Source organism: Melitaea cinxia, chromosome 3, assembly GCF_905220565.1.
Source record: "Melitaea cinxia chromosome 3, ilMelCinx1.1, whole genome shotgun sequence".
NCBI lineage: Eukaryota > Metazoa > Arthropoda > Insecta > Lepidoptera > Nymphalidae > Melitaea > Melitaea cinxia.
The window spans coordinates 10,428,693-10,500,271 of record NC_059396.1 but is presented as its reverse complement, the minus strand read 5'-3'; the positions used below and the strand labels follow the sequence as shown (position 1 = coordinate 10,500,271).

The 71,579-nt window shown below is 35.9% G+C and overlaps 7 protein-coding genes and 1 long non-coding RNA gene across 9 annotated transcripts in view; 4 read left to right on the top strand and 4 right to left on the bottom strand.

The window, feature by feature from the left end:
* The window catches only part of LOC123669162, a 23,352-nt gene extending 19,806 nt beyond the window's left edge, over positions 1-3,546 (bottom strand). Inside the window, exon 1 of the long non-coding RNA XR_006745700.1 lies at positions 3,176-3,546. This is a non-coding gene — a long non-coding RNA (uncharacterized LOC123669162). The remainder of the gene's footprint in view (positions 1-3,175) is intronic.
* Positions 3,547-4,215: 669 nt separating this feature from the next.
* LOC123669261 (pyruvate kinase-like) lies at positions 4,216-5,913 on the top strand. The gene has a single exon (XM_045602873.1). It carries the CDS (start codon positions 4,216-4,218, stop codon positions 5,911-5,913), a length of 1,698 nt encoding a protein of 565 aa, XP_045458829.1.
* A 3,529-nt stretch (positions 5,914-9,442) lies between these two features.
* LOC123669785 lies at positions 9,443-10,486 on the bottom strand. Its single transcript, XM_045603375.1, has one exon. The coding sequence runs from the start codon at positions 10,484-10,486 to the stop codon at positions 9,443-9,445; it is 1,044 nt and encodes a 347-aa protein (XP_045459331.1).
* Positions 10,487-15,507: 5,021 nt separating this feature from the next.
* On the top strand, positions 15,508-41,830 carry LOC123669784 (serine-protein kinase ATM-like). Its single transcript, XM_045603374.1, has 36 exons — positions 15,508-15,758; positions 16,819-16,915; positions 20,126-20,290; positions 21,161-21,390; positions 21,468-21,566; positions 21,655-21,891; positions 22,183-22,313; positions 22,944-23,171; positions 23,247-24,349; positions 26,630-27,048; positions 27,375-27,851; positions 27,987-28,304; positions 28,391-28,959; positions 29,040-29,211; positions 29,698-29,938; positions 30,535-30,773; positions 31,454-31,725; positions 32,292-32,484; positions 33,240-33,525; positions 33,602-34,072; positions 34,164-34,365; positions 34,499-34,664; positions 34,737-34,843; positions 34,953-35,075; positions 35,265-35,497; positions 36,093-36,237; positions 36,316-36,398; positions 37,133-37,294; positions 37,519-37,625; positions 37,745-37,861; positions 38,403-38,504; positions 38,760-38,947; positions 39,032-39,138; positions 39,499-39,613; positions 39,884-40,017; positions 41,590-41,830. The coding sequence occupies exons 1-36, from the start codon at positions 15,558-15,560 to the stop codon at positions 41,772-41,774; spliced, it is 8,424 nt and encodes a 2,807-aa protein (XP_045459330.1). The 5' UTR covers positions 15,508-15,557; the 3' UTR covers positions 41,775-41,830.
* Positions 41,831-43,106: 1,276 nt separating this feature from the next.
* On the top strand, positions 43,107-47,851 carry LOC123669450 (B9 domain-containing protein 2). Its single transcript, XM_045603057.1, has 4 exons — positions 43,107-43,197; positions 43,274-43,399; positions 43,479-43,704; positions 47,742-47,851. The coding sequence occupies exons 1-4, from the start codon at positions 43,107-43,109 to the stop codon at positions 47,833-47,835; spliced, it is 537 nt and encodes a 178-aa protein (XP_045459013.1). The 3' UTR covers positions 47,836-47,851.
* LOC123669449 (cullin-3) lies at positions 43,420-61,711 on the bottom strand. 2 transcript variants are annotated; one of them, XM_045603055.1, is made up of 16 exons: positions 61,570-61,711; positions 61,305-61,469; positions 60,065-60,262; positions 59,097-59,282; positions 57,888-58,091; positions 57,359-57,538; positions 56,946-57,140; positions 56,037-56,213; positions 55,684-55,854; positions 54,171-54,278; positions 53,920-54,044; positions 53,429-53,690; positions 52,366-52,535; positions 52,008-52,146; positions 51,155-51,307; positions 43,420-43,625 (listed from the first exon to the last, which is right to left on the bottom strand). In XM_045603055.1, the coding sequence occupies exons 2-15, from the start codon at positions 61,362-61,364 to the stop codon at positions 51,155-51,157; spliced, it is 2,328 nt and encodes a 775-aa protein (XP_045459011.1). In that variant the 5' UTR covers positions 61,365-61,469; positions 61,570-61,711; the 3' UTR covers positions 43,420-43,625. The 2 variants fall into 2 exon arrangements, with proteins under 2 accessions (XP_045459011.1, XP_045459012.1); XM_045603056.1 differs by lacking the exons at positions 43,420-43,625; positions 61,305-61,469; positions 61,570-61,711 and adding an exon at positions 60,738-60,803 and having other exon boundaries at positions 50,561-51,307.
* Positions 47,839-50,371, top strand: LOC123669783. The gene is made up of 3 exons (XM_045603373.1): positions 47,839-48,324; positions 48,936-49,133; positions 49,327-50,371. The coding sequence occupies exons 1-3, from the start codon at positions 47,839-47,841 to the stop codon at positions 50,353-50,355; spliced, it is 1,713 nt and encodes a 570-aa protein (XP_045459329.1). The 3' UTR covers positions 50,356-50,371.
* Positions 61,712-70,386: 8,675 nt separating the features above from the next.
* LOC123669781 overlaps positions 70,387-71,579 on the bottom strand; it is a 5,175-nt gene continuing 3,982 nt past the window's right edge. Inside the window, exons 4-5 of the mRNA XM_045603372.1 lie at positions 71,227-71,385; positions 70,387-70,678 (exon numbers count right to left, since the gene is read on the bottom strand). Coding sequence (XP_045459328.1) covers positions 70,550-70,678; positions 71,227-71,385 — 288 coding nt within the window. The 3' untranslated portion in view covers positions 70,387-70,549. The remainder of the gene's footprint in view (positions 70,679-71,226; positions 71,386-71,579) is intronic.

Genomic DNA, 71,579 nt, shown 5'->3' with positions numbered 1-71,579 from the left:
CTAATAAACTTAGCTAAGACAGTACATAAAGAAGAAAACAAACATTAACTGGCCGTGGAATGTTTTTGGGAAGCATATTATATAGTGATACAGTTAATTTCAGACAATTAAAAAACAAATGATCGAGAGATCCTTCCTCCAACCACATTCACATAAGGAACTGTCACGAATGCGTAACTTAGCCAAGAACACAGGTGTGCAGGAGAAACCCAATCGTATATGGATAATTATTCTAATAATAATTAGTCTATAACTATCATATTATTAATTAAAAATGACATTTTTCTTTGCCTTGCCATAGGCACCAAAGGATAACAGCATCAAAATTCAAATCCACCTACAATAGACATCAAATGGCACTAATAGTAGACATGACTATAGTATTACTTTAATATGTTTAATTATTATCTATCATGTATGTCATGTATCACATATTAATGTTTTGATAGACAGATTACTCTCCTTTTGCTGCTAGGACCTTAAAAAAGTGGTCCCGATTCAATAAGTAGCTGTTAACTAAAGAACCAGTTTTTTATTTGAGATGTCATTGCAGATGCTCTGAAAGCTTTCAAATTTTGGGGCTGCCTTGTTATAAGGTCAGGGTGCCATTTTAGAAAGCTGCTGAACCATCTCTTCTCTGGTATGCTGTTCTTAATGAGGATTCTAATCTTAGATTTTCGACTATTTACTTAATCTGGTAAATTATCTTTTCCTATTAGAAACCCTAGTTTAATCGTAGCTTTTGTTCCATGTTGCCTATGTTCTTTTCTATATCTTTAATCAAATAAAGAATTTTTTACATCTGATAAGTGTTTCAGTACCGTTACATATGGATTTGTAATTTTTTTCACTGCATTAGCCGTCAGAGCATCCCACGTGCATTCTTAGATGACTGCTTCCAAATCAGCTTTGGAATATTGAAACATTTGACCCTTTAATGATGGCATTTTGCTCAAATATTAATCTAAAACTAATAGTTGACACGTAGTAATACTGTAATAATTTACACTGACGTTTTTTGGTTTAGCTAATGTGAAGATAAGAGACAAATAGTTGAACAAACATGAATATCTACCTCAAGCAAAAAATGAATTCACAACCAAATAGGGTTTGTTTATGTGAATACATGCAACATTACACCAGAAAAAGACTTATTGAATTTTGTTTATTAGTAGTTTTTCTTAAAACAATGATTATCAATCATCATCATTTCAGCCTATAGCAGTCCACTGCTGGGCATAGGCCTCCACAAGTTCATGCCAAAAATGGCACAAACTCATGTGTGTTGCCCATAGTCACCACGCTGGGCAGGCAGGTTAGTGACCGCAGGGCTAGCTTTGTTGCACCTAAGATGCTGCTGCTCATCTTCGGCCTGTGTATTTCAAAACCAGTAGTTGGATGGTTATCCCGCCATCGATCGGCTTTAAAAATTCCAAGAAAGTAGTAGAACTATGTTATACCTTAGTTGCCTCTTACCACACCCACGGGAAGAGGGGGGGGGTGGTTACTAATCTCTGTCAATTATTTCATACCTATTGAAAAATAGTTTTCCAGCAGGCCATAAGTGTATATATAAGGTAACTAGGACATAAGTGTACATATACGGTAACTAGTATATAAGTGTAAATATAAACTTAGATAATAAAACTGACAGTAGGAATACAAAAAATATATAATATATAGTAATTAATATATATAGAAGTAAATTTAGTATAACTTTAAATTTTTGGTCGGTGGACTCACATAGGATTAGAGATACTAAGTCTAGTTTAATTAGTCCTCTAAGTTGCATGTGTAAGTACCAAGTTATAGAAACTAACAAACTAATATTGGAATAATAAAAGCACGGGCATTATGAGCCCGTGGATATATATTGTTATATAAAAAAAAAAAAAAAAAAAAAAAGAGAGGGGGGTGAATATATTCTTTAATGACATAGCCACACAGCACATAAACAATGAGTATTAAAGCCTTTATCACATAGTCATTATTTTATAACAAGACATTTATAATCAATCACTTTCTGTTCAAATATCACTTTCTGTTCAAATATATTGATTAATATTATCATAAATTAAATGAAGATAAAATTCTTAAACAACTCTTCTATGTTAACAATACTAATTTTGATATTTGCAACTCATATAAATGAGGTCAGTGTAATGAAGCCAATATAGTATTTAAATATTGTTGAGTCACTTACAAGATTATTGCGAAAGTCACATGATAATCATTGTATGTAATACTATTTTTCAATAGGTATGAAATAATTGACAGAGATTAGTAAAATGGCAAGACAGTGTAAGAATATTTGTCGAGTATGTAATTCTCATGATTTCTCATATATTTTCTTTTACTATATATCAAATAGGGCAATATTCAGTTTAATGGCCTCATATAAACCGTAGTGTGAAATGACATAGACTGTAGTCTTTTCTAATAAGAATGTATAACTTAAAAGAAACTTTTCCAAATGAGACAGTAATCCTGTCATAAGTATTTTATTACTTTTTTTATTAATACAGGTTTGAAACAGTTGTAAAAAATATATTTTTCAAATAGGTGTGCATTAATTTGATCAAAAAATATCACCTTATTTATATGTAATTCAACTAAGTATGTTGATTATTACAATACAATATTTTATCCAATATATAGGTTACACTGCTTGAAAGATTATAAACAACAACTTATTTTATATGTTTGGAAATAAAATTTGAAATGACCATTTAAATAAAACATAGATCTTATTTGAAGCATTGTTATATTTTTATAGGTAAGCATGTAAACTGAGCAACGGTTGGTTAAACTGTAGATGATTTCTCAAATTTTACACTTTTCTTTTTTAATAAATAGTAAAATTACTTTAGACATCAATCAGTAGATAGTGAACGACTCGCACTATGACGTCATTATATTGACAGTCAATAAAACACAGTAAACAAAACTAAGTTTCAACATTATTATGGAGTTATTTTCCCACAACAATCTCTGATAAGTTTGTTATAGATTGTATCGGTGAGCTGAATCTTAAATTTATTTAAAACAATGATAAGTATCAATGTTTCAGGGCTAACTGCGGCCAGTAGTTGACAGCAAAACTAAATAACATGGCGGCATCTTCTTGCAGCCGGTCTAAAAGGGCTTATAAATAGTTTAATCATAAAACACTTACCAAAATAATTAAATATTTAGTAATATCTTCTTATAAGATTCAACTTATCATAGTTCAATGGGAAATGAGTAAGTTCATATCAGACACCACTGGTAAATGACGTAACATTCTCAACCTTCACGGTCGCACAGTACAAACGGCAGGTACAAGAAAGTTACTTTAAACAAAACACAATGACCACTTTTCCACAAGCCTTTCACTAAACACTTTATTTTAGAATTACACTTCTGACAATAACAATCCTTAAAAATTTTGACAAAATAAACTAACGGGTTTTATTATTCTGCCAAAGAACAAACGTGACACGCAGTCAAGCAACCTCGTTCATAATTTTTTAATTTCTCACAACCCGCGGCGTGTTATCTTTTCACTACAATAACTCGGATATGCGTACAAAAATAAATATATAAATTTTTAATTTGAAAAAATGCAACGTGTAAAAATGTTTTTTTAGCCAAAATAAACTAAAAAAAATCAATATCTTATACTACAATTATTGCATTTTCATTTTTAAGACGAAATGTCCTAAGTATTTAAAAAATTACTCCTTTTTCCGTGTCAAATTTTGGCCAATAGTTTTGTTACATTTGCAATTTAATCAATTATTATTGTTTTTTAAGGTATAATAAAACTTCATTTGTTAATTGCATTAGAAGGCGTTGTACATGTGTAATATGTGAGTAAACAAGTATTTCGGTTTGTCTTTTTTTATTAATTTTACACCATACAATTATGCATCATTGAAAAATTGACCAAATTATAATTATACCGAATGAAACAATTTTGTATCGCAACACTAACATTTAAAAAATAAATAAAAATGTCCGTTATTTTCTCTTTAAACAGGTCACTAAACTCATTCATATATTTAAAGAGTAAAATTATTGACAGAACTTTGTCAACCTTTTTAATATATAATGTACCTTCAATAAGTACTTGTAAAAACAAATGCTTGCCAAAAATAACAATCTATATCTTACTGAAACATTATATATTTTTGAAAAAAAAAATCAGAAGTGATTTGTAGAAAACTTTATGAGATGGCTTTACCTTGGCATATTTCCCTTGAAGCAATATCTAATTTAAAAGAAAAGGAGCAACCTATTGAACCGTCACAACTGTTGCATTACTGCAATTTAAATATTCATAAAAATCCTTGTGAAGAACTACAGTCAGGCCTTATGTGTGAAATAGGTATGAATAATAAAGAACCCACGGTCATACAAAGACTTATTGCTTCGGGTATGACTGTTGCACGCTTGAACTTACGCGATTTAGAGCCGGACGCTAGCGCTCAACTTATTCAAAGTATCCGTCAAGCTGTTTGTAATTACAGTGCAGAACTAGATTATGTATATCCTTTGGCGTTAATTGTTGATGTAAGAGGTCCCGACATTATTACTGGAGATCTTAAAGGTGGTGCTCGTACAATGATTGAGTTAGTCCAAGATCAGACTATTCGACTAACAACTGATGCAGGTTGGCGTGAATGCGGTACGGTTGATTGTCTGTTTGTTGGTTATGATCATTTAACCGACCTACAGCCTTGTGATATTATATTTATAGACAGTTTAACATCTGGCAAAATTAAATTATCAGTTTTGGCAGTTGGAGACGATTCTATAGAATGTACAGTTATAAATGGTGGTACAATTGGGGCTAAAATGACAGTTCGGATATCAAAAGTACCGCATGATGCAGAAAATAATACAAAAAAGACACGTGAACGCTTTGATTCACTATCGTCTGACTCGTCTCAACAACCATTTGAATACATGGAAGATCAAATAGCTTGGGCAGTAGCATATGACATCGACGGAGTTTTAGTTCCTAATGCCCAAGCTCCTCAAGATATTCGTCACGTAAGACATATTCTTTCTGAAAAAGGAAAGCACATTCTTGTGTTTGCATGTATAGACTCAGTAGTAGGCTTAGATAATATTGATATTTTACTATCAGAAGCAGATGGTATATATGTTGATAAGTGTATTTTAAGTACCGATTTACCAGTGGAGAAAATATTCATAGCCCAAAAGGTTATTTTGGCAAAATGTAACTATGCTGGTAAACCTTGTATATGCAAGGCTGTCATAAACGAACAGATACCCAATTTGTGTGTAAATGATATTGGAAATTTAGTTTTGGATGGAGCTGATGTTTTGTCTTTAGAGCTACATTATGATTCTCCATTAAAAAAATTTTCTCCTTCATTTGATGCGGTGCGGATGGCAGAACACTGTATTGCAGCTGCAGCTGTTATATGCAGACAAGCTGAGCGCATAATTTGGCAACCAAAAACTTATGGTAATATAAGACTTATGCAGAATTCACTTGAAGATCCCTCTAAAGCTGTTTGTATAAGTGCCGTAGAACTAGCTATGCGTTCACGGGCGGTTGTTATAATTTGTTTAACAAGCTCTGGACGTACAGCAAAAATACTATCGCATGCTAAACCAACTTGTCCTATCGTTGCCGTCACTAGATTGTGCCATACAGCAAGACAATTACGTTTTTGGAGAGGTATACGAGCTATGCATTACTTCGAAGATGCTAAAAGTACTTGGATTTCAGAAGTTGAATCACGTATACATTCTGCCCTTGATTATTGCAAAGCTAAGAGAGTAGTTCGTGCAGGCGATGCTTATGTTATAGTAACAAGTTTACGAAGAGGTGTTGGATATTGCGATTCTGTCAGGCTCTTGTATGCAAGTGCACGTGATACTATATTTGTAGAGTAAATAATATTTAATTTTATATGAATACTATCCTTATATATTGTACTTTTTGACATAAAATTTTAATTAAAAGGGTTTACATTATTTACATTATGGTATTTTAGAGCCCAATAACTCTCCCCAACAAATGGGCCATCCAATATAAAACTTCAATGAAGTGGTATTTTAAAGATTCCGCTGGCCATCTGCTTATTCGTCAAAATGTCACAGGTAATACCTATGTCAATCTTTAGAACCTAAACATGTGGTCACTTGGTTGTTACAAATTGTATGTATTACCGTGACTCTCTAAGGGACCCATAGTTCATCTTTGCCTTCTCCAAAATGTGTTTACGCGATGTTTTTTTTTTTTGTGCAAAAGTGGTAACGTCTTCGAGTTCTAAATGTTTTTATTTTTCAGGTACGTAGAATTAGAGTTAATTTGGTAAATTTCAATACGATTGTAAACAAATTGTAAAAACTTTCTTTACTCCTCCTCATGCTACAAGTGCAAATTACTTTGGAAGTCGTTCAAGCATCTAGCATGAGGTATAAACTCCGGATCAAATTTGGGACTGTTACATTTCCTAGTACAACACTCGATATAGTACCAGACTTATTACGTAGATCTTTTTTTTCCGTATTTTGACAAAAAAAAAAAAAAAAACGATCTGTAGTACTGTACGTGCATATACCTACGTGTGCACGTGTATATGCATATTAAAGTTTTCGTTATAAATATATCAACGTCTCGTACATATTCTAACTGGTACTGTTTGTAATTTAAGTTATTTATTATAGCCGTGCCCGCGGCTTCGCCCGCGTTGAAATCAGTGTTTCACAAAGTTTTACCAGCAAACTTCCAGTGAAACTTTCATCAAAATCGGCTTAGTCATTCCGTAAACCTTCCTCTTGAAGCACTCTCTCCATTGGTGAAACCGCATGAAAATCCGTTCAGTAGATTTTGAGGGAATCGACCACATACGCTTTTGGAGACTTTGTTTTGTAATACACTAACTGTTGCCCGCGACTACGTTCGCGTGGTTATGAAGATATGTATTACTATTGAGATGTTTAACGCAAACTTTTTTTTTTATTTCAGTCACTTGAAATGCTTATCAAACTGAGTGACTTTTTAAAAGGCACAATTAAGTATAATTTAATAGTTATTTTTATAAAACCTCTCTATACACCACATTTTTAGCTTTATTTTCAGGCTGCAGTATAAATAACCTATCAGGCGAACTTATAGCTGTTGTTTATGTTTCGTAAAAACTATAATCCCCAATTAAACCCTCTTAGCGGTGGAATATTGCAAAATCCGTTCTAAGCGGACGTCTACTTACTATAATCTACCTACCTACCAAATTTCATCCTTGTCCATCCTGGATGGATTAAAAACCACTGATGGTCCCAGCAGTTTTTGAGTTCTCGTGATGAGTGAGTCAGTGACCTTTCTCTTTTATATATATAGATTACGATACATTATTTGAACACCTTTTCATCATTTATAGAGCATACATTTTAAATATCAAGCATCTTACTTCAAAAACATAGAACTTTCATACAAACTTCCAACTCCCGTTTTACCCCCTTAGGGGTCGAGTTTCGTAAAATCCGTTCTTAGCGGATGTCTACGCTCTTTTTTTATGTCTAATAGGCAGGCATTTGACCACAATCTCACCTGATGTTAAGTGACGATGCGGTCGAAGGTGGAGCATGCCTACCTAATAACAGCCTATTCACTCTGGCCTTGAAGGCACCCAGATTGTATCGTTCGGGAAACACAGATGCGGGCAACGAGTTCCATCCCTTAGCTGTGCGCATCAGGAAAGTAGTGCCAAAGCGTTTTGTGCGCGTAGGTGGCATATCAATGACATAAGGATGGAACGATCGACCGCGCCTAGTGTCCCGATGGCAGAAGGTTGTTGGGGGGATTAGATCGTGTAATTCCTTGGCACACTCACCGAAATATATTTTGTAGAACACCGACAGACGAGCTACCCTACGCCGATGATCGAGACTCTGCAACTTGGTGTCTGTCAGAGTAGGGTCACCTATGAGTCTCTTAGCTCGTTTTTCCACCGAGTCCAAAGTTGCCAGTTGGTATTTGGCGGATCCATCCCAAAGATGGCAGCAATACTCCATACAAGACCGAACTTGTGCTTGATATAGTTGAAGCAGCTGTTCTGGAGTGAAGCATCGCCTGACCTTAGAGAGAATACCTAGTTTTTTTGCTGCAGTTTTTGCTTTGGACTCGATGTGTTGCCCAAAGTTCAGATTGGACGATAGCTCTACACTGAGGAGCTGTAGGGAGTCGGTAATTTCCACAGAAACATCCCGGAAAGTTGGAGCCAGGTCTAAAGGGCTCCGTTTAGAGGAGAACACACACGCCTGTGTTTTTGTAGCGTTGAACGTGACCAGATTGGCATCGCCCCATTCGGAGACTGCCTGGAGGGCGACGTTCAAGCGGCTGACCATATCCTCTCGACAAGACTGGATAACATCCTTACTAGCCCTTGCACTCGAAAAGTATCTGTCCGTCACTGTGCAGTCGTCAGCATACCCAAATGATACCGGGGATGAGCAGATCGTTAATATGCAGCAGGAAGAGGGTAGCGGACAAGACTGATCCCTGAGGAACACCGGCGTCGATAGCCTTTTGGTCCGACGAGTACCCGTCAAGGACAACTTGTATTGAACGTTCGCTCAGGAAGTCAGAAATCTAAGTGCAAAGGCCAGGTGGAATACCATATGAAGAAAGCTTGCTTATAAGGCTCGCGTGCCAAACCCTGTCAAAGGCCTTCGAGATATCGAGAGACACGGCAAGTGGTTCGCCGTGTTTGTCAATGGCCTCACTCCATATATGTGTGGCATACACTAGAAGGTCCCCAGTCGAACGGTGCTCGCGGAAACCGTACTGCCGGTCGCTGAGGAGATCGTTACCTTCCAAGTGGGCCAAGAGTTTGTTGTTTAGTGCACGTTCCATAGTCTTACAGAGTATGGACGTGACCGAGATGGGACGGTAATTGACAGGGTCTGCACGACTACCTTTTTTGGGCACAGGCTGCACGTTGGCAGTCTTAAGTGACAGGCGGTACAGGCGTGTAAGAGGTGAAGACAACTCAGGGGCACAGGTACGCAGGACTATCGCTGGTATACCGTCCGGTCCGCTGGCCTTGTTCACGTCTAGAGTTTGCAGGATTTTAAGGATCTCTTTTTGGCGTATGCATACTTCTGCCATAATGCAGTCAGCACGAGTTGAGATTGGTGGAGCTTTTCCTGCAACATCCAGACGCGAGTTCTCAGCAAAAAGAGATGCAAACAAATCCGCTTTCTCTTTTGCAGAATGGGCCAGTGATCCATCAGTCCTCAGCAATGGTGGAAGTGACGGCCGACAAAAGTTAGATTCAACGGCTTTTGCCAGGGACCAAAACGCTTTGCTCCCAGAAGGTTAAGACGCTAGTTTGGCCGCAATGCGGCTGATATGGTTGAATCTAGCCCTGCGTAACGTCCTTTTACATGCCTTGGCGGCTTGGTTAAAAGCTTTCTTCTAATTCCGAGAATTTGGAGACTTGCGCGTTCGAGCTTCAGCCCATGCAGTGTATGCCGACCGCTTTTTGGCTTCTGTACGATAACATTCCGCATCAAACCATGGGCGAGATTTTCCATTCGTCGCTACGTCAGAGTATGGTATAAAATATTCCATACCCTGGCGTATAACCGCGGTAATGGCTTCAGCGCAGCTCGACGGATCATCAGAAGAAAAGCATACCTCTCGCCAAGGATAGGACGAGAAAAAGTGAATCCGCTGCCTTGTAGCGCCGAACCGTCTTGGGCCACATGGGGCTTCTTCGGGTGGGGAACAGACGGATATAGATTTTACCAGACAGTGGTCAGAGGTACCCAGTGGTGCAGAAACTGTTATTGAGTAACTGTGTGGATCAGTTGTTAAAAATAGGTCTAAGCAGTTGGCGGTATGAGAGTCTACGTCTGGTACCCTGGTAGCACAATTTACAAGCTGGGTGAGATCTAGCGTCAAGGCTAGTTTACGCACTTCTCTCCCAGCATGGTCGGGCACCTGGTATGGGTATAGCCACTCCTGGTGGTGGGCGTTGAAGTCCCCCAGGATGACTAACTGTGCCGAAGGGTAACGCTCTCGAGCCTTATCCGCCGTTAGGGTAAGATGGTCACATAACTGAGTTGTTTCCACGTCTCCACTGTGCGAACGGTAGACACAGGCATACAGGATTTTCTCCTGTCCTGTGTCCACCAGAACCCATCGGATGGAGTAACTGGATGTCTCAAGGTGCTTAAGACGCTTGATGCAAATGTCATCACGGACGTACACACAGACTCCGGCACGAGGTATGAACCTGTGCTCCAGAGAATACCCGGGGTAGCTGAGGTACGCCGTGTCAGCCGGACATCTGATCTGCGTCTCAGTGAGGAACAGCAGCTGCGGTTTTTCTGTTTCTAGGTGGTGGTGGACAGATTCGAGATTGGAGTGCAGACCTCGGATGTTAGAGAGGTGCACTTTCAATGGGAGGACGTGCAGCCGCTGTGTATACCTTTTTTTTCTATTGTGTGCTTTCATGGGGAGTGAATAGGTGCTGGGGAGCGCGAACTGGACGAGGCGGCATCCTACCTACCAGGTGTTAGACTCAACACCGCCGCACGGAGGGGGCCTGACGCGGAGACCGCGGGGACGCCCGAGCCCCCCCAGAATGGCTACCTGGTCCTCCCTTCCAGTCGCCAACTGGCAAGGTAGAACATTCTGGGATTTTTGGTCAGGTGGCGGGGCAGCCTTTCACAGGTGGCTATCCTGCTACTTGGGCCCCCAACTTCCTACGGTCGGCCAGCGGCGGCACCGTGCCTCGGATCCCGCTACCCTCCGAAGCCAGGCACCCGATGCAGCAGTGATGAGCAGACAGAATCGGTCACATAGAGTGCCACAACTACCCAGACACATCCCCCAAATGGCTGCTCTGAGACCCACCCCGGAACACGGCGATTGCCGTTTGGCGGTGCGACTTTACCCAGAGGGTGGTAATCAAGCCACGGCCAAAGCCTACCACCGCAAGAATTTTGTCGGCTCTTACGACAGGCCCCTTTGCCGGGCCGTAGGAAATCGTATTCTACTGCCCGTCCCTACACGGGGAGAAAATTTTTAATGTATGTTACATCAGAACTTTTGACCGTGTGGACAGATTTCGACAATTTTTTTAATCGAAAGGTGGTGTGTGTCAATTGGTCCCATTTAAATTTATTTGAGATCTAACAACCACTTTTCGAGTTATATCTAATAATGCGTTTTTACTTGACGCTTTTTTCGTCGACCTCGTTGTATTATACCGCATAACTTTCTACTGGATGTACCGATTTTGATAATTCTTTTTTTGTTGGAAAGGGGATATCCCTAGTTTAGTACCATGATAAGGAAACCAGGATCTGATGATGGGATCCCAGAGAAATCGAAGGAAACTCTTGAAAATCCGCAATAACTTTTTACTGGGTGTACCGATTTTAACAATTTTTAATTTAATAAAAAGGTGACGTTTGTCATGTGGTCACATATAAATTTTATCGAGATCTGATAACTACTTTTTGAGTAATCTTTGATAACGCGTAGTTACTTGACTATTTTTTCGTCGATCTATGTTGTATTACTTACTCGTCGATGTAATTGAAGTCGGTTTTTTTCGTTTGCGAGCAAACACAATTATTAGTTTTATTTTCAGGCTACAGTATAAATAACCTATCAGGCGAACTTATAGCTGCTGTATGTTTCATACAAACTATCAACCCCAGTTAAACTCCTTTAGCGGTGGAATATCGCAAAATCCGTTCTTAGCGGACGTCTACTAACTATAATCTACCTCCTTGCTAAACTTCATCTTTGTTCATCCTGGATGGATGGAACATCCAGCGGTTTTTGAGTTTTCGTAAATGAGTGAGTCAGTGACCTTTCTCTTTTATATATAAATATAGATTACGATGTATTATTTGGACATCTTCTCACCATCTATAGAGCAAACATTTTAAATTTCAAGTCTCTCACTTCAAAAACATAGGCCTTTCATACAAATTTCCGACCCCCGTTTTATTCCCTTGGGGGTCGAGTATCATAAAATCCGTTATTAGCGGATGTCTACACCCTATAAGGAACCTACCTGCCAAATTTCAAGTTTGAAGCTGTTATAGTTTCGGAGATTTTGTGATGAGTGACTCAACCTACCATCCCCCGTTTTAACTCCAAAAGGGAGTTGATTTCTAAAGATACAATGTTTGCAGTTCACTAATATTTTTTCGTTTTACCATAGTTTTAAAATTCTTAAAAAAAATTCATGACAAAAGATAATTATTTTCACATTTGTACTTAAAAAAAATCTTCTTCTTAAACTTTCCCCCCGAAAAATCTGTATTTTCTGGTGAAGCTATTGCTATAAGCCATTCTCTTTGCTCTCTCCCATGACTTAGGACAGACGGTTATCTTTACTGACTCACTAAGTTGTCTCTTAGCCATTAAAGATAATGGTTTAAGATAATTAGTTTGTAATAGTATAATTACTAATAGCTGTAGTCAGTGGCGTAGCTAGGTAACCAAAGGCCCTGGGGCAAAATATAAACCCAACTAAACTATTTAAAATCGTTTGTTTCGTATTCGTCGTAGTCCGGATTCGACATATTCAAGAATTGTCGTAATACAGTCGACTCTGTAATAAACTTTAAAACCAAATACAAATCGTAACTTATTTTAGTGAACAAATTAAAACTATTTTATGAAAATAAAAGAAAATATCTACCTGTTACTGTTCAAAACAATACAGTACAGTCCTGTAACAGACACACAGACAGCGGAGGTACGTTAATATGATCCCGTCGAGCATCTTTTTTGTCAGTCAGTCAGTTCAGCTTATTGAAGTACACTGCTGGACATAGGCCTCCCCAAGTTCGCGCTAGACATCCCCATTTTCCACAATCCTCATCTAGCCTACCAGTAATTACAAATTACGTAGATCGTCGGTCTAACGGGCCGGAGGACGTCCCACGCCGTGTTTGCTAAGATGTGGTCTCCAGTTCAAAGATACGTCTGCTCCAACGGCCAGCGGTCCTGCGACACAGGTGACCAGCCCACTGCCACTTCAACTTGCTAATTCCGTGGGCTATATCGGTTAATTTCATTCTCTTGCGGGTAGCCTCATTTCTAATCCTATCTTTAAAATAAACCCCAAGCATAGCCCATTCCATTGCACGTTAAGCGACTTTAAGCTTGGTGGACCAATGTCTTCGTCAGTGTCCACGACTCAGCTCCGTACGTTTACACAGGTAGGACGCATTGCTTGAAGAATTTTGTCTTCAAGCATTGCGGAATCTTCGAAGTGAAGACTCGATGAAGCCTGCCAAACACCGCCCAGCCCAGCCAAATCCTCCTATCGGCCTCCTTCTCGTAGTTGTTGCGGTCTATTTGGATGGTATGGCCTAAGTAAATATAATCCTGAACAACTTCGAGAAGGGTCGACCGATACTAGTCTCGGTATGACTTGATTGCTAAAGATAACTTTCGTTTTGTCCAAGATCATATCGAGACCGACTCATCGGAAGGGCTCATTTAGGCTGGCTAGTATTTTTTAGTTTAGTTAGAGGCCAAATGGCCTAGCTCATCCAACGTCTCCGCAAAGATGACGATATCGTCGGCGAAACGAAGGTGAGAGATGCATTCACCGTTGACGTTGACGCCTCGTTCCCCCAATCGAAGGTCTTAAAGACATTCTCCAGCGTAGTGGTTAACAGTTTCAGTGATATAACATCTACTTGTTTTACCCCACGCCGGAGGAAAATTCGTCTTGTTCTCTGGTCTTGGATATGAACGGTCATCGTCGCCGTATCGTACATACATCTTAGTATCTCGATATATCGGCAGTCGATATGAAATCTCTGCTGAGAGTCCAGAACAACCCAGGTTTTTCTGAAAGTCGAAGCCTTTCTCATACACAGCGGCTGATTATATCTTTCTGTTTTTGTGTAATCTGCCGAACAGTATAGATATGGTCTACGGTGCTGTAACCATTTCGAAACCCAGCCCACTCCGGTGATTGGAATTCGTCGAGTCTCCTGGCGAGACGATTCGTAACAACGCTCGAACACAGCTTACAGACGTGGCTCAGAAGTGAGATCGGTCTGTAATTGTGGTCTTTAACAGAGATATGTCGCCTCTCTTAAAGAACAACACCACCACAATGCTGGACTATGCCTCCGACGTGGTACTTCGGTGAGAGTCTCGCCAAGACTTTTAGGGCAAGTCGCCCTGCGGCTTTAAGTAGCTCATTCGTAACTCCGTCATCTCCCGAGGCCATTCAGTTTTTAAACTGCCCGAGCGCCACACTAATCTTATCTACTTCAATGTTACAAAAATGCGTTCTATTGTTCTATTTGCGCTATTGTTCGGATGTCTTCCGAATAATAGTGCAATAATGGTGCACGTGGATCTTCAGTGTCCCAAGTTTCAGGCTTGTGTGCGCTCGATGATTACAGCTGTCCATAAAATTTCTTGATCTCTTCTCGGATCTGAAGACAAGAGCAAACGGTTCTGCCATCCACTGTTTTTAGCTTCGCAAGAAGCCTTGTCCCCAATGGTGTTTGGAAAGTTAAAATGAATTCATCAAGAAGAGACTCTCCGCTTCGAGGAAGTTGACAAGCATCTGCTCCCTGCGATTCCTGTGCCCCAACCCGTGTGGTCCGATTTTCAATCCGTCGCGGTCTTGTACTCCTACTTTAGCGTTGAAGTCTCCCACAAGAACGTTATTAAATTCACGTCCATGGAATCTGGTTTATTTATATTTCGAATGCGGGAGAAATTTTCAGTAGTTCAGTAGTTAGTTCAGTTTTTCAGTAGTTAGTTAGCCCCTTTGTAGCTGCGCCACTGGCTGTAGTCTTAGCTTAAAATATTTGTGTTGTTTTCAAAATTAAACTGAGATTGTTATCTCAACCGCACCGATCTTTTTTTTTAGAGTAAAATAACTTACGTCAGTGACATTTGCCGTTGGCGGAATGAGGAATTCAATCAACCGTCAACCTTGCGCCACTGGCACAACTGATAGCCAAAGGCAATAGGTAAATCAATCAATATAAAAATTACAAATTAGTAAAGGAAATTAAATACAAGCTGTGAATAATGTACGTACCTATATGAATTTTTTGAAGCATGAACGATATTAATAAATATTATAAAAGCAATCCTTAGATTAAAAACTTATTTCTACTTGAAATATTACTTTAAATTACATTTTAAGGTAATTAATGTTCTAATGAATTTTGTAGACATGATGAAATTTAGTTAAAAAGTCCTAAATACGTCGAAGAAAAAAAAAACAGACAATATTACGCGTTTTAATTTTATTTTCATTTGGGTAGTGTTGAAGAAGTAAAACAAGATAGGTTTTAAATGTGTGTCTAGACTTTATTATTGTGTCGGTGACGAAAGTCCCATTTATTATATTTATCATTTACATTATCATAAGTTCTAAAAAAAAAAAAAAAAAAAAAAAAATACAAAAAAATCTTAATTCTCAAACATGTTTAGAAAACGTTTGTAAATGCAATATTTTACAGGTATGTGATGGTCATTAGGTGCTGAGATTATTGTTTATTTAAAATAACTTGGAAATATGACATTAGAAGAAACACTAAGAGAAACTTGTTCCAATTTGATATCTGTACGTGCTACAGACAGAAAAAAAAATGCAGAAAAACTCAAGGATTTTCTCACTAGAAATGCTGTGCCTTCTTTACTTACTAGTAACACTTTAAAGAAGTCTGGATATACATGGAACCATGTTTTTGATGACATAAATGATTATATTATGAAGGTAAATAATGAAATAGCCTTTGTTATTTATTACAATTGTTAATTTACATTTAGAATGATAATGTGTGTTATTTAACGTGTACATATATTATTGTTATGTACATGTATATTTATACCTAAATGAATATTTAATAGTTTATTGTATACCAGTGATCTGCCCCGGCTTTGCATGAGTGCAAAAACTATCAGTGTTCTTCTACTATATTTGCGTGTATTATAATGTTGGTATTGTCATATTCATATTAGTATGTTGGTTATTCGCAAATCAGGCATCTAAAAAAATACAAAATATTTGGATAGAAGGCTATAATGACTGGAAACATATTGTAAACGGTATAGAAAGACACAGGCACTACGGTCGCATAGACCAAATATAAATTCATCATATCGAAAATTTCCATCTAGCAAGTACATCGCTCCATGGGCTAGATCACCGACACGGTCAGTCAGAGATGCAGGTTCGATCCCCGCTGGAATGGTCAATTTTTGATATGATATTAAAAAATGTTAAGACACAAGAGATCGAAAATTCACCTGGATTCTTGTCTTGTCTTCATGTATCAACAGTGGCGGCTACACAGAACACTAGATGAAGAGCAAGAGGCTGTGATTAAGATAGAAATATCTTTTTGGCACCATGTACTTTCTAGACAAATATTCAATTTCATTACAAATATTTATAACCTATGTTCTTGAAAATAAAACTTATTAGATATTTAACTAAAATGCACATTATATTATTGTTAGCTTTGGGTAACTACTTACATCAGTGGTTTATTGCAATTAAATTCTAACGTGACTATTTTTACTGGAACGCCGGAGAGCCCCATACAAAAAATTTGCCCCGGCCTCAGATGGTATAGTTACGCCACTGACAATGAAACTACACGTACAGAAACATTAATATTATATATGCATTTTCCTGTTTTGGAGTTTATCAAATAAAAAAAGCCTTTTCAACAAAGGAGTGTACTAAGCTCACTTATTTATTGTCTACCGTGTAGCTCCATTGCGGGCTTATAAATTCATTAAATTTTTAAGAAATAATATTATTTTTACAGGAGACAGAAAAGTTTGAATCACAAAAAAGTTTTAATACTGTTACTGGCCCTTTATGTACAAGTCTAATACATTTATGTGTCTCAGGAGCTAATAAAGGTACTTTTGTTGTTAATTTTACAATGTTTTATTAAATCAAAAACTTAGGTTTAAGAAATAATTTTTGTAATGCTTTTACATTACTTTTGGTAAAGCTTTAGATTAGGTAAAACCGAATTTCGGGACCGTGGGGGGATAGGGGGGGAGAGGGTGGGGAACGCTACCCCTGGTACCACTGTCACACCTCGGAACCCCATGGTTATGGAGATATCCATGGTTAAAGTTTTGAGGTTAGAAGAAGAATTTCGAAAGTTAGAGGAACGCTTGGCTCCGGCGCTGCGGGAAGTGCAGCCCTTCCGCCCTTGCGTGCGAAAGCACGCTCACTCATGCTCCGTTCCGCAGCGGAGGCTGGTCGCCTTCGGCGACCAGCCTCAGCCGCTCCTCTACGCATTCGTTCGCGCGCTTTCGCACGGCGGGCGAGGGCTGCCCTCCCTCCGCGCCTCCGCGGCACAAAAAAAACACTCTAGGGGTAGGACAGACCAAGACCACGTGGACAGTGGGGTGCTCCGATTCGGTTTTGGGTATTTTTCGAATTTCTAAACCTATATTCTAGCACGCAATGTTACTAATTTTATTAGAATATTATGTCTGACGCGTTATTTTGTTTAAAAATGTCGATTTGTCAGTCGTTAAGCGTCAGTTCGTATCGTTTGTTGATCTTGCAATCGAGATCGTTTTTACGTAAATTTGTTCGAAAATAAAATGTGAAAGTTGGTGAATGGAGCATATGAGTGCACTTCCCGCTGCACCGGAGTTAAGGTGGAGTCAGACACGGAGCTCTAAGGTATTGTAATATCTCTGAATCACGTAAAGTTAACCCCAAAACTTCAAACACGATATCTTCGAAACCACGGGGTTTACGCGAAACGCACACTACGGGGGGCTAAAAAACCCACCCTCCCCACCACCCTTTACCCTCCCACCCCCATTTCACCACATAAATTGGAGGCCACTTAACTAACGTATGACCAATTCTTCTTCTAACCTCAAAACTTTAACCATCGATATCTCCATAACCATGGGGTTCCGAGGTGTGATAGTGGTACCAGGGGTAGTGTTCCCCACCCTCCCCTCCCCCGTCCCCCCACGGTCCCGAAATTCGGTTTTACCTAATCTAGATCTTAGCCTTACTTTTTATTAACAAACAACATGTGTGTTATAAAGATAAACATCCCTTCAGCTTATCGCAGTCCACTGCTGGACATAGACCTCCCCAAGTTCGCGACAAAAATGGCGTGAACTCATATGTTTTGCTCATAGTCACCATGCTGGGCAGACGGGTTGGTGATCGCAGGGCTAGCTTTGTCGCACCAAAGACGCTGCTGCTCGTCTACGGCCTATGTATTTCAAAGCCAGTAGTTGGATAGCTATCCTGCCATCGGTTGGCATTTTAAGTTCCAAGGCGGTAGTAAAACTGTTATCCCTTAGTCGCCTCTTACGACACCCAAGAGAAGAGAGGGGGTGGCTATTTTTTTTTACTGTCGTAACCACACAGCGAAAAAATAAATAAACATACATTGCCATAACACCAAATTTTTATATAGATTGATAAATTTAATTTGTAACATATTATGTACTATATACTACATAATTGTGTTTGCTCGCAAACGAAAAAAAAACCGACTTCAATTACATCGACAAGTAATACAACGTAGATCGACGAAAAAATAGTCAAGCAACTACGCGTTATTAAAGATTACTCAAAAAGTAGTTATCAGATCTCGATAAAATTTATATCTGACCACATGATAAACATCAGCTTTCGATTAAATTAAAAATTATCAAAATCGGTACACCCAGTAAAAAGTTATTACGGATTTTCGAGAGTTTCCCGCGATTCCTCTGGGATCCCATCATCAGATCCTAGTTTCCTTATCACGGTACCAAACTAGGGATATCTCCTTTCCAACAAAAAAAGAATTATCAAAATCGGTATATCCAGTAGAAAGTTATGCGGTATAATACAACGTAGGTCGACGAAAAAAGCGTCAAGTAAAAATACATTATTAGATATAACTCGAAAAGTAGTTGTTAGATCTCAAATAAATTTAAATGGGACCAATTGGCACACACCACCTTTCGATTAAAACAAAATTTGTCGAAATCGGTCCACACGGGCAAAAGTACTGATGTAACATACATAAAAAAAAAAAAAAAAAATACAGTCGAATTGAGAACCTCCTCCTTTTTTGGAAGTCGGTTAAAAACAGGTGTCGTCTGGGTTCTTCCGTGCTTAGTTTCGATCCAAAAAACGTCATTTAGAGTGTCCTTTTAAAAAAATGATAGTGATTTTATTTAGATTTTAAGCCTATTAATCGCAGAAGCGCGCGCTAAGGGATAATACAGTTCCACTACCACCTTGGAACTTATAAAGCCGAACGATGGTGGGATAACTATCCAACATCCAACTGCTGGCTTTGAAATACACAGGCCGAAGAAGGGCAGCAGCGTCTTCGGTGCGACAATGCCAGCCCTGCGGTCACCAACCCGCCTGCCCAGCGTGGTGACTATGGGTAACACTTATGAGTTCGCGTCATTTTTGGCGCGAACTTGTGGAGGCCTATGTCCAGCAGCGGACTGCAATAGCCTGAAATGATGAAATGATGATGAATGACATCGCAGAAACCCAAAAAACACCTATATTTCAAGAAATTTTTCTTTGAATCTATTCGTGTGTTTATCATATAAAAATATATGTTTATATTATATTTAAAAAAGTGGTAAATAAATTGTATTGTTTAAACTTTTTGTGAACTTATCCCAATTTTGAAAAATAATTGAAATAAGTGGGGCTTTTTTTAGTTAAATTGTATTTTCTGTCACACTGGGTCTCATTGAACTATACGAGTACATTGCTTGAGCCTCATTAGACGAGTCTAAGTGAAAGAAAGGATGGTGAAAACGTAGGTACTATTTTCTTTACGCGACTATTGTATCATTTCTATAGTATTATTTTTGTATTTAATAAAACATGGTGGTTACCTCGGCGGAGTAATTCCGTCCAAGGAATAATCTTTACTACAGGTATACCTATTATTTGCCTCTTGGGAAATTTCATTTCTCTCTCGGTCCACCGCTTTTAGCCTTTCGGTCTCGTCGTTGTGAAACCCTATTATAATAATGTCGTTTTGTGTAAATTCCAAGATTACTGCCTTCAAGTAAATAAACCACTTCTCTTCCTTTATATTAATATTGCTTATATGATTCCAGGTCATGCGTATATAAAATGTGAAAAGATAACTGAGGCTTGTTTAAATATATTAAATGACAGCCGCTTAACTAGAGCAATTGGAGATGCCTATTTAAACTTGCTCTACAAATATGTCTTTCCAAATGACTATTATCCAGGATATATATCGCCGTCTACTTGGGAAAGTAAGATTGATTTTTTAATAAATTAATTATTATTGATGAAAAATAATAAAAGTAACAAAGCTATCTTGTTAATACTATAGTACTTGATTTTGCATTTCTAGTTCGATAGGTACTAAAATATTTAATAATATTCTTATAATGAGTCATTTTGACTGTTTGACTCATTGGTGGTGTGTGAACTAGCGGGATATACCCCGCTAGTTGGCCTCGTATGCGACGTATATGATAGGCGTGCAGCCTTCACTTGTCCTTTTGACAAACACCTAGAAAAAAACAATATATATATATATATATATATATTTCAGTTTTCATGGCAATTTATTTAAGAGGCTAATGTGGTAAACATTCTCATGAATTAATAATTAAGTAAGTATCTGCTGTGTGGTTACGGCAGTAAAGAATATAGCCACCCCCTCTCTTCCCGTGGGTGTCGTAAGAGTCGACTAAGGGATAACATAGTTCCAATACCACCTTGGAACTTAAAAAGCCGACCGATGGCGGGATAACTATCTAACATCCAATTGCTGGCTTTGAAATACACAGGCCAAAGACTGGCAGCAGCGTCTTCGGTGCAACAAAGTCAGCCCTGCGGTCACAACCCGCCTGCCCAACGTGGTGACTATGGGCAAAACATATGAGTTCACGCCATTTTTGGCGCGAACTTGTGGAGACCTATGTCCAGCAGTGGACTGCGATAGGCCGAACTGATGATGATAATGATGAATAATTAAGAACAAATGTGCAACATATTTCTAATTTAACAGATACACATCTTATTAGGTCTCATACTTAGCTTAAATTTTCTACATAGATTTAAAATTATTAGAATGTTTAATATACTTGTTTAACTAATTTTTGTATTGATTTAAGGTTTTTTGGATGTTTGCATAACAGCATGTCTCACAGACACTTCGCAATTGGACAATTTAATAAAAATAAGATTGTTATTGTCTGTGATAAAAACAGCTAGCAGTTGTTGTCAGTTTGCTACTCCTTTGCGGGACTCTTTGCCAAGACTAAAAAAATGCTGCCTTCGAATGTTTAATGACAAAAAAGTACAAGAGTTTGTAATAGAAATTGTTATATTGCTCCTACAATCGGTAATATTAAATGATCATTTAATTTTGAATTTTTATTTTGCTGAAATTTATTTTGATACCGTTTTTTTAATCAATAGCTCTCCTTAGAAAGTCGTTTAACAATGTGCGAATTCAGCGAAATGATTTTACCGAAGATATTTAAATTTTATGAAAATAGCTTGGAAAGAAAAAAGAAGGTAAAGGCAGTTGTTATTGCAGCCAATAATTTGTGATTAAATAATATAATATTTATTTTGTTCTATAGATTAGTTTCTCTTTTTTCAGTCTCTATTTTTTAAGTTGTTAAAAATGACGATTGTTATTCATCACCCATTAGGAAGAGTACAAAATACAAATTGTGCGCTTGCGTTTAACTGGATTACATGGAACAAACATTTAAATTGTATCTTAGAAATTGTATGGCTTGAAATAAATTTTATTCAAAAATCAAAAATTACCAGTGAAAATATAATGATAAATTGCAATTACTTTTATTATACAGCGGCATCAGTTTTCTATCAGGTACATATATAAATAATAACATACACAAATATAACGAAGTTTTTATTTGGATGATAATTTAAAAATTCTTGTTACTTTCTTCTTAGTTTTGTTTTAATAATCAATTGAGGTTTAGGTATATTATCATATAAGGTTTCCAATTCCAGAGCCAAGTAAGGCTTTTAGAAGAAAAAAATATGAACATTACTTGATATTTCTGGTATTAGCCTCGCGAAAGCAAAGTATATATTTTTTTTTTGTATGTCTACGATATATACAGTGTTAACCTACTTATAATTGTTATTTTTGTAGATATTTCATTTTGTAGAAGAAGATACAGAAGAGGATACTGGCAATTCGGCAAAAAAAATAAAATTATCTTTTAACAAAAGCAAATCTTTCTCCGATCTAGTGGATGAATTGCGACTTAACTCTGTACCTTGGTAATACTATTTATCTACTTGTATTTAAATTAGTAGTTATAGGGACTATTATTTCAAGTAACATTATGTGTGTTATATACATTTTAGTGTAGACCGAACGAAAGCTAATATTAGGCTTGAACTTATAATCCTAAATTATATTGTTGGCTTAATTCTAGACTAGTTAAACGAATTTCTTGGCTATAAAGTTTTAAGAAACTTGTCTAGTAAACCACTTCAGACGATTTTCTGAAAGATATACAAAATCTGTTAACATGCAGTTTGAAATTAACCTACATCTTGTCCTTCATAGCAGAGGTCTTAGCTCAGATATCGGCAGGCGGTACCAGTCGCGAATTTACGATTTTGGTCTTCATTGAAATAATACTTGTTGACATAAGCATACGACACTTTTTTATGGCATACATTTTCAACTAACTGTTGCTAAAATGAGTACTATTTTTAAGTACCTACTGTTGTGTATTATATAATTTTTGTATACTAATTTATAAATAACTTTTCAATTCTTTAATCTTTTTTCATTGTACGATTTCATTAGGCTTACTTATTAATTGAATATTTTCTGAGTTATACAGATACCTGTTATATAATTCAATAAATAAACAGACACGTATTGAATGTTCATTGCAGGATCGGCATTTTGTGTACCTACGCGAAACATTTTAACTCCTCAATATCCAGTGAACAATACGTAATGTTGTTGAGTTTGCTGGAAAATTTAGCGTCTACTAATAAAGATGTTAATTGGGAGTATTTTGAAGATCTTACTTGGACAGCAATTAAATATTTGATACCGACTCCAGATTGTATACAGAACCATCTTGAGCTACTTACAATTTTGTGGAATACTTGCATAAGGTAAGATAAATTTACTTGACTATGCTACTGTAGCTCTTAACTGCAATAATTTTTCAACTGCAATTTATATTTTAGAAATGCTACAGTAACCAATGCGTCACATAAAGCTATGCACACAATTATTCAAGTTATATTAAGCTTAGTTCCATTAAAATATCAGAATGTACAGCCTTTAGTGGTACTGTATCTAGAAAAGGGAATGCCAGTGAATGATTACAGCTTGAAAACGTTAAATATATGTTTTTATAAATTTTATAGAAAATTTTGTGATCTAGATGTAAGAAAAAAATGTTTTACTTGGCTCGCATCCGAGAACATGGCGACACTTGATAATGCGGTTCTCAGAGAGTTTTTGATTAGGTTAATATGTAACGAGAATTTCCCTACGAAACAGTTATGTGATATTCAATCAGAACTTGAAGTTTATGATGATATATTTTTTGATATAGAAAGAGGTATATTATATAGTGATTTCGAGAATATTGAAACAAAACAGCCGACCGTTACTAATATAAAGGCAAATGAAAACCTTGAAATAAACAATGAAATGTACAATATCATACTTACACATTTAGAGCAAGAGCTGTCCAAAATTCTTCAAAAGTTTATAGATGGTGATGTAAAATGTATAGAATTTGTAAAAAATGTGACTCAACTAACAGTTTTCCTGGATTCACTATTAAAAAACAAGTTAAAGTCAAGTGATGATGTAAAAATAATGTCAGTGTATTCAGTGTTTAAAAATTGTTTGAAACACATGTATGCTGCCTTGACAAAAACATTGAAATCCGACGTACTAATTCGAGATAAAGTCATGCTCTTAAAATGCCTGCAAGAGATTTTACTTTATGAATATGATCGATTACTGGTTACTGAAATTCGAAGACATATCGATGGAGACTGTTTTCATTGTATCTATGATATCATAAAGCGGGACATAGAATCCGAAGATGACACTTGCTATGAAACTGACATAGACTACAGTTTGATTGGCCTGAAACAAAACTGTATATATCTGCTCGCAGCGTACTGTAGGAAGCAGAGTGTCTACACCGATGAGATCTCTAAGTGTATTCTCGAACAGGACTTGTACAACTTTACTTCTGAGTTTGAAATCGATTGTGCCTTTCGATGTATTATGATACTAAACGACGTCACAGTTGAGCAACAGCCTTTAGGTAAATTTTGGTTTATCTTGTAATAGAGTTAGACTCTCATACATTTGAATCTTTTTAATAATGTTTAGTAATGTGATGCATGTGATACGGCAATAAATATTACACATCGAACTTTACGCTGTGTGGCTACGGCATTAAAGAATATAGCCATCCGCTCTCTTCCCGTGGGTGTCGTAAGAGGCGACTAAGGGATAACACAGTTCCACTACCATCTTGGAACGATAAAATCGACTGATGGCGGAATAACCATCCATTTGCTGGCTTTGAAATACACAGGCCGAAGACGGGCAGCAGCGTCTTCGGCGCGACAAACCCTGTGGTTACCAACCCGCCTGCCCAGCGTGGTGACTATGGGCAACACACATGAGTTCACGCATTTTTGGTGCGAACTTGTGGAGGCCTATGTCCAGCAGTGGATTGCAATAGGCTGGAATGATAATGATGATGATGATGATGATGACGATGACGACGATGATCGAACTTTACGATGAGTAGCTCTCAATGCTGACTCGGTTTTTGTCAGTGCCAAAGTCTAAAACATGTATCTTACGTGTATATATTGGTGTAAGATAGTCAAAGCTTGATACGTAATATTTATTATGCCACTAATCTGAAAGAATCGTGTAGGCGTTCTTTTTAGAGTATTTTGGATCTATATAAGCCTCAGTATATGGTGGTAATGGGCGATTTTTACATCTGCTTGCTGAAGGGCGAAGAGACTTCTTCCCGCCTTTGTTGCCTCGTAAATTCTACCACCACATATATCCTTACATTGCAAGCTACTCAGTCCTTTCCTAACTGTTTTTCATCTCCTTGACTTAATTCTTGTTTCTTCACCTGACCATGTTGAAAAGCATGGTCAATGCTCAGCCGATTCATTGACATAACACGATTTCATATTTCTCTCATATAAAGTACGACCTCCAAAGCAAAGTCAAGAATTCTTCTGCACCGCAATTTACGCCTTATTACGCAATTATTTGACCGCCACGCCCCTATTCGCCCGGTACGTGTAAAGCATCTTCCTGCTGCATGGCTAATATAAAATCACTGAAGGAACAAAAAATAAGGTTAAATCAAGGTACAAGACTAATTCCAGTGTGACTAATTGGGAAAAGTATAAATAGGCTCGAAATCGCTGCAACATGGTGTGTTTTTTATGAGATTCTGCTAAAGTGTGGAAATTCCTTAAGTCACTTTGAGGCGGAAAAGTCAAGCAATATGTTCCTCCAAATTCTGTTGACTTAATGGTCTCAATAATTACTTCACGATTGCAAGTACAATTTACCACTAAGGCGCAAACGCTTAGTAATCTTTAAGCCTCAAGTACTTCTTTCGACTTTCCAAATTTTGAATTCTGTTAATTTTTATAGACTACGTTGTTCCTGTTATAACTCAAGTTTTTAACCAACCCTTCAATTCCAATACCATTCTTTCCAGCTGGAAAGACGCTCAAATTATTCCCCCTACCGAAAAACCTAATCCCTCTATATTTTCCGAATATCGCTCAATTACAATCCTGCGTTTTTTGTTAAAGATTTTCGTGCGTCTTGCACATCAACATCTATCATTATTCCTTTCCTCTAATAATCTCCTAAATCCGTATCAGTCCGGTTTCTGTAAGGGTAACGCAAGCACGGACTTACAGCATTCGTAAAAATTTCTGGCGATATAAGACCGAAAGCTTACGGTCTTGGCTTTACTAAATTTTAGTAATTAATGCCTTTAGCACTGTGGGCTTCGATATTTTATTGTTTGTGTTAGGTTTCTTTAACTATCGGTGATTGACTGGTTTCACAGTTACCTGTATGAGCGCCAGCAGCGTTCCTCTTTGTACAATTCCTAACCGCTTCTACTTTATCGCTTGCTATGCTCAAAAGTTGTCTCGAAAAAATTGCATTTTTAACAATAAGACCGCCTTTGTACGTCTTCTATTGCATAAGTACTTGTTCGCTTATACTGTGGTGTACAATAAAGATTATTATTATTTGTATAGGCCATACAGATTTTTGCCGTAGTCTGGGTGTTTGTGCAGTCCTTGTGAGTCTCCCCACCGTGCCTCGGAGAGCACGCTAAGCTGTCGGTCCCGGTTGTTATCATGTACACCTGATAGCGATCGTTACTCATAATAAGGAATATATCCGCTAACCCGCATTGGAGCAGCATGGTGGATTAAGCTCCTGATCCTTCTCCTACATGGGAAAATATGCCTATGTCTAGCAGTGGGATATTACAGGCTGAAGCGATTATATGATTACTATATTTTACATTTGATTTCAGAATTAATATTTAATTTAATGCAAGTAATGTGCAGGGATTTGTTTAGAAATCCTAAAGCAACTTGTGACTTACTTAAGATACTTGATCGAATGCTTGAACAGATTTGGTCTCAAGATGATGAGGTGTTGCGACAAAATTGTCTCATTATGATAAAAGGATATCTTCAAAGATGTTCGAAAATGCCACCAGCCGTTACAGCTTTGGTATATAAATGTGTAGCAAAAATATTAAAATTCAATAATAATCGAAATATTGACCTGCATAACTTTTTTGAGCAAGCTTTAATTGAAAAACTCAAAGGGGACAATCATGCAATACGGTTGTACTGCTGCCATCTATTAACACTTGTAGCTGGAAACTTTAACGATAAAGATGTCCAAAGTTTAGCAGAAAACTTGGAAGAAATATTCGTGATAAACGTTAGTAACATATTTGTGTTATTTATTTATTTTTCATATAATGTTTGAGACCAGAATTTCCGTTAATGCACTAAATTAAAATATCTAAAAATATCTGCTCAATGTAGCTTCAATATTTATACGCTAATAAAAATGATACGATTCGATGATGATGATGATGATTGAATGATCGACGACGGACAAATAAGGTAATAAAAGCTATGGAATTATCATTGTTGTATTGTGTGTTTTTTTTAAATAAAAGTGTATATTAGGGCATAACGTATGTTAGGACACTGAATGTAGGTCAAGTTTCTTATCTCGGTAATAATTGTGTCACATTTTAGGTGTCAGACAACAAAGAAAATGTTCTAAAAGATGAATTAATTAACAGAACGTCAACTATCTTACATTGTTACTATGTTTTGGCGACGACTAGAACATCTTCTATACACGACATTGTTATAAAAGTACTTTCATTTCAAAATGAAAAAGCAATGGATAAAAGTATGACTAAGAAAATGTTAAACTTGCTAACTCAAAAAGTAACATATAGTCAAATCAATGCGTACATGAATATGAACATTTTACGAGTTTTGGATTTTTGGTGTAAAAGATATAAAAGTTTTGATAATTTGCCGATAGATTTGTTCGGTTTTGAGAATGCTGATGATTTTCTTGAAAAGCATATGAAATGGCTCATCACCACTGACGTATTGTGGCGACATAACGGCATTGTGGAGAACAGCGATGTTTTCAAACAGTTCAAAAATCGTAATAGAAAATCTAACGAAGATCTTATAGAAGTACGTAAGCCAAACATTAGTATGTTTTATTTTTCTTAAACTACATTTTAGATTAAGGTCGTTGTTAAAATATCTATAATTTTATATAAAAAAAAAATATGGGAATAAACAATAATACAATCAGAAATAACTAATTGTTTTGTGTTGTTTTAGATGTGTTTCTGCAATATGATATCATTGTGTTTACCTCACGTAGTAATCGATAAATATAAGCTGACAAAAGAGAAGCACTTTAGTAGTAAAATTACAGAGAGTGCGCAAAGAATGTTTCATTCGACGAGACTCATTTTGAAAAATGAGAGGTGGAGTAATTTGTTTGTCGAGAATTTGCGAGAATTGCTGCTTTTAATTGTGACGTATACGAGCGATCATGTTGGTGCTTCCGAACAATTTCACATACGCTTCACTCATAAACCTGATACATATACATACTCCAAATGTGTTTTTTCCGCCATTTTAAAATTTGTCGGGGTAATTCGATAAAATGTTTTTAACGTTTTAATTGTACGTCTTAAAAGTTGTATTTTTTATTTTATTTTTGTCGTATTACTTTTCAGGAGCTAATCGATGGGAATATAATGCAATATTTATGCGAGAATCAACCATTGTTTATTTTCAATACTCTTTTTAGGTTGTGGAATAATGTGTTACGTGAAAAAGTTTTTGATTTCAAGGTTTTGGTATTTCATGCGTACACATCGTTTGTCGATCATATTCCTTTAGGGTACTCGTCTGATGCAATGTTATGCAACTATTTATGTAATAGTCTCGCTAATGCAATAAAAGATTCGCAAAATAAGGGGGAAGTCAAAATATTTGCAGAAGGACTACAACTAGTAGTTAGGAAAATTCTTACTCAGACACCAAATAATGTTGAGAATATTCAACGACTTACACTATCCAAAGTGATTTCCATTCTCAATATAAAGATTGAAAGAGGTTTTACTGAATGTGAACCTTTACTGAAATATGTAACAACGGATCTGAAACAGTATTTCACTGAGAGCGTAGACATAGTTGATTACATAAACTTAATATCCGATGATGTGAATATTACTTCTAATTCATCCAAACTACAATTTTTAAACGAACTTAAAACATATTTATTGAGTTTATCAAACGCAAGGTATTTATGAAGAATTGCAAATGTTATCAAGCTAAGTAATTATATAATTTCCATTACATAATATATCCACTATTTTTCAGCGGAAACACCTTATCTAAAATGTACCAATTTTTGAAACACAACAAAGGATTTGTAAATGAACTTTATACAGGCTTAAATCCGAAAGGATTCTCAGAAGACTGTGAAGATAGTTTAATACACAAAGTTGTTTTTGCATTAACAAACTTATTGAGAAATGAAACTGATGAAAAGGTACTAATCAAAGATTTTAAATCTGAAATATTTTAATTATTATGTTCACAAAAACCTTCCTAGAATAGTGCAGTTGTCTAGTAATAATTGTGTTTGCAGGCCGACATCAATTATATCGACAAGTAATAAAACGTAGGTAGACGAAAAAATAGTTAAGTAAAATACGCAGTATCAAAGATTACTCCAAATGTTGTAATCAGATCTTGATGAAATTTAAATGTGACCACATGATAAATCATCAAAATCGGTACATCCAGTAAAAAGCTATGCGAATTTTCGAGAGTTTCTATGATCTGATCCTGATTTCCTTGTCATGGTACCACACCAGGGATATCTCTTTTCCAACAATTTTTTTTTTTATCAAAATCGGTTCATAAACTAGGAAGTTACCCCGACATACATACATATATATATATAAATATACGGTCGAATTGAGAAACCTCCTCCTTTTTTGAAGTCGGTTAATAAAGTATGTTTTATTTGCAGATAATCGTGGAAGCATGTAATTGTTTAGCGGAAATTGGTGCTTACGATATGAAAACTCTAGTGACCGTCTCGCCTGCAGATACAAGACTAATAAGAGATTTAAATCCAAAACAATATTTCGCTACATCAGTCTTATTATCTCTAACTCAGCATCTTTTTGATGAAGACCCAAATGTTAGTAATAATATTACGAAGGCTTTGAATCAACTTTTTAAGTTCCGTGATGGTAAAGAAGCACTGGGTAAGAAATCTTTTGATATTTATTGAAAGTTTAGCGTTTGTTTAAATATTTTTTAGTTAACTTTAAAATGACATGACTTTTCATTCGACGTAACGTAATACGACACGTCGACGATGTAATGAAATCTCTGAAATGTTGCAAATGAAAATTCTATCGACATGGCACAACTGCACAGCTTACTAATAAAATAGTAGTTAATGAATCAAAACTAAATAAAATTAAGTATGTCTGCTCGGAAACAAAAAATACTGACTTCAATTACATCGACAAGTGATACAACGGTACACGAAAAAATTGTCAATTAAATACGCGAATATATAATCAAAGATTACTCAAAAATTTATTTTTGAGTAATCTTTTTAGAGTAATCTTTTTAGATTAGTAGCCATTATATCTCCATCAAATTGGGAACACAAGAAAAGCATCAGCTTTCGATCGGAACAAGAATCATCAAAATCGGTACCATCAGTGAAAAGTTATGAGCTAACATACATAAAGAAATACAATCAAATTGAGAACCTTCTACTTTTGTGGGATTGGTTAAAAACCAATTAGCTCGCATGTCCTCAGTAATGATTATGTGTGATATGTTGCAGATAAAGCGAACTTCGATAAGGCAATATTGAAATCACTAATGTCAACAGATTGCGAAAACTACGCCGAGTACAAAATCGATAATGCTAAGTTTGATAAATATAATGCCATTGAATATTGGGTACCTTATGAAAAGGAAGGGCATACAGAGTGGATCACTCGAATAACTTTGGCCTTGTTGGATATGATCACGTCTTCTACTAATTATTTGAAGCCTTTAAGTGCGGTTTGCTCAGCCAAGGTAAAAATTAATTTAACTATCTAAAATTCTAAACGTATTTTCACTAAATTTGGCACTGTTTTTGTTGATTATTTTACATTGAAACAACTAGCACGTTGGGGCAGTTTGTAGTGGTCACGCTTTCTCCTCTGGGGTCGTGGGTTCGATTTTCAATTGATTCGGTGTGTATTATTTGTATTTATTTATTAGCTGCCCGGACAGACTTCGTTCTGTCAAAAGTTAATAGTAAAAATATCATCATTACAGCCTATACAGTCCACTGCTGGACATAGGCCTCCACAAGTTTACGCCAAAAATAACGTAAACTCATGTGTTTTGCCCATAGTCGCCACGCTGGGCAGGCGGATTGGTGACCACAGGGCTGGCTTTGTCGCACCGAAGACGCTGCTGCCCGTCTTCGGCCTGTATATTTCAAAGCCAGCAGTTGGATGGTTATCCCGTCACCGGTCAGCTTTATAAGTTCCAAGGTGGTAGCGGAACTGTGTTATCCCTTAGTCGCCTCTTACGACAGCGACAGTAATATATATATTTTTAATTTTTTTGTATATTAGCAGCAGTTACCTATAACATAAGCATTCAGTTGCTAATGTTAGGGACAGATGATCGTGCGTGTATATGTTATAAGATATTTATTATTATTTGTTAAGTATTAGATTCTTATATTTTAAATCATATTTTAGCCCCAGTTTGCTCGAAACATTATGCCAGCTGTATTTGGATTAATAGTTTATTATTCGAAAGATATACACACAGATGTTTTCGGAGAACAATTGAACCATGTTTTTAAATACATGTGGGATTTGAGTTATGATTCAAATTTCGAAAGCAGCATGGTCAGTAGTGTTTGTAAAAAATCGTCGAAATTGGAAAGCGATTACAAGATTATAATCGAATATTTGCTAGATGTAGTAAATTTTATACGAATACAACAGAAGCAATACAAAACGACAAGGTGAGATTCGGCCCCGGCTTCCAATTAAGACAAGAAACAATATTGCTTAACAAAATTAAAGTAGTTTTGATGTATTTTATTAAATTTTTAATATAGTGTATCTCTAATATATAAAATTCTCGTGTCATGGTGTTAAACATTGAACTCCTCCGAAACGGCTCGACCGATTTTAATAAAATTTTGTGGGCATATCGGGTAGGTCTGAGAATCGGCCAACATCTGTTTTTCATACCCCTAAGTTATAAAGGGGGGGGGGGGGTTAAGCGGGTTAATAACATATATGGCAAAGAAACGTTTGCGGGGAAAATTTTCCACTCATCGGGTTTCTTAGTTAATCAATGAGCCGTTTTGAAATTCGGACAAAAGTGAGGAACATAAATAAAACGCACACGACAATAGCTCGTAACGGTATGGACGCGCGGTAGAGTGTACAGTGTGTGTGCGTGCGCAGCGGGCGCGGCGCGGGCGCGGGCGTGCGGCTGCGCGGCGCGGCGCTGTGCGGCTGCGCGGCGCGCGCGGGCCGGCCCTGGGCCGCGCTCTACCACGGCGAGCGGGCCCTCGCCGAGCAAGCGCCGCGCGCCGAGCACGACCGCGTGCGCGCCATCTTCAGACAGGTATCTCTTCACTTCATCTGGAGGGCCGGCACAGCTGGCAGTGTCTTGCCAAGAATCTGGAGCTGCCCGACTGAGAACGTACCCGAACCGTACAGACGATCACGGCGACAGACCACTGCTGTCGAGCGGTGTCGTGTTTTGGCGAGTGAGGCGGCCCGAGCTCCTGGGTACACCCTTCCGGGAGAGAATTGGGTCGGCGACGCTACGGTAGTCGCTTACCATCAGAAGAGCCCTGCAATTGGTTGCCGACTTTAAAAAAAAAATCATAGTTAAGTGTGTATGCTACGTTTCTAGCCTTACTAATATTTATTTATTTATTTATTTACTCTTTATTGTACACCACAATATGCAAATACAAAATAATAATAAGACAGACAACTTAAGAATGTGTAGTACAAGAGGCGGTCTTATGGCTAGTTAGCCATTTCTTCCAGACAACCCGAAATAGGATTGAATACTATTTATTTGAGGATCGGGTAGGTGGTGCAGTTATATTGTAATAAACTTACATACAATTATCTCAGTCACACGGTACGCAATACCACAATACGCATTATGTGCATGTTTATCTATGTCGAAATGTCCTAATCCTTGTGCTGCAAGCTGTGTAAGGTGCCGTAGATGTTTGATAAATTTTAGTCATGGCATTAATTTTAATTTAAGGCTACTTGCAAGCTATTTACATTTGTTTAGACTTAATTTTATTTTTCGTTTCAAATTATTAGTTTCACAAGATTTACGTTAATGTTTGGTAATCATAAGTAAGTTTTCAATGGGATAAATAAAGTTGAAAGTTTAAAACTTCATAAAAAACTTATACCAGTGTCGACATTTCTTGATTATTGTACAAAATCAAATTTCTAAATAACAAATGATAATAGCTATAGTAATTGATTTCAGTGTTATGTGGAGATAGGAGAAATGGATGCTGTAGACGGCTGTGGTATCGCTCACTTGACGAGTGATCAGGAAAAACGCAAACATCTAATTAATACAGGACAATTTACCGATGCATTACTATTGTATGACATCGCCCTGTCGCGGGGAACGAACGACGAGCTTGTGTACGGTACCGTCTCTTCCTTGCATAAGTCTGGAATGCATCATCTTGCATTACAGTACATTAAGTCTTACCCTGAAAATGATAAACTCGACGACATTAAATACGATTGTCTCTCCTACCTCGGTAAGTATTTAATTGACATCTGTGGCTAAAAACTTTTATGAAAAGATAGAATCTTTACATTAGATATATTTTTTAGGAGATTGGTCTAATTTTGTCGACACTGCTGAGCTTGAAGAGAAATCCAAAATAGGCATTTATGATCAGGATTCAGTCATTAAAGCTATGCGTTACGCTTGTCTCAAGGATTGTATTAATATCCAAACTTCAGCGGAAGTCACCTATAAACTGCAGTTACCTCTTAATAGAGCCAAATTAGCTGTAGCGAGACTTTGTCAGAGTTTAAATATGGAGAATTGTCAAAATCTTTACAAAATTATCGCAAATTTACATCTATTCCGCGATATCGAGTCTTATTTTTTAGTAAGATGTGACAAAAAACCATTGTCTGAATTAATTGAGGAGTGGGGACTCGAGAAAATCCCTATTTTTAACGATTTTAAACATCTTGAAGCAATTGTTTCTCAAAGAAGTTTGATACTTGAGCAAATTGCAAAAGTTGACTCAACGAATTACTTGCAGATTAATAACTTACAATTGCAATATGCGGGTATGTATATAATAAAATATAAAGTATATTAATTCTATATACTGGCGAATATGTAATTTATTAAAAAAATAAATCATATCTTTGCTTCTAGAATTGGGGTTGACAAATAATAGAATACAAATGGCTCAGCGTATTGTAGCAACGGTAAAGAACCTCGAAACCTCTAAGAGGGTAGCCCTTTTAGAAAGTCAAGTGTCGTGGGCTAAGGACCACAAAGACATTGCTTTATCTTTGCTTCACAGTATTATAACACAAGATTCTGATGACGTTAAGCTTTCTGCAATGTCTTTAAGGTACAAAAAGTTTTTACTATTGTTGTGGTTAAAAAACAATTCTAAATATGTATTAAACAAATTTTCATATACTTTTTGGTAAATCAAAAATCTTGCGTGGCGGGTCGAATAATGGTCACTGGTTTTTTAACAGACAATATGGTCTTTGGATGGCAGAATCTAAGCGTGAAACAGCGCGTGACATAATACACAAATATTTGGAGAAGAGTCTTAAAGAACTAAGTTCCAACGATGACGAAGATACTCGCTTAAAAGTTTATTATGATATTGCGAAATTCGCTGACGCCGAATATAAACAGGTAAGTCAAAGAGATTGTACTTTAAAAATAGTTTAGCTTTGCTACATGTTTTTTTATATATATATTTTACAGGTAGTTTCGTATATGAAATCATCTGTATTCGAAAATAAAGTGAAATGTGTGGAAAATATGAAAGGAACTGCGGCGTCGTTGAAAACTTCGCAGCAATCTTTTGCTAGGTAATACAGCCTTGGTAAATTAAGGTGCAATAATGTCATAATACATTATCATTCATGTAGATTCTTACAGAAGAATAGTAAATATTACTATAAGATTTTATGTTCGTAGGCGTGAAGAGAGAGCGGTTATTCAAGCCAAATATCGCGTTAATAATGTCTTTGGAGAGCTGGACGAAGCAGAAATTATCAACACAAAGGCAGAAAAAGAAAGTTTTCTAAAGTTAGCTATGAGGTACTAGAACCTCCTAATTTTTGTAAACTAAATATAAAAATATTACGTTATGCTTATTACAAAATTATTTTACTTCAATATTTATATGTCATAAATAATTGTAAATTATCTTTATCATAATATGATTTTTAAAATATTTCCTTATTTCTTCGATGCTGAAACTTATTTGTTGTTTGTTTATTTTTTCAGGTATTATTTATTATCTCTAAAACAGAGCGATGAAAATAATTTGTCCATCTTTCGGGTTATTTCACTATGGCTAGACAACCCTGATCTTGACTTTGCGGATGAAGAGCACGGGAGCTTTGGACATTTGCTCCGAGAGATACCATCCTGGAAGTTCATCACCGTATTACCGCAGTTGGCGCCGCGGATCTCTAAAGAAAATACCGCGTTTGCTGAATATTTGCGACAAATTATGAGTAAGTTTATAACAATTTGTATAATTAATAATGAATCGCTAAGTGCTAAGTGACGCCGCGTTGGCGCTACGGTTACAGCCATGAATTGTACCTGTTGCGCTGGCGCTTGCGGGTTCGATCCCCGCACATGACAATCATTTGTATTGGCCATACAGGTGTTTGCTTTGGTCTGGGTGTTTGTGCAGTCCTTGTGGGTCTCCCCACCGTACCTCGGAGGGCACGTTAAGCCGTCGGTCCTGGTTGTTATCATGTACACCTGATAGCGATTCTTACTCATAGTAGGGAATATATCCGCCAACCTGTATTGGAGCAGCATGGTGGATTAAGCTCTGATCCTTCTCCTACATGGGGAAAGAGGCCTATGCCCAGTAGTGGGATATTACAGGCTGAAGCGTGTAAGTGCGCTAAATTTGAAAGCATGTGGACAGATTCGGCTGATTTTTTTAAGTTTTCTTGTTTAAAGTTTACAAGGATCTTATGGAATGAAAAATTACATTCGCATGACAGGACTTTACCGTTTTTTTTTTTTTTTTTTTTTTTTATTTAAAGACAAGTTGACGATGAAGTTATTAAATTGTGTTTAATTTTTTGTTAGAAAGGTGTGCGACCGATCACCCTCACCACACGCTGCCGCTTCTGTTCAGTTTGAAAAACTCAGAAAAGGATAAATGCTTCGGCGAGGCGAGCGAGGCGGGTGCGGCGGCCGAGATGTCCGGGGCGGCGGCAGAACCGGGCGGGGCGGGCGGGGCGGGCGGGGCGGGCGGGGCGGCCGGGGCGGGCGGGGCGGCCGGGGCGGGCGGGGCGGCCGGGGCGGGCGGGGCGGCCGCCTCGCTCTTACACGAGCTGGCGCGGCGCCGGCCTCTAGCGCGTGGCGTAGCGCAGACCGAGAACCTCTGCGACGGTACGGTGCCACCGTCTTGGATACTCGCACCCTCTTTTTATAAAAAAACTACTTCGTGTAGTAGAGGAGTTGGTGTACATATTTTAACAGGAATCTTACAACGCGGTTGACGTTTTATTAAATATATAACTAATAAAAGATTTTTAGAGTTTTATGAGAACGACCGCTCTGATGTAGTAGTGCATGTAGGCGCCTTAGAAACCTGTGGTTTGAGGGTTCGATTCGCGCTCGGGATTGACATTTGTATTTGCTCAAATATTTGTTTCCCGTTTGGATGTCTGTCCTTGTCTCTCCACGTGCCTCGGAGAGCACGTTATACTATCGGTCCCGGTTGTTATCATAAATACCTTGTAGCGATTATAACTAATAATACGTAATATATGCGACAACTAGTAGTGGAGCAGCGTGGTGGATTAAGCTCAAATCATTCTCTTACATGGAGAAAGAGGCCTATGCCTAACCGTAAGAGCCTTGTTAAAGTGGATCAAATTATATTTAGTAAAGATACTTCCTTTTGTGGTACTTGTCGGTTCCTAATCGCGAGATTATTTTTCTATATCAGAAGTGCCTTAAGGATTGTAAACTACGATTTGTTTTTACATACATACAACAATTATCCGATCTAATGACTTCCATCAAATTCAAGGTTGACTTTGACTGAATTAATAAAGTCAATTGTCTCAGTTTATTTGTTATTTATTATGTAAATGAAAAATTATGAAATTACATTCCAGCTATAATAAGTTTCGCTTATTATGTCCCACCGTCGAAGGACTTGAAACCGCAAGCAGTACCAAAAGCACAAGCGATTGCCAAACTTCGGGATCTAAATGACATTTCTATCCCCACTGATACGATCCCTGTTCGAAGTGACTGTGATTATTCGCGCTTCAATTGTAAGTTTATTTATATTTGTTGGTTCTCAACATCACACAACAATGCTTAAGTTTTTCTAAATCAAACCATAGCATTGTAGTCCTCAATCTGATATTTATCTGTATGCATGCACTAAGTTTTCACTTAAAAATTAAATTAAAATTAAATTTTAATATGGATATTATATTTATAAACACATTTTGGACTTTATGCTAATTATATATACGTTTTATTTTTCTTTTAGCAATAATATCATTTGATAATGTGTTTGAGCTAGTCGGTGGTATTAATTACCCTAAAAAGATATCTTGCTTAAGTTCTGATGGGAAGAAGAGAATTCTACTTATAAAGGTATAAATTCAAAAATGTATTTAAATCATATTAATTTAATAACGATACCTATATAATACATTTACATACTAATCGTAAGTTACGTACGATCAGGATATAAAGTGAATGTTTTATCATAGGGGAAGGACGATTTAAGACAAGATGCAGTAATGCAGCAAGTCTTTAGTATTGTTAACACGTTACTCGAGAATAGCCCTGTCACCAAACGGAACAAACTTTCAATCAGAACATACAAGGTAATTTAGGTTTACACTATATATTTTTATATGAAGAAACTCCCAAGGAAGTGAATGGGGTAGCAAATATTGTATAATGTATATATATTATACAATGGGGTTAGTTTTAACTGAGGTAGGCAGGAACATCAGGAAATTTCCTGCTCAAATATGGAACAGCTGAACTGGGGAAGTATCTCGACCTTACAGAAGATTACAGCTAAATAATACTGATTTCAAGCAGTTTTGTGTTCCTATTGGTTAGTAAGGTGACAAGAGCTCCTGGGGGGATTTGGGGATAGAGTCAGCAACGCACTTGCGATACTTCTGGTGTTGCAGGCGTCTATAAGCTATGGTCGTCGCTTATCATCAGGTAAGCTTGTTTGTCGGCCTAGTTATATATATATATATATATATATATATATATATATATATATATATATATATATATATATTACATTTTTATTTGATATAGCACTTAAATTGTTTAACACAAATACACCCCAGTGTTAACTAACAAAAAAGACTGTCTGTTCTCTTAATTATATTTGTCGATTTTCAGGTAGTTCCAATGTCGCGGCGGTCAGGTGTGTTGCAGTGGTGCGAAGGAACAATACCTTTGGGAGTATATCTGGTCGCTGCACACATGAAATATCATCCTCAAGTATGTACTTGTATTTCTTATTTATTTACGTAAGTTGTACTTACCTAGTTACAAAGTCTTTGGTTTTGCGCAAGTATATTAATTTTGCGACTATTATAGAGGACCACATTATTTACAGATGTGTAACTATTATATTTAATATTTGAACTACTACTAATGCTAAACGAATTAAATGATCTGACTGCAGTTAGAGTAGCTAGATAATCAATATGGTTTAACTAACAATAAGTAATGGGAACCATCTGTCCTGTTTAGGATATCACGGTATCGGAGGCACGCGCGAAACTTAAGGACTGTCATGAACAAAGAAAATCCAATAAGTATAAGTTAAACGTTTTTAAAGAAATAATGAAAGTGTTCAAACCAGTGTTTCATTACTTCTTTATTGAACATTACCTCGATCCTGTGACCTGGTATGAGCGTCGGCTCGCGTACACTAGAAGGTAGATAAATATTTGTTGTTAAATAAAATTATGCTGATTTATTGGATTCTTTTGCATTATGCTAACTAATTATGATATTTTCAGTGTTGCAACAACCTCCATGGTAGGGTACATAATGGGCCTGGGTGATAGACATGTCCAAAATATTTTAATAGATAAGACAACAGCGGAATTAATTCATATTGACTTCGGTAAGTAGGATACATTTTAGTTTTGTTGTTATTGCGGTTATCAAATTATTTAATACATAGTTGTTATTTAGGTTATTCGACAAATTGTAGAAGTGCTTACAATATTTAATGATAGCTTTATATTAGAAGTTGTCATTAATGTTCGTAATAACATTCACGCTTGGTGTTAGTTAGTGTTGCGAAATGTTGCTTATAAGTTTAAGTATGATTATTTACTTATGATTGTTTTATCGTATTTTGCTACGAAAAACTACTCAACCCAAGTACTTAAAAAATGTTGCAAAATTTTAATTTTTACATTGATTACTATTTATTTCTATTAGTAATGATTTTTAAACTATTTATTTAACTCTGTTTCAGGTATTGCATTTGATCAAGGGAAAACGTTACCAACACCAGAAACCGTACCATTCCGTTTAACACAAGACATTGTCGCTGGGTTTGGTTCAAGTGGTGTAGAAGGCACTTTTAGGAAGTAAGTGAAATATTTGCTATTCAAGTTTCTAATTAAAAATTGCGCAGCAACTTTCTGACAGCACAACAGAGTTTTCAAGGAATTCTCTTGGAGGTCGTGTTGTGCAGAAAAACATCACGCGAATTTTGTATACTTACTCCACATATGATTTTTGCATAGGATTTAGACATTTACATACCCTTTTTTATTCTTACAAGAAATTTAGATAATTAATTCGTAGCGTTTTATTTTATAAATATATTTTTTACAACTAACTGTGATATTTAACAGATGTTGCGAAAAAACGTTACAATTGTTACGAGATAATCAAGATACTCTGCTGACTATATTGGAGGTTTTGTTGTGTGATCCCTTATATCTATGGATTATACCAACAACTCCCAATACGAAGAGTTCCAGCTCACGTAAGTATTTTTTCTTGTTTTGGCGATGAAAATATTTTTATTTTCATCTCATTATAAAAAAAGTTTTCCGAATAGGTTCTATTGTAAACGGCGCGTGGTACCACATTTATGATATTTAAGTCATTATACATATTTATCAACATCGCTCCAGCGATTGCGAGTTCGATATTTGTTTTTGTACAAATATTTCTTTCCGGTCTAGTTATCTATTCTGTGCCTACCGTGCCTCGTAGAACACGTAAAGCTTCATCGTAAGTCCCGGTTGTTATCATAGACACCTGATAACGATCGTTACTCATGGTAGGAAATATGACCGCAAACCCGAAGTGGAGCAGTGTGGTGGATTAAGCTGCGATCCTTCTCCTACATGTAGAAAAGGGGCTATACCCAGCAGTGGGATGTTACAGGATGAATCGTATACATAAATATAAAGATAATGATGAATACTGCGTGCTTTCTATAAATACCTACGGTTCAACCTGTAATAAATACCGACATACTTTTAATTTTAAAAGAAATCACCAGTATATGTATAAATAGTACAAGTATTAGAACCCTAACAGCAAACTTAACGGATCTACTTCTATATGGAGTGACGATAGTAATAATTAATATTGATCGATTGACTCAGTTTGTAACATTTATCGAGATAGATAATTAATTAAAACGCGGCGGGATAATACTGCTAGCTCTCTTGCCAATATACTTATTTTGTATAATATTGTAAATTTTCGAAATAAATGTAAATATGTAGTCCTAAATAATTGTGTTTGCTCGCAAACGAAAAAAAAACCGACTTCAATTACATCTAGGAGTAATACAACGTAGATCGACGAAAAAATAGTCAAGTAACTACGCGTTATCAAAGATTACTCAAAAAGTAGTTATCAGATCTCGATAAAATTTATATGTGACCACATGATAAACATCAGCTTTCGATTAAAGTAAAAATTATCAAAATCGATATACCCAGTAAAAAGTTATTGCAGATTTTCGAGAGTTTCCCTCGATTTCTCTGGGATCCCATCATCAGATCCTGGTTTCCTTATCATGGTACCAAACTAGGGCTATCCTCTTTCCAACAAAAAAAGAATTATCAAAATCGGTACATCTAGTAGAAAGTTATGCTGTATAATACAACGTAGGTCGACGAAAAAAGCGTCAAGTAAAAACGAATTATTAGATATAGCTCGAAAAGTAGTTGTTAGATCTCAAATAAATTTAAATGGGACCAATTGGCATACACCACCTTTCGATCAAAAGAAAATTTGTCGAAATCGCTCCACCCAGTCAAAAGTTCTGATGTAACATACATAAAAAAAAAAATACAGTCGAATTGAGAACCTCCTCCTTTTTTGGAAGTCGGTTAAAAAACGAGTGTGCTTTAGACCACACGACTGAAGTAAAATTTCTTTAGCTCCATCTAACTTATATCACCCTCTCAACTTCCGTTCGCCTCGCCCGATCGCACTTTTCGTAACGCTCTCGTCACGCATTCACCGGCTTACTCCCAAGCGGAGCGTGCGTAAAGTGTAAGTTCAATAACGAGTGCGGCGGTCGCGCTCGGCACAGAGGGCGCGCCGGCGGGGCTGGCGGCGCGCGCGCTGCTGGCCGTGAGCAGCAAGCTGTGCGGCGCGGAGGGCGCGGCGGGCGCGGGGCGCGTGTCGGTGCCGGGCCACGTGGCGCGCCTGCTGCGCGCCGCCGCCGACCCCGCCAACCTGGCGCTGCTGTTCCCCGGCTGGCAGCCCTACCTGTGAGCCCTGCCCGACATCATTTGTCTAATATATTCTTTAATAAATGTTTCATTTTTATACGTCTCGTTTTTTATTGCCACGTTCCTTCATTTTTTATTTAATTACCTATGTTACCAATTACAAGATTTTGCTAGACTCAAAATTATAGTTTACGAACCTTTTCAAGGTTCTCAGCTTTGTGTCTACTACATTTATTATTAAAAAAATGATTAGTGTAATAAATTTATGGCACGAAGTATCCCTGTTAGCTACATTGTGTTGTTAGAATGTTAGCTGTAAAAATACCCTTATAAATTATGAAATTTAATGTATAATCATTAATTTCCGTTATTTCATCCGTGTATCAATTACGCGTAAGTTGGTCAATGTCGATAATTTTTTTTTATCATAATGCAATTCCACGAAAGTGTGTTTTTTAGCAGAAAAATTAATAAATAAAGGGTTTAAAGACAAATTAATCATAAGAGGAGGTAAAGTACTAACGTGAATCTATAGTCATTTTACAATTCTAATTCAATATAATTGTGTTTGTTAGCAAACAAATAACCGACTCCAATGATACAAACAAGTAATACAACGTAGATAGAAGAAAAAATTGTTTGTCATTTGCTGCGGGTGTGTAGAGAGTCGCTAAATATTAACAAATAGTTATGGTACAAATCATGTCCGCGTGGAATGGTGCCAAGAATGCCGGCAGCATTTCCCCTTTGAATCGCTATGCCGATTCTCTGAGCTAAAAATGCGTTAGCCCTCTTGTCACCAGTGGTGGCAACAAGGCGAGGAGTTATCTCTTTTAAAAAATTTTAGCACTATTACTTCAATGTCCAAGTGTTTCGACTGCAAATGGCACAAAGATGTTATTTAGAATTAGCCACGAATATTTGTGTCGTTTAATCGTTTCAGCCTTTTCCGCAGCGGCTCCCGCTCTTAAACTGTTTCTCTGAAATGATACGGAGTAAGTGTATCAACACAGGTTGCGTCCCACAAAAGCGCCCATTAATATCATATACAATTTATTTATTTCGAATATGATATCATTTTAAAATATTTCACGATAACTAATTTGATTTAGTTATTGAATAAACGGTAATGTTTTCATTATTTACTTTAAATTAATTTTATGCTGTAGCGTAGGCAGTATGGTCTTTGACTTTAGGATCTAATTTAACTAAAAAAATCTGTTGCCATGGTAACATGGGTATACTAATAATGTTTTTTTCAAAGAGGATATAACCACTACGTTGGTTTTTTTAATAGTAATTCGTAGCTATTGTAATTTTTCTTCGTTCTTAATATATAATTTAAAAGAGTATTTGGCTATAATGTGAAGTTTCAATGGCAGAATTCCACATTATAGGGCAAATACTAAGAGCTATTGACTTTAACGAATCGAACTCTTTGTTCTGTCGATATTCTGTTCAATCTGGTATGTTCATAATATAACATTAAGAAAATCGTCATATATATTAAAAACATGTGTAAATAAATGATAATATTTGTAGGTCCTAATTGGACTTTAATTTCTGGACATTGTGAAGGTCAAACAGTATCGGGTAAAGAAAATTTCACAAATTGTGTCGATTGGGTTCATCCTATAGACTTACATTATGTATGTAAGGGTATTAAAGGTAAAAATCATAACTAATTCTTATAATGCTCAATAAATCTATTTTTTATGAATATTATTTATTCAAATACTGTTTATAGGTTGGCCAAAGATAATTTTACAAGTAAGTTGCCTTGATGCTATAGGACGCTCGTGGATTGTGGGTTACGGTTGTTGCACTATACCTTCTACTCCTGGATATCATACCATAAAAGTTCCTTGCTGGGTTCCTGCTGCAACAACTGTGACTGAAAGATTAAAGCAGTTTTTTATAGGTGGAGCCCATGAATTAGCACAAACAGATCTTATTAATTTAGGAAGTGACAGGTTAGTAGGTAATAAAATATATAATAACTAGCTGACCCGGCGAACTTCGTATCGCCTAACAGTGACTTTTAAGTATTATCACAACTTTTGTATGGGAGTATAGAAAAGTGTTGTTTTTAGACTTTTTCAGGAAATTTAAATTTTTTTTTTTAGAATTTTTTTCTCCGTAAGAACCATCCTCGTACTCAGTGGCGTAGCGTGGTTGTCGGCCGCCCGGGGCGGAAGAAAATTTTGCCGCCCCCGTAGGTAGGTTTAGGTATTTCAATTTAAACTAGGTATACTAAAACTTACTTAGCTGAGTGGCTACGACATATAGAATTTAGCCACCCCGTTTCATCCCGTGGGTGTCATAAGAGGCGACTAAGGGATAGAAAAGTTCCAATAATAATAATAATAATAATAATGATAAAGCTTTATTTAATTCCATGCAAAATTCATCAATCCTTATCTCCATTTGCCCAAATCAAAATTTCAATCAATTAAATAACAATACAAAATAATTAATAGTACTTATTAGATTTTATTAGATTAGTGATAATTATTAAGACATACTATTTAATGTAAAATAAATAAATTAATCTAATATATAAAATTCTCGTGTCGCGGTGTTTGTAGTTAAACTCTTCCGAAACGGCTAGACCGATTCTCATGAAATTTTGTGTGCATATTGGGTAGGTCTGAGAATCGAACAACATCTATTTTTCATCCCCCTAAATGTTAAGGGTAGTCCACCCCTATTTTTTTTTATTTTTTTTTTTTTATTTTTAGATAAATTATTTATATTTTTATTTTTTTATGATACAACATTAAAAAATTCATACAACCCTAAATTTTCAACCTTCTACGATCAACCCCTATATTTTATTTGTTAATTATAAACTTTAATTTTTTTGGCAGGATTTTTATTTTTATTTTGTCATGACTTAGAATTAAAAAAAAATATATTACTCTTAATTTTCAACCTTTCTACCATCAAGCCCTATTTTTCCATCGCAATTTTTATTTTTTATTATTTTTAATAATGTCCTTTAATTGTGATTTTTTTTCTCAATTCAATTTGATCTCCTGCCTTCGCCGGTCGATAACTATCAATCGATCAGTTATCCCCGCTAGATGTCTACATTACGTTGTCACCTCTCATCCAGCAAACATCACGGAGTAGGGATGAGAATAAAGCCGGTCTCCTGTCTTACTCACTATACTGTTTTCGGCCATTGTTTTTTTTTGGTTTTATTTGTGTACCGATCGTAGCAGTAACTGCTATACGTATTATTTTAATTTTTCTGTGCACTAAATAAAGCATACTTTCATTGTCTACAACGCTTTCGTTTATAAGTAAATCCCCGCACATTTATATTATAGTAGATAGTTTATTGGCAAAACAATGTTTGCCGGGTCAGCTAGTTAATAATATGAAATAGCAAAGTTCCAATACCACTGTGGAACTAGTGAAGCCGACCGATGGCGGTATAGCCATCCTACAGCTAGCTTTTTAAATACACAACCGAAGACGAGCAGCAGCGTCTTCGGTGCGACAAAGCTAGCCCTGCGGTCACCAACCCGCCTACCCAGCGTAGTGACTATGGGCAAAAACCCTCATGAGTTCGCGGTAGAATTTTAGGCCCTCAGTTCTCGGTAGCCCCACTATTCCCGGCTACAGCAGCGGCCGCGGTAACGGTGAGGCGGAGGGTGCTGAGGATCACCGGGATACGGGAGGCTGCCACTCAAAACTACAGGTACTACGTACCGGTTACGTATAATGGAGGCATGTTACGGCTGGACCACAACCTTACCGAACTGGAAGTAAAACCGAATCTTAAACTTAAACTTAAGTGAAGCATACTGGGGTTGTCTGAAGTTTGAAGAGAGGGCGAAGACACGATGATCCTGGACTTCGGGCACTTGTTCTGCTTCCGTGAAGGTGATGGGCTTTCCCAAGGTGGCGTCGATTTTCTGGTCCACAAGACTCTCACTAACAACGTTGTGGAAGTCAGCAATGTGTCGACCCGGGTAGCGTACCTTGTACTTAAACTCACTGACAGGTACTCCCTAGAAGTGATACAGCTCTATGCGCCGACCTCAGCACAATCTGACAATGAAGTCGAAGCCTTGTATGACGATATTACTAGGGCCATGCATGGGACTACTTCGGCCTTCTACAACGTTGTTATGGGAGCCTTCAACGCTAAAGTGGGAATACAAGACCGCGACGAATCAAGGATCGGGCCACGCGGGTAGGGGCGCAGGAATCGCAGGGGGCAGATGCTCGTCAACTACTACGAGTCAGAGGGGCTCTTCTTGATGAATTCTTTTTTTTAAGAAGAAGCCCCAAAGGCGGTGTACATGGCAAAGCCCCAACACTATGACGAGGAACGAGATAGATTCATCATAGCGGATAAAAGGCATATATTCAGAGATGTCTCCTTGGTTAATTGGTTTAACACTGGCAGTAACCACCGGTTATTGCGGAGCACTTTAAATATATACCTCCGAAAAGAGCGGGCCCGCTTAGTGAAATCTACTCTCCGACGTACGCTGCCCCAATTACTATGTGGCTCCGAGCAGTTTCAATGGGAACGCCAAAACCGATTCGATTCGCTGGAAACTACTGGCAACGTGGAAGAGATGACCGACAACGTGGTGAAGACGGTGTGTACACTAGGTCGTAGGCACTTTAGCTGACGAAGTCAACAAAGCAGTCCAACTCTCTTCCGAAGCCTTGGATCTAGTGTGGTGGAGGCGCGAGTTGCTCACTGCTCAAGCAGCTTCGCCAGAACAGAGGGCTCTTTCCAAGAAGATACGAAAACTTGTACGCCGAGACCTCCACTGCTCAAATACGAGAGAGATTGCTACTCTGATTGAGCAGAATAGGGATGACTTAGTTACGACTGAGCTACTTAAAGCCGCAGGGTGACCTACCCTAAAAGTCTTGGTGAGACTCTTTCACGCCGTCACCCACCGAGGTACCACGCCGGAGGTGTGGTCCAGTAGTGTGTTTGGTGCTGTTCTTTAAGAGAGGCGACAAGTCTCTGTCAAAGAATTACACATTGATCTCACTTCTGAGCCATATCTATAAGCTGTTTTCGATTGTTGTTACGAATCGTCTCGCCAGAAGACTCGACGAATTCCAACTACCGGAGCAGCGAGGTTTCGAAATGACTACAGCACTGTAGACCACATTCATACTGTTCAATAGATTATACAAAAGACAGAAGAATATAATCAGCCGCTGTGTATGGCATTTGTGGACTACGAAAAAGTCTTCGACTATTGCTTCTCAAAATGGAAAAACAAAAAATACTGGTTATCCAAATGTTTTGGATTAAGTTTTAAAATAGCCTAGCAATTATTTTTTTTTTTTTTTGTATTAATAAATGAATTTGATGTAATTTTTTTTTATTATTTCACTATATACGTAGCGAAGCACGTACCGGGCCGCTAGTATTTACTAATTGTTTTTATTATTTAAGTGTTGTTCAATTTTGCCGCCCCCTAAAAAGTGCCGCCCGGGGCGGGCCGCCCCCCCCCGCCCCCACTACGCTACGCCACTGCTCGTACTTCAAGGAATATTTAAAAAAAGAATTAGCGAAATCGGTCCAACCGTTCTCGAGTTTTGCGCTTAGCAACACATTTTGCGATTCATTTTTATATATAAGATTATACATTGATTTAGAAAAAAAATTTCGTTGTGGATGAAACTTGCTGTTAGTTTTTTTTTTTCGTTGTGTTAACTCATTAATTTAATAAAAAACTCTAAAAAATGGTTAGCCCTCTAGTTTTGAGAATCAGCATGATTTATTTTTATATATATATAATTTTTAAAAAAGTATTGAAAAATTTTAAAAATTAATTAAAAATTTATGAACAATAAAAAAACAGTATTGCAAAAGATACCAAATGGCAGACAAAAATAACTCATTATTTAAATTTAATTAATTAATTTTAGTTTTATATAGGAGTAAAATTATGTACAGGTAGGGTTTATATAGTAGGAATTGACTATTTTTTTCCATAGCTTGTTTTTCTTTATTATACAGGTTCAAGCTGATAACCCAGTCTAAAGGAGATATTGAAATAAACATATGCATTGTTTTGAGAAATTTCATACAGTTTGGGATAGAATATAAGTAAAACATGAAGCCAATTACATATTTGTGTTTTACTTTATTATCTATAGTGATTCAATTCTGTTTAATGGACTTCATTTATGAAAGAAATCAAACTGATGATTCATTTATTGACCATAAAAGAACTATTGCTGAAAATCTGAGTTATATATTAAAAAATATAAAAGAAAAGCCACATGCACTTTACTATAGGAAAGGACTGCTTGAATTGGAAAATAGAAACAATAAAACACAATATAAAAAGTACAATAATTTATCTTTGTCTATGTCTACATTTCAAACATCAACTGATCTAGCAAGTACGGTATTTGATTTGATTTATGATGAGAATGTATCTATGACTGACAGTACTTTAACAACAGAAACATATTACAATGAATCAGATTTTGATAATGTGACCGAGATTACTATTTTGAATAAAAATACGATACCTAAATCCACTGATATACCTAAAAAAACTGTCAGTAAAAATAATTGTGAATGCAATATGTTGGTACGTAGACATTTTAAAATAAATTTGCTTTGTAAATTTATGTAAAATTATAATTATTGATATGAGAATATAACATTTGTTTTGATTTACAGTTTAATAAATGTGACATCAACTGTTGCTGTGATAGTGATTGTTCCACAGCTGAATATAATTTGTTTAAAAACTGTAGAGAAAGAAATAACAACAATCAATGTTTTAGTAACAACAGACAGTTGCAATTTTATTGCTTTTTTCAAGAAACATGTAGTAGTGAAGTGGCTAGCAATATTTTTAATCACATTTTTTGTATTGAAAAAGTAAACCTACCAAAGAGTAAAATGGAATTTATGAATGAGGTTCGATTTTTTTTTTGGTTTTTTACATCTAATTTGTTACTTCGTTCCGTCTAACGTTCTGACTTGTTCTTTTTATTTTAGGTTTTAAACATAGATGCTAGTAAATATTTTAAGTGGCACTTTAGTCAAAGCAATGAACCATTATATAAATTTACAAAAAACATGTATTTTTATGGACAACCAATATGGCTTAAAAGAAATGAAACTCTTAAAATAATATGTAAGTAAGTAAATAATTTTTATTTTACAAATTTATAAATATTTCTTTTTATTTCTAATGGATTTTTTGCAGCATTACCAATAACAGTCACTAATAGTTACTGTAGTGGCGAAAAGCCAATAAAGTTTTTAACAAATGAGCACATAAAATGTTATGTAAAAATCAATGATCTGCATTCTTTCTATGCTTCAGAATTTTCTACCCACTCTAAGGTTATAAGTCCAAAAGAGAATACAACAAATAGTACAATACTGGTAAATATTTATCATCATTTTTTATCGTTAGTAATTTAGACTTATAAAAATTCTAAAGGAACATAATTTTAGGTTTAAATTAGAATTGCACTAATACAATTTTATACCTAAAGAAATCATTTTAAAATTACATAAATGTTTCTTATTTATTTTATTTTTTTGAGTTTCGACATATATGTGTTATTATTTACAGAACTGTACTATATTGCACTGCATTAATTGGACTGTCCTTGTTTGCAATGACTACAACTGCATTAAATATAACAAAAGTCTGCATGAACCTTCATGCTCAAAAAGTCATTGTCATAATATAGGAGTAAAAGTAGAGTACATATTTTATTGTAATGAATCTATTATTGTAAAAGCAATAATAAAAATTTATGTAAAGCAAGTTTCAGCACACATAAGATTTGTTTCACAAGAAGTTATAGTTACTTTTTACATGGGAAATAATTCTATTGAAGGCATTGTTACATATAGTGGGAATCCAGGTTATATAAGAAAGTTACCAGTAATAGCATCTTATTTTGAAGGTAACCATACATATTTTTTTTATAATATGTCTCTAGTAAACCAAAATTATTTAATACTTCCTCAAAATCTAAATGGCCAATGTGTGATTACAAATATAACGCATAACATCTTAAAGTTTGGCATCAATACAAGAACAATATGTCGACTAACATTTCGTAAAATTGATGTGATACACAATAAAAGTGATGAATGTTTAAAAATTCAAATGGAAATCATCGAATTACTACGGTTAAATAAAGATATATATATTTCACCATACGGGAACCCAAGCGATATCAGCGATAACAAATGGATTAAACTCCAAAGATTTAATAAAACAAATCTTTATGGTGAATATAACTTCAAATCAACCAAGCTGAAATGTTATAACTTCATAACTCGATTTGCTTATATATTTACATACACTGACATAAACAGCGTTGGTAAAGATGAAAATAAAATTTTAAGTGCATCAGTTGAAGGAATGGCGAAAAATATTACGTTTAACATCAACGATCTGTCGGCGGTCATAACAGTGGATGCTAGTTTCCTCGACGTAAGTTCGCCGGATACGCGCGGTTATGTTGCAGATTTATTGAATACGCATTTAACCAAGAATTTATTTTTTCCTTTCAGTAGTGATAGTTGCAAGTGTAGTCTTTATTATTTACTTTTAATTTTATGTACAATTATGATTTTAAGCAAATAAAATACCTTTGTCATAACTAATAATTTTTATTTTGAAATAATTTAAATACTTTTGTTACTTCTATCACTTTAACTTGGCATTCACCCTTCAATGACTTGAAATTGCGATGGCCTGAAAATAAAACCCAATTTTTAGGTTTAAATAACCTACAAATAAAAATATATATCATTTAACATAAAAAGGGCTTTGTTGCAAATGAAACATGTTTGTTATAAAAGAGAATTTAATTTAACATAACAGCTACTCTAGGAAATCACGAGGAACACTTATAGTACACATCGAAATGATCAGACTAAAACCACAACACTTCGTATATACAATATTTTTACAGCGATTATAATCCAATCTGCACTTATGTTTTGCGAATAATCTGTCTTAACTTACAAAGTTGGCTTTGCTTACGTTTGCCTTTTTGCGTACCGGTAGCTATATGAATTTACTAAGGAACAAGAAAGGTTAAAACGACTCGCAAGAGACAAGCGGACAAAGCTGACCACGCGTGCGGGCTCGGCAGTCGTCTCGTCGGAAAACGAACGGTAATAGAAGTCCTTCCCTCGGTGAACGACAACTGCGGCAAATACGACACGACAATCTATTAAGTATTCGTTGTCCCTATGTCATGTCTACTTTATCGAGCACATTTCGAGATATCGCGACAGCGTTAACTCGTTTTTATCACGAGAAGATTTCGTAACGGAATCGAGGCCCTCTTTATATAAATCGTATCGTTAGGTGGCGCGGCGCAGCCGTCTCTGCACGGGGGCGGACGCACGGGCGGGGTAAGGGTCGGAGTATGCACCTATGCGACGTAGGTGTAGACCTTGCGGTCGTCGGGCGTGCGCGCCAGGTACTCGCGCTCGATGAGCCCCTCGATGCGCTTCTTGATGACGACGGGCGACGGCAGGAAGCGCGCGCGCAGCTGCTCCGTCACCTCCGCCACCAGCAGCGTGTGCTGTGGGCAGGTGTAAGGGTGGTGTGTAGTAGGTGAGGTGTTCGACTCCTACCTGCGTTCCTTCAAATGAGGGATTATGCGCTACTATAGATCACGTTCCATTTGAAAAGGCACATAAACGGCGTTGATATAGAAGAAAATAAAATTAGTGCATCAGTTGAAGGAATGGCGAAAAATATTACGTTTAACATCAACGATCTGTCGGCGGTCATAACAGTGGATGCTAGTTTCATCGATATAAGTTCGCCGGATACGGTTATGATCTATTTGAAGAAAGGAGTTAGGTGTCGAACACCTAGTATATGAACGACAGAGCAGAAAAAAAGTGTTGTCACATTGTAGTACTATCATGTGGCATAGTAATATGTGGGATATGCAGTAGTCACCTAAAAAAACAGGTTTGATGATAGTGACAGAGAAGACCCTTTTCCCCGTTAACACTAGTAGCGTGTTTAAACAATGACCTTTTCTTTAACATTAAAGAGTAAATAAGAATCAGAAATAATTAAATAATATGCCACATAAATAATAAAGATAATTTATTTTGTGGTTGAATTTTTAACATTTTTTGGTTCTTACATTTTAACTTTAAAATGGCTCTCATAAAATGTTTGGTAAAAGTGACTTCATCCTCTTTTCCCTCTCTTTTTTCATTGATCTCTAATCTTTTGAGAAACAGAATAATATATTTTTCTCTTACCGCCATTTTCTTTCTTGCTTTCATGATGCGTACTATAGCGGCCTCGATTTCGTGTTTGCGGTCTTCGTCCACCTTGTTGCGCGTTTCGCGTCGCTCGGGCTCGGACTCGCCCTTAGCTGCTACTGTCTGGATCTTTACTCTGTAATGCAAATTTATTGCAATTATTACCTAAGCACGCTAAATACATTTATAGTTCATTTTAATCAGAATATAATGGAGGTAAAAAGTTTTGTTTTATGTATCAACACACCAGTTTCCAGCATAAATTATTCAGCAATTGTAGCATAAAAGAATAAAAAATATTCATTCAATTATAGAACTTTACAAATATTCGTAAGTATAATATTAAAATGCATACCTATGCAACTTAGAAGTAAACGCGTCGTTGACGTAGAACTGATGAGATGGCTCTATTTCCTTTGTCTTAGGATGCTTGATGAGCACTCGCTGCGTGGGCTTACCCATTGCGAGTGACTGGAGGGCGCGGACGAGATCCTTTTCGGGTATATCGGTCTCATTGAGTATTTCCTGAAAGTAAAAATAATCTTTTTAGTAATCGGAATTTCTTAATTAGAAATTTAATTAGAGAATTTAGTTAAAACAGAGTAACTCGAAATGACCCATGAGTCATTGTGAAATTGATTTCTCTGTGACTGATATTAAATTCAATTAAAAAAATTCCAGTGAAATTTTAGCTGTAAATAGAAATATTAAATCTTTTGCTTTCTTGGAAACTATTTTCGTTTGAAATTTAATAGTAATAATTGTGTTACTAATCTTGTCGTTATGGGAGGTGTATAGATAAGCAAGATTATCAGTTACTTTTACGATATATACTCACACTAGCTGACCTGGCGAACTACGCTGCAAAATTAAAAAAAATAAGGCGGTAGCCTCAATTTTTTTAATTTTGTTATAAAAATATTGCGGTCATAAATTGAAATAAAATATAGCAAACATTTGGACAAAGTTAGATATTTGTGGAAAATTTTATTAAAATCGATCCAGTAGTTTCGAACATTAGTCTGGACAAGCATCGTAACTCGATATTTTTAGATCCGTGTCATCAAACTGCGTTATCAGAATCGATATTATAACCTAAATATGAAAGTTGCCCCAATCTTTTAATAAAAAAAATTAACATATGATGGCGTGTGTACGTTAGTGTCGTGTCAATGAGTCAGAGATATGTCGTCCAAGTTATGTCGTAATGAGTTGTACTTACTACTGTTTAATCGTTTTCAAGTATAATTTGGGCTATGGTAGGCCTCTGTATCTCTATATGACCGTAAACGGAAGGACGCAAGTTTAACGTCCGCGTTGTCTATAGATATTTAAAAAAAAATAGATGGCTCTCCAAACTGCCTACATAGAATAGTATATAAAGATAATACAGTAAAGTATCGATAGGTCTCAGTCACCTCGTACGTGAGCCGCTCGCGCTTATTGAAGAGCAGCAGCACGCACATTTGGAACGTGGACACCTGGATGATGTGGCGGCGCGGCGCGGAGGGCGCGGCGGGGGCGGCGGCGAGGGCGGGCGCGGCCAGGGCGGGCGCGGCGAGGGCGGGCGGCGAGCGCGGCGGGCTGCCCGCGTGCGCGCGGAACGTGGCGTGCAGGTCCGCGCTGCCCAGCTGCGGCTGCAGCGACAGTTGCCGGCCCGAGTGCTTCGCCAGGTAGAACCTGCGGACGGCGATGTGTCAGACCAGCTTGAGATTTGTTCTCGGTCTGGACTGGCTATAATGTATCCAATAATATATTGAGGTAGCGCACGGCAGATATGACCTGCTCAAAATGTAGTGCAGTTCGTGAGATCTTTGAACTACCTCACAATTTTCAAGAGTAAAACTGAGTTAGAACAGAAGGGAGCAAAAGATTGTATTCCTATAAAGATATATGCCTATAAACTTACGATCTAAAAACTTCGAATGCACTTCTCGGAGCTTTTGGTATGTTGCACTTGGGTGTCGCGCTTTGTGTCGGCCAAAATCCTGTTGTGAGCACGCGCACCGATAAATCTACTCCGTGTAAGTTGGTCTGCAAATATAAATTATACAATGAATTTTATTTTTCAAAATCAAAAGGTTAAATAAGTGTGTATTTAACGAGAGCTACAATATAAAGAAGCACATACACACTAAGAAAGTAATAAAATAAATTCACCCCAGATGATAGCACATGCTCTTTGAACTCCTCCATTATAGTGTTGGACACCGTCATGTCCTTGAACATACCCTCCAGCTTTGATGTAAACTGACAACCGCATTCAGTCTGCAATTACAATATTATTATTATCAGCCTTGGAATGAATCAAATATTTGATAGGAATTTTTGATTTTTTAAAACTTATTTAAAGAAAGTACATTTCAATAGTTTCATATATGATACATAATTCAACAATCGAAAATGATAAATCTACTACAGCTATATATTAGACAAAATAAACACATCACATAAACACTTGAAATAATTACAAATATCTTAGACAAGATAAATCATTAAAAACTGTGTTAAAGCAATTAATTTTGTTGTTAGAATAATTAATCATATATTTGTTGTATCTCATGTAGTTATTTAATTTTTAATAATTTAATTTTTTTTTTTATAAAAACTCAATATAAAAATTAAATAAGATGTTTTTTTAAATACTATAGTATTTTAAATATATCATAAGTTAGTGTATACCCTAAATTACATTGTAACTAACTCTATGAACTAAATTTTGTCCTAATTATACACAATGGTATTACGCTTTACATATTATAAAACTAAGAACAAAAATCTCCTGCTTAAAGTCTTCATTTTCTAAAACTGCAAAATTCTTTACAATATGCTTTAATAAACGTTATAGAAAATATTCGCAAAAAGACTTTAAGCAAGATTTCGGAATAAATAACTACAAATATATTGTAGAAAGCATAGGACACTTACAACTGTCCGTGGGTTTGGGTAAAGAATTTTGCAGAAATATTTAAATGATATAAGGTAGCGTTATTGTTATTCACTGATTGAGTGTTCTATGTGAGAGACATCACCAATAATGCAGTGGAAATCCCTGGGCTCCACATCTTTCAATAATCCTTCTCTCTGGAGAATGTTACATATACTCTAACTATTGTTAATTTCTCCAATAAGAATGGGACAATTTAAGTTTTAGTAAATTTGTTAAAGATTTTAAGACTACTTAATAAATATAATATTTATTAATTTATTTATTCTTAATGTACACCAAAATACAGACACATATATAGAAAGATATAGTACAAGATGTACAAAGGGCATCTTATCTTACAGATAACCTTTGAGCACAGGACACGATACAGTAGTAGTGGTTAGAAGTGTGCACATATTAAAGAGGAAAAAAAATAAAAAAATAAATAACGTTAAAAAAATTGTTTACATATTTAATAATAAAAATACGAGGCATTGACAGACTACTGTGCACTTTATTAACATCGTTAATTTTATAATTTATTTCATGAAAAATTTGATTTATCAACTGGTACCAGACTTAAGTCTATGAGTATTGTTGTTAAGTACTCCTTTTGATATGATCCTTGGTGTCACAGTCTCCTTGCTTGGTTTATTAACTCTTTTCACAATTTTCCATCAATCAATTGTGGTCATACATGTATATAGTCATAAAATAATGGTTTAACATATCTGAATATTTTACCTTAAGTTTAGAGATCATATTCTTCTCACTGTCATCGGAGACGGATTTGTTGAGCAAGAGTCGTTTGGCGAGGTGCTGCTTGTAGTAACGCTCGAACACATCTTTCTCCTGCAGGAAACGGAACAGCACCATGGTTTTGTCCAGGACTGCCTCGATTTCTTGCTCACTCATCTGTAATTTGAGATGATATCGAAATCTATTGGTTTTAAATGCAAAATGGCTTAGATATTTTATGATTATTTTGTATGAAAGATCATATTGGCTATGTACACTTTTTTATACTAAGTCTTAGCATATATAATTCATTACAGAAACAGAATTGAGTATAATAGAGTATGAATAAATATACTTACGCCCTTTTCACCTTTTTTGAGCTTTCCATCGATGAATAATGACAGGAATTCAGGGGACTTATTATTAAGATTAAGGAAGTACTCAAAATCGGAAGCGATCATATGTTTAAATATTTTATCATTATTGAATGAGTTATGAAGAAAGTGGTCAAATCTGTCTTTCAGATCCAGGAGGTTCTGGGGAAGAGAAAAAAATTAATTATATAATAGCATTTAGAAAATGACTAAATGTAATTCAGGATGTTACATAAGCTTCAGCCTGTAATATCCCACTACTGAACATAGGCCTCTTTCCCCATGTAGGAGAAGGATCAGAGCTTAATCCACCACGCTGCTCCAATGCGCTGCTACTATGAGTAACGATCGCTATCAGGTGTAAATGATAACAACCGGGACCGACGGCTTAACGTGCTCTCCGAGGCACGGTGGGGGGACCCACAAGGACTGCACAAACACCCAGACCGCGGCAAACACCTGTATAGCCAATACAAATGTTTGTCATGTGCGGGGATCGAACCCGCAACTGCCAAGCGCAACAGGTACAATCCATGGCTGTAATCGTTGCGCCAACGCGGCGTCATTACATAAGCAATTGCAACTTATGTGGCATTTTTCATTTTTTTTTAAAAATACTATTAATAAAATAATTGGTTTCACTGTCAGTTGAATTGGGCATACATTACATTCAAATACATTTTTGTCGTTAATGTGATTGATGATAATGCTGTAACTGAAGTACAATTTGAAAGATGACGCCAAGTATTATAAGAAAATATGGACTAAAAAAACCACACAGATTGCGCACTTTCATAATATGAAACGTGACAGGCATCGGTTGTCACGCTTTACCAGCCTCACAACCCGTTTTGGCAAGTCCAAGAGGCAGCGGTAGAAGCGAGTGCCGCGTACCTGCACGTAGGCGATGGCGTTGGTGTTGTGGTGCGTGTCGGTGACGAGCGCGCGGCCCTGCTGGCGCAGGTGCGCCGACACGGCGTCGGCCACGGTGCGCAGCCCCTCGCCCACGCGCGACAGCAGCTTGTACACGCACGCCAGCTCCACCGTGCGCGTGTGCATCAGCATGTGCACCACGCCCGAGTTCTCCATCTGCAGGGCGACACGACTATTACTTATCGTCTCATACTTCCCGCACTGTGCTAACGTCTAGTTTCCGTGCGTGTTGACGGCGTCGGTCAGTTGGGTTGTCGTTTAGCGGTTGTGTCGCCGGTCGTAGATTCGATTTCCTTTCGTGAGAAGCGTTGGGGTTGGCGTTAATTACGTTTCTGAAGCGGTCGCGAGAATTGATCGGGACGTCAGGGGCGCACCTCGACGATGGTCTTCATGTGGCGCTCGATGAGCTCGTGCTCCAGCACGGCCACGACGCGGGGCTCGGTGCTCTCGTCCAGGTAGTGTCGCGCGCGCTCCGCCTCCTCGCTGATGCGCGCCTCCACGCGTGCGATGTACACGGCCGCGCTGTTCTCCGCGAGAAACTTTTGAGATTCCATCTAGAGGCATAGTCGTTATTAACTTCATTTAATGATATGTTCTTTGACTTTTTATTTTTAGAAGTCTCTGTACTGATAAACTTTATGAGTTTGATACAATTGGAGCATAGTGAAATAGACAATAATAATTCTATTATACACTAACAACAAAATTAAAAGATATATTAAGCGGCGGAAAGTGTTGTATGCGTTTATGACAGATACTGTACAGGGAACGAGGTTTGCATTGAACTATTTGCTAAGCAATAGACAAAAAACTTTAATAGGAACCATAAGGATTAAGCATCATCGTTACCAGCTTTAGCATCTATCATGAATAACCTAAAGTATTAAGTCTTATTGTTCTCACCCTATAAAATTCAGCGGACTGGTGCAGGAAAGGCTTCTCGAAGTCCTCCTCGTAGACGGCGCGCGAGTTGATCCCGAGCACCATGAGCATCTGGCACGCGTTGCGGATGGCCAGCCGGTCCACCACCTCGCCACGCCGCTCGCGAGCGACCAGCTCGAGGAGCGTCTGGCGCAAGTGGTCCCGGATGCAGCCGTATCGAACCACCTAGTTTGTTTACAATTAAATGGGGAAAATATATCACTCCTTACTCCAGAACTCCAGAGCAGAGGCCATATATGATTAGAGAGTCTACCATTAATGACAAATCTCGTTTTTATAGTAAGACAATAAAATCGGTAATTGAAAAAAAATGTCGGAAAACATTGTACTTACACCATTTTCCCATAAGTTTCATAACTTAAATATGCCATATTAAAGGTTTATTTTAAATTATATACATATTCTTATTCTAAAATACAATTTTGCCGAGGGAAATAAATGGGTGGCAACATTATGTTAATCCTGAATCCTGGCTATAAATTTTATTTAGCTAGTTATTTATATCACATAAAATAATGTGTAAGAGACTATGACGTGTTTTGTGTTTAAGTAATTAGTATATTGCACTAATATTAATTTTATGGACAGACCAAAATTTCGGTTTCGGTTTCAGCCAGTTTCGGGCAAAAAATCTAGTTTCGGCCAAAAAAACGGCTGAAACTTAGTTATTATGAAAGAATGCATTTGACTGAGAGTTTAGTGAATAGATTATGCACCTAAATATTAAATGGAAATATTTAATTATTGTTTATATTTTTACGAACACATTAATTAAATTGTTTAATTCAAAATTTGTACATATCTTTGTTTTATTAAACGAAATTAACCATCGGTATGTTCAAGGAAATAAAAAAAAAAAAAACTTAAATTTACACCAACAAATAATACAATGTAGGTAGTTGAAAAATTTATCAATTAACTATAAGTCTCGATAAAATTCAACTAGTACCAGCTTTCGATTAAAAAATAATCATCAAAACCTGTACTCCCAGTAAAATGTTATGAGATAGCTCCCAAAAAATACAGAAGAATTGAGGTTAAAATTACTCTAGATACATCGACCACGTGAGTTTCGGTTGCGGCCGAAATTGAAACCAAGGCCCATTTTCGGTTTCAGTTTTGGCTGAAAACCCAGTTTAATTTGTTAGATAAAAATAAAAGAAAAATTACCTGGTCCCTAAAGATAATGAGTCCCAAGTTATATACATTGTCAACATCATTTTGTTGTACATACACTCGGTCCATGTACATGAGTATGTCTCGGATCATAACCATACTAGTTTGATGATCAGTCCAAGCATTATTTAATGTTTGAAGGAATCCATTGTGTAACGAATGTAGTACATCTTCACGGACCTGATAATGAATATTAACTTTTACTTCCTTTGATAATTGTACATAACTTTTGAAAAAGACGTGAACACTGTACATTATAATTATATTTTAAATACAATGGACATCAATCTATAGTGGTAAGAAATTATCTTGCCATGGAACACAGTAAGTGTAAATAAATTAATGTAATTTATATACAGACATATACAAGATAAAATAAAATTAAACAATTTATAATACTGAAACTGTATTATAGATATATCAAAAAATAAAATTAAAAAAATAATACATTTTGTTGTTAGAGGTCATCCATTAAATAAGTTCACTGAAAATGGGGACGGGTTTAAGGAAATATTGCGAGGTTCGCACTTAATGATTGCATTTTTTTTTTTATAATTTGACTATATATTTGGAAGCTTATTTAATGTTAAGCAGAGTGGTTCAAATTTTTGTGATGTGACATTTGTTGTTTGATTATTGAAAGTGTGCTATAAGCCTAAGTGGTATGGTAATGGTAAAGGTGGGAAGAGGTCAAAAATTTTGTGACATCACATTTAAAATATATTATACCTAATTATAAGTATCAGAACATGATACTTCAACTACATACCATTAAAAATTAGCTCAAAAATTAGCACATAAATATGATGATCGAAGACAAGGACAGGGGAGGGGTAAAAAAATCGTGAAATTCGTGTGATCATTTACTTATTGTATTACCTTCAATATTTTTTGTATATTGTAAAAAATCTAATATTAAATTAAATTATATTATTAAAACTACTTTTATTCCTCTTGCTTACCTTTGTTTCTAAGTGATGGGTGACCACTTCTTTCAAACCTGTATAAAGTCTTTCACCATGTTTATGAAGAACCATAGTGTAAGCATTTCGATAGAGCTCTTCAAATGAAAGACCAGAGTTGTTTTTCTTTTGTATTTCCTGTATTGCATTTTTGAGTAAACTCCATATACTCTCCACATATTTCTCGTCCATAGTCATCTAAAAATAATTATACTTTAAATAAACAATTTTTACGTGTTATATTTAGTAGTACATACCAAACAATTTTTGTTTTTGTTTTTTAAATGAAGTTTTATTCCTCTTACCATTATTAAATACTAAATGGAATAAAACAACACATAATATTAATGTTTTAGTTATAATAAAATATATAAAAATTCTGAATTTTATTGGTAATTAACCTAAATTTATTTATTTTCGTCCTGATTGGATTGATTTATATTTTACTTATTAAAAATTTGAAATGAATAAATTACATACATTTCTTTTGCATTGTACACATTTTATTAAAACACTGATTAATACGATAATTTCCCCCCTTTTTTAATTTTCCCCCTCAATAAAGTACATGCATAACGGACCAGCTTTGAGTCTAAATGCGGAAAATCGAGCCCAAAACAACTAACTAACAACTAGTATCGCATAAAATTAAAGAGAACAAGGCAGTACACACCCATGTATCAGGGTACATTTGGTAATAGGGTTCGGAGTAATTCCATACTTGAAATTTTCTTGTCATCTTGATAGTTTGATCATTCAAAATGCATTTTTGTACAACATTAACAAAAGAAAAAATTATAGCTTTGTAGAGCTTATATGATTTTCTTATATGTCAAATAAAATAGTGTTTATGACATACTGCATACAAAAAATTTAAGTTAAAATAACTAAATATTTCTAATTTTAAATGATGTGTCAGTCACAATGACTGACACTGAATGCACCCATAATGAAACAAGGTTTTATATCTATTGTATTTAAATGAACAATCATAAATAATCCTTTTAAATATCATATTCTTTACAAATATTATATTTGTTAAATATTATAAACCAAATAATTACATTAACAGTGTGTGATAGACAAAAATATTTTATAATGTTTACAAATATTTTGAGTATATTTTGCAAATGCATCATGGATGATGATTATGATGTACTATTCTGTTAAAAATTATATTGCTAGATTTTAAGTCAACAAAATAGCAGTGTACAGACATGTGTAACAATTAAAAACTTACGGGAAAAGCTCTGATCCTCATTTTGCCTGGTTTATCTTTAGGCAACGTACTCTTCATCATTGCGGCTACGAAATTGATAACTAATACGCTAAACAAACTTCTAAATGTATATATAATTTCATTTACAGTCACAAGAATACTTCATTGTTACTGTTACATTCACATCTGAAATCAAACATGTATTTAATGGAAAAGAATACGTCACTTGATACAAAATAATGCGGCACAAATTGCATATATCATCTATGATTGTTGTTATATTTACTTCTTAATTTATAAATCATGTAATGTGTAACTATTATTTAGGACTTCTCCTCGTGTTATTATAAAAACTAAGATAGGAGATGAGTTTTTAAGGCAAATAAAATAATCAACACATCTCTTTCTCTCTTGTATAGTTGTTAAATTCCGACAATACATCAGCGCCACTTCACGATATGACGTTCCTTATATTTACACAATATCTAAATTAACTTACATGTAATACGTTGTTTATTATATGTAATCAACGATATAATTCTTCTTTTAGAACGTTAAAAGTACATGAATTTTTACTTTTGAGTGTCTATAATATTTCAATGCACTCAATTGTTACAATTTTTTTTTCACAATGCGCAGATTATATTACTAGGCACAGATAACTAATAATACATATATTTTTATTAAAAATGTTTACTTTTTACGGAAAATTAAAATAATTATATTTGTGTTTTTATATGGTGAGAGTCAAATTTAAATAAATTGTATATAATAACTGGAAAACATATTAAAAAAAAAGAACTAAATTATCTCAAATATAGTAAGCAAAGTCAAGTTACTTAAAATATATAATGGAATTTATTTACTTTTTGAGTAAAAAGGGCTGTTTTTACTAATTAAAAATAATTTGTCACAAAAAATTAAGTTAAATATTTGTTAGTATAAAAATATATTAGGTATATATTTCAATACATTTTGAAAATATATTAAGTTATACTTCATACGTGGCTTCCACTTGACGCTCACAACGATCACTCAACGTTCCACTTGCTTGTGAGCGTTACAATCATAAGCCCAAGCGAAATGGGAGCACAGCTAATGTATATATATATGTTCGCAGAGTTACAATATAAAAGTAGCCTAAGTTACTTCCTATTAAATCAGCTATCTGCCAGTGAAAGTCCCATCATTATCAGTCCAGCCGTTTCAAAGATTTGCCGGAACAAACAGACAGACAGACAGACAAAAACCGTAAAAAAAAATGTTATTTTAGTACATGTACCGTGTATACGTTCATATGCATTTAGTAAAAACCTGCTATTTTAATATTACAAACAATCACTCTAATTTTATTTGTGTATATATTTAATAAAAGAAAAAAAAAAAAAAAACCGTCAGCGTCGCACCACGTCCAAGTTTTACTATGCCTAGTAAGCTGAAGATCTGAGAATTGACAATAATACAGTTTGACCCATTTGAAAAAGATTGATCATACAAAAAAGCTCGATATGTGGGTGCCTGATATGAGCTCACTAAAAGAAACCAAATGGACCTGTGTTCTCATTTGCGATTCTCTCTGAAGACATAATGATATCGAACCATTTTTGTAGAGATTGATCACTGGTGACGAAAAGTGGATCACCTACTACGATAATATTATGTACGAAAGAGATCGTGGTCAAGGTTGGTCAAGCTGCGCAGACAATCACGAAACCCGAGATGAAACGCGATAAAATGATCTTGAGTATTCTAATTCACACAGCAATTATTTGTTCACTTTGTTGTTGTGGAATTTTTCTATTTGAGCTTTTACGTACCCTTCAACTATCGCATAGGTCAGAGGTACCGTCAACGTTATCGTTACCAAGCCCTGCAACGATCCACCTGAAAAGCTGGGTGGTCGAAGTGGACGGTGAGAGAATTTCGGTGCAATTTTTAAAAGTTGATCGATTGATGGGCTTAGTGGATTTCAGTTGTGCCAGTGCAGCACTGTTGATACCGCTAATGTCACGTAAGAGAATACATGGAGGAAATTGATTGGTTTTATATGGAAAAAATCTCATAGAACTTCCTAAAGCATGGACAAATGTAGACCGAAATTCTCATAGATCTCATAACTCAGAATAAAAATTTGGTTTGCATTTCTCCATGTGTTATGGGTTTTATGAGATTTTTTCCATAGAGTTGGTTGAGAACAGTCTCAATATAATTAAACATTTTTTTAGGTTTTATTGCGGTTTATTAAGTTTTTTAGAAGCCCAATGTTCTAGATAGATACTTGACAGCAACCAGAGGCGGCTCGACACATTTTTGATGGCGGTCCACAATAAAAAAAAAAACATAAAACTATAGCTTATCATTTATTTTGCTTTTATATAAAATTTATTCTGTACATGCAGATTCACCACCACTGCGAGCGCCAGCTCCAAACACCAGGCACGGAAAACAGAATCATTTACCGCTTTCTTCACATATACACAACCAGGGTTTTGAAATATTTTTCAGGTCAAAAAGTTCGAGTCGCATTTCGAGAGTCTTTTCACGCTGTCTATTAAAAGATACACTGTCTTGTTCCATTTTTAACACAAAATGTCGCGTACAAACTATTCTTAATACTTATTTAAAAGAAAAACTGCAAAATAACTGACGAAGCCAACATATTTCTTTGTATACATAAGAACGGCAACAGCGCATAGGCAAGCCCCGCAACGCGTGGCACACGCCGCACGGCTGAACCTACGGTATAACAACGTCACGCGTAAGCGGCGTAGATTAGGCTAATTTCTCGTACGAAATCTATTATTTCACGCGTCGGCCTATCTCTTTCGCACTCATTGAATACAGTGCTAGGAATCGTACTAAACTTCGTGTCATAGGAACGCAATTCCTGGCGCTCCAATCGTTACAACTTAATACCAATTATACGTAATATCATAGAGTACAGTGGCGTGCATAAAGTTTTTAGACAGAGTAGGCAGTCAAAAAAAAAAAAAAAAAAAAACAGCCACACTGCACTTACTTTCTCGCAATTTTACTCTATTTTATTTAAATTTTGTTGGGAATAGAGGCTTTTAAATAATTTCAAGAACAGACAAGTAAATTATTTGACACGTAAAGTGCATTTATACTAATAATGCAGGCATACAAATAGACGTAAAGCAACCAACTGATACCTATCAAACAAATCAGTTAAGTACTGGATAGACATAGTGACCTCATAAGGCTTCTGATAATTTCGTTTGTGTCAAACATAGGAAATCATTGATAACACTATTAATATCGTTCCATAGCTTAATTGGCTAGAGCGCCGACACGGTACGTCGGAGACGCGGGTTCGAACCCCGCTGGAGCGGTCAATTTTTGATATGATATTCAAAAATGTTTAGAATTCCTAATGTGGGTAACACAAAAATAAAAAATCTTAGATATTAAAAATAGCACGGTGTCGTCTCCTGTCAAAGATTTTCATTGTAATATGAAACTTTGAATAGTTACGGGTTTCTGTAAAGAGCTCACTATAGACGGCGCCACGGTTCGCTTAAACCGTAATTTAAAATTATCATATCGAAAATTTCGCTCGAGCGGGTGTATCGTTCCATAGCTTAATTGGCTAGAGCGCCGACACGGTACGTCGGAGACGCGGGTTCGAACCCCGCTGGAGCGGTCAATTTTTGATATGATATTCAAAAATGTTTAGAATTCCTAATGTGGGTAACACAAAAATAAAAAATCTTAGATATTAAAAATAGCACGGTGTCGTCTCCTGTCAAAGATTTTCATTGTAATATGAAACTTTGAATAGTTACGGGTTTCTGTAAAGAGCTCACTATAGACGGCGCCACGGTTCGCTTAAACCGTAATTTAAAATTATCATATCGAAAATTTCGCTCGAGCGGGTGTATCGTTCCATAGCTTAATTGGCTAGAGCGCCGACACGGTACGTCGGAGACGCGGGTTCGAACCCCGCTGGAGCGGTCAATTTTTGATATGATATTCAAAAATGTTTAGAATTCCTAATGTGGGTAATACAAAAATAAAAAATCTTAGATACTATTAATTAGTTATGAAATTGTATGCTTAATGAAAGTACTTGTTTATTTATTAATAAATGAAAAATTATAATGTCATTCTTATTTATGTGTTAAATCGATACGCCTGAACAATTTTTAATTTATCCTCAAAATCGAACGTGTTGAATTTCGATGCACTATTTACTTTTATCAAACACATATCTCCATTACATATTTCATAAGTAAACTTATTCATCACTAATATATTAATATTTACACTAATAACAAAAACGCACAAACGAAAAATTAAAAGTGAATTGTCATAATATTACTCTGTGGAATGTTGCGATTACGCGACCGTGTCAAAAATCCTAATTATTAGTACAAACGGTATCGAATTCAAGACAATTTAATTTGACAGGTTATTCTTAGGCTGTGCCTAATTTCGTTGTTAAGCCGACCAATGTTAAAAACAAAATACTTTGTTCGTATTCCATATGACGCACGCGACATTATAAAATTGTAGGATTATATAATGTCTTAGTGTCATTGCTAACATTTGTTAAGCGATTATAGGCAGAAGTTTCATAAAAGGCCCGTCGTCGATGCGCACGAAGCGCTGATATCGCATATATGACGGCGGGTTTTTTCGAAGCGGATTTAAATTGAATTACGATTTATGTCTTTTTCAAAAATATGTATTCAAAAATAATTGTAATGTTCATGTTTTATATTATATCATTTTTAGTGACATGTCTGCCTATATGAAATGCACGCTACGGATAGAGTATTAGGCATAGTAGAATAGAAAATATAATGTAAGTAAGGTAAGGATAGTATGTAATATAAAGAAATATAGAAGAATTTAAGATTACCTTTGCAATTTTCGTTGAAATGTATTGCACCAGCGCTATTTAAGATGAGCCGCCTCTGACAGCAACCTTGGTCATGACTTCCCTACTGTTACAATGTACTCTGTGGTCATAACTGAGGTGTAAGACATCCTAACGTTACAAAGTTGGAAACTACCCTATATACATCAATATTTTAATTAGTCCTCTCTACGCAAACAGTGCTAACTGGGTCTTTAGTCTGTGGCATATTATGCTTAATTTTTAATGAATTATTTTAATAATGAGATCCCAAGCAGACGGTAACGGCCAGCCATCTTCTCTATTAATAATGAGTCAAATTCGCGTAAATATTAGAAAACAACAGTCTCAATTTTTAAAAGTTAAAAATGATGCCAGAAAGATGATATGATTATGATTCGATAAGAGATATTTTAGTGGAAGTTGTAGTTAATTTTCGTTACGTTTAAGAGTTAATTATTTAAATACTCTACTAAAATAGAATATAAACATAATAAATATTTTTTGAAGTAAAACTTCTTTACACACGCTTGACTTGGGGAGTAAGCTGGTGAATGCGTGACGAGATCGTTACGAAATGTGTAATCGGGCGAGGCGAACGGAGCAAGAAAGAGAGGTGCAAGCACACGTTTTCTTTCTCTCTTTCTCTCGTAGCCAGTTACGTATCGTATATCTAAGACAGTGCAAGTCTACTGTGCAGTCCTATTGCTAAAGAAGTATCACTTCAGTCGTGTGGTCTAAAGCATACTCGTTAATACGTACATACTCAGTACGTAGGAAAGTCAAAACAGTACATTGAATATATTTTTTAAAAAATACTTGGGGTGTGATCTACAATCGATACCGAAGACAAAAATATAGTTTTTAGAATTTTTATCTGTTTGTCTGTTTGTCTGTGTGTATGTCCGGGATAAATTGAACTGCATGGATTTACTTCAAATTTGGCACGAATATTATTAAAAAGTCGCGTCAACATATAGGCTACATAAAATCACGCCATCACCTACGGGGAACGAGCAGCAAATCTTTATTTCTTCAACGCATTCTGTAACAACATCTAATCTAACGACGCATATATTATATATATTTAGTATCAGCATTGCATCCGTGCGAAGCCCGGGCAGGTCGCTAGTATATATACATACACATATATATATATATATATATATATATATATATATATATTTATATATAATATATAATTAAATTAAATGTATTCATACACTTACACTCACATACACATATAAATTTCATTACATTACATACTTACATTCGCTTCAGCCTGTAATATCCCACTACTGGGCATAGGCCTCTTTCCCCATGTAGGAGAAGAATCAGAGTTTAATCCACCACGCTGCTCCAATGCGGGTTGGCAGATACATTCCCTACTATGAGTAACGATCGTTATCAGGTGTACATGATAACAACCGGGACCGACGGCTTAACGTGCTCTCCGAGGCACGGTGGGGAGACCCACAAGGACGGACACAAACACCCAGACCACGGCAAATGTATGGCCAACACAAATGTTTGTCATGTGCGGAGATCGAACCCGCAACCACCCACAAGCGTATCCATCCACATACTTACATATATACATCTATATAATTATCTATCCAGATTCATACAAACAATATATACCTGTCCCCACCGACAGGTCATTTTACTTCCTTTGTACATCAAACGCCGCACTGGTGTCACTATTTCATAGACCTGGACCACGCCTGCTCTTAGCATCGTGAGCAAAGCCTTTAACAGCGACATATCACGCTTGTGGATGGTTCTTTTTAGGAGCCGAACTTTATTAGGGGTGCGCATATTTAAAATCGTTCGATTAGTTACTTAAATTAATATTAATAATAAATAAATAAATATCTACACAATACACAGGATCGTCTGTTCCTAAAGTAAGCAACTTAATGCTTGTGTTATAGGTAACAGCCGACTGGATTTTTTCGATAAACATACTTATAAATAATACATTTATAAATATATAAATAAATATTTATATTACAACCAAACTTGGGGTGGGAATCAACCCTCGGAGCAGAAAGCAGGGTCACTACAAACTGCGCCAACGGGCAAGTCACAAGTATTGTTGTAGCTTTTGACAAAAATAAATGTTATTTTAGTCATATTAATATAAGTTAATTACGTTAGCGACGCAGTATTTTATTAAACATGTTACTAATTTTGTACTAAAACACAGTTTATATATTATTTTTCAAAATAGTAACTGCGGAGTTTCTTGCTCATTCTTCTCTGCAGAATCTACATTCCGAATCGGCGGTAGCTTTACTTTTACAAATATAATAATTTATTAGCTTTACTTCTACAAATATAATAATTTATTTTTAAAGTTTTAATTTGTAAAATGTCGATTCGAAAGTGGTCTTGGAACCTATTTGAATAAAGCTGTTTTAATTTTGATTTCAGTAAAGATAGGAACGGAGCCTTTTTAAAAAACACATTAGGGGTCAGGATGGTCTTAAACTTCAAAATGGTTTAGACGATATAAAATATAACTACTCAGACATTTGTCTGAGCTTAGATATAGCAGCTTTAAAACACAATATAGGTACTATGGCAGATTCCCGCGCGGCGAGTTGAATCATTTTTGTTCGAAGCGGAAACGTAGAAAAAAATATCCTTATTTAGTGACCTAAGATACCGATAACATTACCTTTATCGGTATCTTTATAATTCTATTTACCGGTAATACAACATATCCGTTACCTATGCTGTTTATGTTTTTCACAATAATATGGCTCAGTTACTCTTTCATAGCTAACACCCCACTGACCATCACTGAAGTCGAATAATGCCCACGTTGTACTCTGTTGACTATTTAGGAAGCTTTCTTAGAGATTTGAACGTAAATACGGTAATTTTGTTTGTTAAAATTTTACTTAATTTAAAAAAAATCTCACCCGTAAACAAAAATTTTCTAGGACCTGCCTTTACGTACCGCTTAAGTAGTTGTTTTGATTTTACCTCCCTATTCTTTTTCAAATTATCAGTTAAGAAATGACCCGTACGTCTCTTGTAGACTGCAAGTCCTAAGTCATCTTTTAAAATACAAGACATGGTTCTAGTATATCATAGTTCTATTCAGAGATAAAATTTTTGCTTTCGGACAGGTTTTCTTCGAATTATTTCCCTTACTGCTTTGATCGCTTTTTTCGTACGAACACTACGTGGACGGCCAGATCTTTTTCTGTCACAAACAGAGGAGGTTTCATTGTACCTATCAATAGACCGGTACACAAATATTTGACTAATACCAACCGTATGGAGTGTTTTAAAAACTGTATTTGGCTCCATACCTACTCTGTGTAATGTAGTCACAGCGATTCGGTTCTCTTTATCACCCCACTCCATTTTAATATCATAAAATATTTATAATGTATTGGCACCTTAATGAGAAAACAATGAACAAAATAATTATGATAGGATCAAAATTAAAATGAAATATTTTGTTTATTTATAATTGTAACAGTATTTATAGACCATGTTAATATTTTTTTTATCGTCAGGTCGTCAATTAAGCAAGTCAAGCAATTTTAGTAATAAAAACGACACTGCGTCATTTTGTTGCGATTACAGCTTTTTGTGTCTAGCACATAGCATTATGAGTAACTTACGTGTTAGGAAAAAACTGAATACAGTATAACAAAAAATATTTATTTATGAATAAAATATTAAGTATAAATTAAAACAGACTATAAATTTATTTTAATACTTCAGCAGGTAATAAAACATTTTCCCAAATATACAAATTAGCTATAGAGCTTATCAATAAATATTATGATTAAGATGTACTATAGTAGGACTTATTGTCATACACGTAGGCGGTGTATAAGGCACAAGCTAATTACCAATTAATAGTAGGTACATTTCAGGAACAATTTTCTTAATAATAAATACATAACTCTATGATCTTACGAATCGACATTACCATGTAATGTTTTAATTTACAACATTAACGCCGAGTTGCACGAATCAAAATTAAAATTTAAGTAGAGATTAAACTAATTTAATCACAAGAATTGCATACAATTCTTGCGATTAAATTAGTTTAATCACTACTTAAATTTTAATTTAGTTTCGTGCAACTCGGCGTAATACAAAAAAATATACTTACATATTGAAAATGTAAGACAAATATTTCACAAGCAAATTGGTTATTTCCTTGAATTAAAAATGTATGTCCTATTTTTTCAGTTACATTTTTTTTGGATAATTTTTTATTTCCTTTACCTTGCAAGCCAAAATATTCCAAGAATTATGCTTATCTACTGTGTCTAATACATGCGTTGACATAAATATAATTTTATTTATTTTTTACTTAATGCTTAATATGATATTTTTAATAAGGTGGATGTTAGTGTAAAGCCCAACGTAGTAGCATCAATACGAAACATACTATCACAAAGAATGAAATCAACACACGAAGTGTCTTTTCGGATCTGTGGTCACGTTCACTGGTACGAAGACGTTCAATAAGTCCATTCTGAAAAAAGACATTTCTTTAAAAAAAAATAACTTTTTATAAACAGTAAAGATATACATCATATATCCAAAGTATCCTTATCATACATTTATGCGTACGAAAACTTTTATAATTTGTGCAAGTTTATTATTGTGAGAAAATATAAAACAATAATTTACATATAAGTAACTAAGAAAAAATGTTGAGCTGTTAAGAGCGTACCCTTTACATTTTAATATACACCTTTTTACCTTTTTTTTGCATATTAACTAGGAAAGGACATTTTATGATTACTAAGTTTTTGTTTTTGTACGAAAATAATTGACTTAAACTCCAGTTAACTAACGGTTTATAATAATATACATTTTTTTTTTGTATTATTACGTTATACCTTTATATTTTATTGTTGGTTTTCCATTTAAACTATAATGATATTTATAAGACTTTATTTAAAAAGTACTTCATTGCCTTTAACTACGTAAATGAAAAACATCTTAAATAAAACAATTACCTACATTTTTTATTGCCAAAGAATACTCATCCTATTATTAGATTAAAGCTATATATACCCAGCCTCCATGTGAAGCGATCCAAGACCCAGGTTCTTCGTGAAGTAGATCAGCAATAGCAGCTGCTGGTGCTGACACTAATTCAATAGTTGGGTCATCTTCTGCGGCTTCTGCAGCCTCTCTAGCTAAAGCACCGCAGATACAGTATACGGCTGCAATCTGTGTAAAGCAAACTCAATCAGTAATAAAGGTTATTTTTATACAATTGCGTTGGCAAACAAGCTTACGGCTCACCTGATGCTAAGCGATTGCCTTATAGATTCCTGCAACATCAGAAGCATCGCGTTGCCGGCCTTAACCTCAATTCCCCCCAGGAGCTCTGGTCACCTTCCTTACCACAGGAATACAACACT

Excerpts from the sequence above, each read along its gene's own strand:
- LOC123669261 (XM_045602873.1), top strand. The coding sequence starts at position 4,216 with ATGGCTTTACCTTGGCATATTTCCCTTGAAGCAATATCTAATTTAAAA.
- LOC123669785 (XM_045603375.1), bottom strand. The coding sequence starts at position 10,486 with ATGAAAGCACACAATAGAAAAAAAAGGTATACACAGCGGCTGCACGTC.
- LOC123669784 (XM_045603374.1), top strand. The coding sequence starts at position 15,558 with ATGACATTAGAAGAAACACTAAGAGAAACTTGTTCCAATTTGATATCT. Across the intron at positions 36,238-36,315 it reads GCGGCAGAACCGGGCGGGGC|GGCGGCCGCCTCGCTCTTAC; the intron begins GGGCGGGGCGGG and ends CGGGGCGGGCGG. Across the intron at positions 40,018-41,589 it reads TACGAAGAGTTCCAGCTCAC|AGGGCGCGCCGGCGGGGCTG; the intron begins GTAAGTATTTTT and ends CGCTCGGCACAG.
- LOC123669450 (XM_045603057.1), top strand. The coding sequence starts at position 43,107 with ATGGCAGAATTCCACATTATAGGGCAAATACTAAGAGCTATTGACTTT. Across the intron at positions 43,400-43,478 it reads TGTATGTAAGGGTATTAAAG|GTTGGCCAAAGATAATTTTA; the intron begins GTAAAAATCATA and ends TACTGTTTATAG. Across the intron at positions 43,705-47,741 it reads ATTAATTTAGGAAGTGACAG|GTTCAAGCTGATAACCCAGT; the intron begins GTTAGTAGGTAA and ends TTTATTATACAG.
- LOC123669783 (XM_045603373.1), top strand. The coding sequence starts at position 47,839 with ATGAAGCCAATTACATATTTGTGTTTTACTTTATTATCTATAGTGATT. Across the intron at positions 48,325-48,935 it reads ATTGTGAATGCAATATGTTG|AATGGATTTTTTGCAGCATT; the intron begins GTACGTAGACAT and ends CTTTTTATTTCT. Across the intron at positions 49,134-49,326 it reads CAACAAATAGTACAATACTG|AACTGTACTATATTGCACTG; the intron begins GTAAATATTTAT and ends TATTATTTACAG.
- LOC123669449 (XM_045603056.1), bottom strand. The coding sequence starts at position 60,803 with ATGACAAGAAAATTTCAAGTATGGAATTACTCCGAACCCTATTACCAA. Across the intron at positions 58,092-59,096 it reads TCATTATCTTTAGGGACCAG|GTGGTTCGATACGGCTGCAT; the intron begins GTAATTTTTCTT and ends TAAACAAACTAG. Across the intron at positions 52,147-52,365 it reads TTTACTTCTAAGTTGCATAG|AGTAAAGATCCAGACAGTAG; the intron begins GTATGCATTTTA and ends TTTGCATTACAG.